The sequence below is a fragment of the Mytilus californianus genome, unplaced genomic scaffold (genome assembly GCF_021869535.1).
Source record: "Mytilus californianus isolate M0D057914Y unplaced genomic scaffold, xbMytCali1.0.p SCAF_2, whole genome shotgun sequence".
NCBI lineage: Eukaryota > Metazoa > Mollusca > Bivalvia > Mytilida > Mytilidae > Mytilus > Mytilus californianus.
In genome coordinates this window covers 5902424-5974512 of record NW_026262668.1, presented here as the reverse complement: position 1 = coordinate 5974512, position 72089 = coordinate 5902424, and the positions used below count along the sequence as shown (strand labels likewise).

The following is a 72089-nucleotide window of genomic DNA, read 5'->3' as shown; positions in this document are numbered from 1 at the left end:
ATACATCAGATAGGTCTTACTATGTAGATGTTGTAGTATTTTATCCATGTCCTGTGTCATGTCTCTGAGAGGAGAGAAATCTACATCGTTTCCATCTACAGATGCTGTGTCCTCCTGTTGTACTTGATCTATCAAGGCTACACCAAAGAAATATGTTGTGAGAGTGTTAAGGAAATTCTTTTTCCAAGTGTTTTTTCTGTTTGGTAAAGTAGTAATTGTTTCAGGCTTGTATTCTATACTTTTAATAGACAAATGGTTCTAAAGAGTAAAAGAGCATAATAAAATGAAAAAAAAAGTTATTAATATTCAATGTAAGGACACAGTTAACAGGTATAATGCATATCTAAATATTGACAGAGAAATAAGGGTAAACCAACTATAGATATATATTGTAGGTGAATCACTACAATTTAACTGTTAAATAAAATCAGAACTGCAAACTATATAAATTTAAAAAGCATTTCCCCACAAGAGAACTGTTGACCTGACTCTTGCATTTGCAAAAATTCTATTTACCTCAATCCACGAAAATTTTTACAGAAGAAAATAAATGAATCTATAGTATAGCACTGAACCTGATTCATTTAGGCCTAAAAAAAAAATATGTCTGTTTACGGTTACCTTAGGGACCCTACTTTTGAGCGCCGACCCTAAGTCATCTTATTTCTGTCTTAAAGTGAACAATAAACTGAACTCGTGTCAAAAGCGAAGTTAGTGTTGCCAATAAAATAAATAAATTGCCTGATAAACTTGGCCCATGAACAACTCGAACCACAACAAGACGTACTGCATGACTCAAAATCATGTCGCAAAAAGTGAAATGAAAAAATAAAATAAAATGGAAATACCGACCTACCTTCCCTATTTTATTTAACCTTACATAGTCATATATATAGTTTTTTGGCCTTACAAGTATTCCATTGCTTATAGTATATTATGCTTATTTTCTTTCATACAAATAAAAAAATTATGTATATATAAATATAAGTGTACGCACACTTACATTTTGTATGTATTTCATTCAACACTTTCACATTAAGAAGCAAGAAAAATAATGCATTCAATGAATAATTAAAAAGGATATTTTTTGTATTTTCCTTTGCGCTGTGCCAAACTATCAGGAAACAATTCTCGTAAAGCCTTGTTACATGCTGGTCCCCACAAAGCTATCTCTGGTTCACTTGCCATCATACTGGCTTTCTGTAGTAAAAGGTCACGTGAAACATTTCCTCTAGGATGAGCTATTATTATGTCTGTAAAAACAAAGACTCATTTAATATAATACATTTACTTGCATACTGTTATAAATATATATAAATATATATATATAGAAAATTCATCTAAATAACAGCCCAACAATGTAAGATGTGTAAATTTGCGGAAGTAAATTTTTGTTTTTCCCTGGCTGGAATTCGAAATTTATGCTACTGAGATATCGTGGAACCAAATCCCCTTGCACTATGCCCAGCACGCAAGACCACTCAACCACCTAGCCTCGACAAAAATCAAGCTTTCGGTGGCCGGGTGTTACCTTTCCTCGTCAGTTTTTATCTAGCATCATAACACAGTACATGATATATAAGGCATGATAATGGAATATTACAGATCAGCTGAATTATCTATCATAGACGATCTTACAAATTAATGTAGGATGCAGTCACAGAAATAATTATATTATAAGTACGTCTGAACCAGTGACAACTCTACGACAGATTTTATCCATGGGATCACCAGTGATGGTGATACAAGGCTGAAAACACATTCTATATATAATTCGACTAAATAACAGCCCAACAATGTTAGATCTGTAAATTTTGCAGTAGCAAATTTTGGTTCTTCCCTGGCCGGATTCGAACTCATGCTATTGATATATATATATAGCTTATAACTTCTTGGTCATGTTGTGGACTTGACCTTTGAGGTTGAAATCAAAGTATGCTCTCTCCCCATAGAACACTGGGCTATATTCAGAGATTTGATGAAACACACACACTCCATTGTGACGACAAACTTTAATTTTCTCACTCTGTTTCTGACCTTGAATTATGACCTCTGACCTTGAAATTAAATGTGATTCAAGCTATGCATTTAATTAAATTTGATAAACATGATAAAAGTTGAATGCATGACAACGGATATGTTCCAATTGTCGTAACTACAATCCCGTCCTGACCTACCGAATTAGACTTATCACTGGTTTGTACTAACATGAGCAACACGACGGGTGCCACATGTGGAGCAGGATCTGCTTTCCCTTCCGGAGCACCTGAGATCAACCCTAGTTTTTTGTGGGGTTCATGTTGGTCATCTTTGGTTTTCTATGTTGTGTTTTGTGTACTGTTGTTTGTCTTTTTTTTTTTAACCATGGCATTGTCAGTTTATTTTCGACTTATGAGTTTGAATCTCTCTTTGGTATCCTTAGCATCTTTTTAAAATTGTGAACTTGACCTTGGACATCAAAATTAACAAGATTCATGTACTCCACATATGTATACCATAAACAAAAGTCCAATAAAGATCTGAAGCAAACTTGACATCTTAAATGTTAAAAGTAATTATTGATGGACAGAATGGCCAAAAAAAGGAGGCAAAAATATATAGTTGCAATATATATTACATACAAACTTTTTGTTTGATTGCTACATGTGCATCTCTTAATTATGAAGAAAATATATCAAATATTTCCCCAAATGCAATGGCTGCTCATGGTTTGCTGCTTCAGCTTGCAACTAACCATAGACTAGTAAATTTCAAAAATTTCTTATTTTTCAGTGTATGCCTACCCTAATACCTGAATACCTTAATAGCAGATTAATATGACTTTGTCTCAAATAACTATGCCTAGAGGCTAGTCAGATGGAATATATTTATCTCACTAGAAATATAGACAAGTGGGGCAAAACAAAATGTTAAATTCTGTAGGCTAAATCTTGATTGGAATAAAATGTCTAGAATGTAAATGTTTTTTTTTTATTATTCGTCAAACATTGTCAAACTTCAAGACTTTTCAAACTGATAAGAACAAAAAACAGCAAAGATATGCATTAAAACACTATGTTAGATAATTTTCATTGTCGAACAAGTTTCCATGGCATATTGGATGGACTGACATGTTTTGTTCGGGCATAAATATCTGCAAATACTAATTTAAGTGCAGAGCCAGCATGTACATTTATACTTATCATTTGTTTCATTATATTTTTTACACCAGCTATCAACAATTTCAGGTCTGACATTTTGGTCAGAAGTTACTCACCAGGAAGTAGTTCTTTAATCCTCAGTACTTTCCACTGCTCTGTTTTACAGTCAGTGTATCCAGACTCCGTCACAACATCTGTTTGTTGTTCTGGCTCATGTTCTGTCTCAAAATGGACCCTGAACAAAATAAAATATGGATTCATTTTAATTAATGATTACCAAGCAAACTGTATGAATAACAACACAATACACTGAATGAGACATGCATGCATGATACATGTATATACATAAATGTATATATAATTTTCTGAAATTTTGTGGGTATAACATACATTCATATCAAAAATGTTCTGGTCATGTGTTGAAAAAAATGTAGGTGATTAACATGAGATATAGATGTAAGTATATAAATGAACAGTTTATATTTCATTTCATTGTGCAATTGTGTAATATAAAATCATAGTGTAATCGGTAATGTTAGTTAAATGTCATGTTGCCCATAAAGTGCCTTAACTGGAACAATAAATATTCTTCTTCTTATGTTCTTAAAGCTAGGATATACGTTGCCTTCATATTACATTTACATATTGTTAGTTTGAAATATGCAATTTATTACAGTAAATTTGGAAAAAAGCCAACAATTGCAGAGGACACGGAAGATATGCCTCTGTAAATTTCGAAATGTAACACGGCAGTACATGTATAGGTTATAAGCTATATAAGTACAACTTTACCTATATTCTGTGATATCATTACATACAAATGGACACAATGAACATCGGTACATATACATGCTGCTACGATATAGTTCACTATCTACAGCTTTAGATATAACATCTTTCACCAACATATCACGTTTAACATTCCCCACGGACTGCTCTCTTCCTAATGTTTCCTTCTCTTCACTGACACTACTTTGTTCGTCCGTTTTACTACTTTGAGATTCATCCTCCATGGTCTTGAGATTCAAAGGAGAGAACTGAGCAGTGGATTTTTGTATTTTGAATTGAGAATCACTACAGCTGTCTATATACTGTCGAGATATTTTGTTTGACGTTGGTTGTGGTATACTGTCTGAATCATCATCTGACCAGTTGCCATTCTCTATTTCACTGTTTTTCACTAATCTACTGATTACTTTTCTCTTTCTTCTATTGGTGTGAAGATTATTTTTTGTTTCGATATGATCCTTAACGGTTGAAACATTGACTGGAACATCCTCAGGTTCTTGTTTAATTTCCACACTAATTACATGGTCATCATTTGTAATGGGAACAGATTCTTTTCTTGTTTCTATTTGGCTATCTTTTTCCTCTATTTCAGGATTAATTGACTCACTAGATAGTCTTTTGTTGATGTAGTAGTTAATTTTTTCATCCAAAAATGACATAAAATGTCCTCTTTTTTCATATTTGTTTTGTGAAGAGTTTTCACTGGTATTTTTCTCATGGCTATCATTTTGTTCTGCTACAGTCACTTTAACTAAATGTGAAGTACTTTTACAATGTTCTGTAAACATAACTTTCATTTGGGATTTCCAATTACAAACTTGACAAAAATAAACTATATTTCCACCTTCACGTATCAATTTTGTATATTTGCCAAATTCTGGAGTAGAACTATAAACATTTCCATTGTTCCCCATACTTCTTGTAGGACTAGCGTCTGAAGTGATCTGATTGGTCAGTTTCTTAAGATTTGCTGAATCATTCTGTGGTGCTGGAGATATGCTATGTTCAATACCATGAGTTATAACTACATGAGGGTCTTGTTCCAAATCCTCTTCTGCCACATTTTTCAATTTCTTTTGTTTTCTGCTGTGTTTTTCCTTTTTTCCTTTCTTTCGCTTCAGCTGATCAACACTGTTTAAATCTGCATGGTCTGTAGTTATTTGCCAGGCAATTTCAAATTTATCATTCTCATCATCAGAACTATCATCTTCACTCCCAAAATCAGAGTGCATTAACTTCTGATGAGCCCATAAATCTTCCTTTGTGCGGAATTTCAGTCTACAATTTCGACACTTCTTGAGGGCATCACTCTCTTGGTAGTGGGTATTGTTAACATGGGTCAGAAAACTTTCTTCAGATGTTAGAATTGATGGTAAAGATGTACAAAGCTTACATTTGTATAAAATTTCAGCAAACTTCTTTACATTTTGAAATGAATGTTCCAACAAATTAGTTTGAGGTTCTATCTTGACTATCTTGATATCTTCCATACTTAGTTATTTCTTCATCTTCCTTAAAATTTATTTTCTGGCTTTGGCAGTAAGTCTGTAATTTTCCTAAAAAAAAAGTAGCCTTTATGTATTAAATCTATTTTTACAATAATTTACTTCATTTGAGATGTTTCCCATACACTTTTTTGTGCAATCATGTTTTGCTTATTTCCAAACTTGTTTCTTTAGTTATGAATATTTGTACTGCTATAAACAGGGCACATAATTGGATTAATAAAACATCTCTGTGTCAATGTTAATGTAAAAATAAATTATATCTTACTGGACAGTCAATAAAACTAGATATTTTAAAGTGAGTAGACTATTCTGGTATACATTTATGTTTATAAGATAGCAAACCAACAACACAAAAACCAACTAGATGTGTAGAAACACGAATGCCCTCCCCCCCCCCCCCCCCCCCCTCCCCTAAAAAGATTGCATTGGAGCCATTTTTAGGAGTGGAAAATTAAGAATGAAAGTCTGTATAACTGTGTATTTTCACATAATTTTCAAAGTCCAAAGCCCGTAATTTCAACACAAAGTAGTGGAGTGCAACCAAACATAAACTACATCTGTAACTCATCGTAGTAGACTCACATACTATAAATCAGCTAAATAAGTGAAGGCATTTAGAAAAAAATTTGTATAAGTGTTTGTTGCAGAATGACGGAACGACAGATAAGGGTAAAATACATTTGTATATATATATAGATGTTAACATAGGTCAGTCAGGGTTGATACTTATACAAGTCATTTTTATTTACTTGAAGATGTAAGTAATTATATACTTGACGTTGTATAAGTAAATTTGTAAGATTTATATTTTCTTTTCAATGCTTGAATAATCTCCCCTTAATCTTCTCCAAAAATTTTTACTTATATAAGTAATCTAATTTTACAACCCCTAAAAATCTCAAGTTTTGGGAGGTTAAAACATGTCTGAAACAATTTTTCTCTGGTTTTCTAACAATTTTTAATTAGAGTTCAACCTTTCATCTCATTATTTCAACAGAGAAATCAATTGCGCAAAGATTTAAGTAACTGTTCAACATGTTCAAGGCCTTAAAAAGAAATTAAGCTCTCTATTAGACATAATACAAGAAATTCAAGAAAAGAAGAAAATATGACTTTTTAACTTGTGTAAGTAAAAATTATTTGAATATCTAAAGAATATAACTACAAAATGTATACCATTAAAATAATTGACTTGTACATGTCAAATAAAATACACTTGTACATGTTGTATAAGTATCACCCCTGAATGTAGGTTATTCATCAATAGACAAAGTGTCTAAACAATATGTCTAAGCTCTAACAAGTCTTATTTAACAGACTCTTTGGAGATTAAGAATATAACAAACAAGACGATAATTTGACCTCATTTGGGTCTGTATGGATGCAACCTTTAATTTGACCCTTAGTTGGAAACGAATGGCACATGTGCTAAGCATATTCAACCATTAAATAGAATAAATATCAAAATTGAATAGTGAAACAAGGGAGCCACTAGGAAGATTAGAACCATATTTTACCATTTGGAATATTCAAGTCCATGTTTTGTTTAAACATGTTAAATATAGTTGCTTTGCAGAAGTTTTTACCTTTCACTATTTTCTGAAGTAAGTTTATTAATAACTCTTAGTAAGAAGAACTGCATGTAACAAGTACATGCTATTGACTCAGAAATTATTAAATCAATCTTGGCATATTCTTCTGGATTATTCTATTGAAAGTGGTTGAGATACTCAACTAGGCTGCTAGAGATATATTTTAGTCATCGTTCAACTTGTATAAAGGGTTTTAGTTTCATGGGGTAATTATTGTTCATTTGTTGAATTTACTGGCAAATACAATTGAAATCTAAAATGGTTGTCCAAATGTGTTTTTGACTTTATGGCTTTACATTTATAAATGAACAATGATTAACTTTGATTTGTCAACACAACCAAAACATAACTTTCAACATGTAAAAACTTATGTTCACACAAAAACAAAGTTTTAATATGAAAACTTCCGGAGTAAATCAACAGATTGACTGGTGTTTAATGCCACTTTCAGCACTACTGTGCTATTTCGTGGTGATCAGTTTTTATTGGTTGTGAAAGCCGGAGTGCCCTGAGAGAACCCTGACTTTTGGTAGGATAACTGACAATCCTAGTCATTTAAGATTAGGGTTGAATGCACATGCCATGTGCCTGAATAGAACTCACAACCTCAGAGTTGCCAGCTAGTGTTACAGTGAGTAGATAGGCTACTTAGACCACTTGTATTCAACTGATATCAAGCCTAATAAAGGATGTGCAGTTAGCATGTATGAATAAACAGCTGCGCCATGAGTGCATGATAGGCCAGTCGCGTTTTCAAACAATAAAGTTCAATCACTTCGCAATGTCACATCAGAAATTTATGAAAATCGAATGGGAGCTTTTGTCAATAGATTTAAACTATTCACGAAAGTTTCATGAGAACTGCTGAAAGCATTTTTGAGGTATTGTCCGAAAACTGGAAAATCCCCCCTTCTTTAATGAATAAAACACCACAACTCGGAAACGTAAAATCTAAAATTTATACAATTCGAAAGGGAGCTTACATCAATAGATATAAACAAAACACCAAAGTTTCATGAGAACTGCTAAACGCATTTTGGAGTTATTGTCCGAAAACTGGAAAATCCCCCTTTTTTTAATGAATAAAACCTCACAACTCAGAAACGTAAAATCTGAAATTTATAAAAACCGAAAGGGAGCTCACTTCAATAGGTATAAACATTCACCAAAGTTTTATGCAAATTGGTTAGGGCGTTTTTGAGTTAATGTCTGACATGTTGACGACGGACAACGGTATACCATAATACGTCCCATAAACGGGCATATAAAAAAGAACTGAAAGCCTAATTGTAGACCTTCAGTACAGTAAAAGTTAATGGGAATGGTATTATTACTATAACATGTAACTTGGTGTTTTTCACAGATTTCCATTTGCACAGTTGTTTTAGATACCAGTGGATCTATCATTCACCCGAAATGTGAGTCTGTCTTCTCGGCTTGCAAAGTATATAAATCTAAATTCAATCTCTATTTATTGAAAAAATTGCTCAAATCTAAGATTTTAAGTATAAGAGGGGGAGTGTCTTTTTATTACAGAATACCACAAAATATCAAAATTTAAATTCTAGAGAAATTATTATTGTTGTTACTGTTTGAACATAGTTGACAATTCTTATGCCAAAAAAAAAATGACCTTTTCCAGATTCAGGGGTGGCACATGTACATGTATCATGTGTATGCTATGTACACTTCGTTTTTTGTTAAGTAATATTCATATTGTCATGATTGTAAAAGATATTTATAATTGGTTTCAGGTCATTCTGGCCCCAAGTGATTCCAGTCCCAGGTCGATCCAGACCCATAATGAAATAATGAACAACTACTATAAAAGTCCGAGACTTCTGTGAAGTATTTGGTTCATAAATGTCAATTAGCACATGAAAAAGGTTGTATAAATTTCATTGATCAGAGGAATATTTTTAAGGAAACAGTGTTGAGAAACAGGAAAGTAACTTCTTATGAAAGGGATTCTGCAAATTGAACAATATTTTTCAATTTGAGTAGTTTGTGTGCATTAGCTTGGGGATAAGCTTGTGCATGTTGTGTAACCAATCATTGCCAATTGCTAATATATACATGTACACCAAGTAGAAAACATTATATGATTATGAAGATCAAAGTCTTATGAAAAATTTGTGATTAACGTTGACTAATTATTGTACTAACTTCTGTAATTTATGTTTTAGTATAATAATAATGCAAATATCAATATTCTTGATAACTTCTTATAAAATTGTAATCAACATAAATGCTATATTTCACATTTACCTGTTTACTGCATTATCATTAAAGGTGATAAACTGATAATATAAATATTCAACATTGAAAAAATATATTCTTCAATATGAACATGATGAAATCTTATTATATAAATATTTAGAATATTGAAAAAATTATTTGAATAAATGTATTCTATTAATGGAAATAATATATTTGAATATACATTTTTTATCATCCACCTTTGCTATTATTCATAAAATTCATAAACATTTATAAAATACAAGTGAAATATATACATGATATATAATTTTAAATATTCATTAAAATGGGGCAGCTGGACTTACTTGGGATGGATTAATTTGGGTCAGGTCATATGGGGCCGCATCATTGATCAACATGAAGTACTATATTCAGTGATATGAATTTTTTATTGTTCACTCAGTTAATGTATTTATCTTTGCCTTTTTTATTTCATGTGCTTAAATTTGAGATGTATAATTAACATAAGTTAGTGTGTCATCAGGAGGGGGTTAAAATTGAAAAGATAGAAAACTTGAATTGCAACCCAAAATATTGACACACTTTTAGACCAAAACATGACAAATTTAAAGCATTGTCTTTGAGAACTAAGTTAAATAAAAATATATGTATCATGTATATAAATGTCGAGTTATATAATAATTAGACATGTCAGACAACACTCGAATATAGACACATGTGCGGTGAATTTTGAAATTACCTTTCAACCCTTTTTATATGACCTCGCCATGTTTCTCTTCTTTTTATTGCTCAAATTCCTTAAAGACAATTTGTCGTTGTACAGAGGTGGGCTGTCAGAACATGACCTTCGCAGGCGTCAGGGTCGACAATGGCAGCCGTCAGGAAACCATGTCAGTCTGTCGCGGCGTGACACCTGCCATATTAAACAATTTGTGGGTTTATTTGCCTCATGCATGTTTGCATCAAATATTTTTTTTAAGGTTTTCTCAAAGCAATTATCTTCAGCTCTGTTTATTGTTGTTGTTATTGGAAAACATGGTAAAAGTCAAAGCACTTGTTTTTATTTTTTCACTTCCGGAAAGGGGAGATAATTTTCGAAATATGCACTCGGACGGCGGCGTGACTTTTTACCCCAATATACCCCAACATACCCCAATATACCTCAAAAAGCAGTTTAAACATAATTTGATTGAATAACAAAGTTACACTAGGCATTTAAATGTTATTTTAACGACATTAATACTTTATTTTATGAATATATTTAATTTTAAATCACTTTTTCACGCGTAACTTGTTCTGTTCATGTCAGCCGCTTACGATCACAAAATGACTTTTTACCCCAATATACCCAAATATACTCGAATAAACAGTTTCAACACTATTTCCACGATAAGGAATGATATAACAAGCAGATATATTAAAATTGAACACAACTGTTTACATTTTTTGTGCATTTAGAGGATTTTAAAACACGGGTTCTTTATTCATGTATTGACGAAGGTTACACTAAAAACCCGAACGAACGAACCTAAAAATATACCGATAAATTTTTGCAATTTCTTTTTTCTCCCTTAAAATTTTGAGATTGTAAATGCATTTTGTGTTTTGTTTTCTATATGATGTTTTTTTTCTAAAATAAAACTCGAAATTTTTTCTCAAATTTGGAAATATTTTCCCAAATATTTGTTTTCTTTGAAAATAATATATAATCCTTATATGTTAAACATTTAAAGTTTTCTTTTTATGTTTATAAAATGTTTGTATCTTTCACTCAGTTAGGACATTGGTCAGCGGAAATTCTATGTTGGTCAGGTCGGTGTGTTCACGCTTCTCGGACCAACATCTGGAATTGTTTGTCATGCCAAGAAATCCTTGCTCAAAACTCCGATGGACCTCCTACGGCATCCATTACTAGTTAAAGATTAAATAGAAAAATATAAACCTTTCAAATGTAGCGTTTATAAAATAAAAATATTCCCTGTGGAACACCCCCAACCCCCTTTTTTGCGCTCTCTATTTTCAACCCTCGAATTAAGCTTTCCAATCTAATTAATTTAGAAAATTAAAACCTAGCTTTCTAACTGATCTATTCATGTACCGGACCGGCAACTCTCGTCATTTTATAAGAAAATCTATAATGCCGTTATACACATGCGTGTTGTCTGCTTTGGAGTCTCCGCACAGGCACTTGACTCAGAATAAATACCGAATATGGAAAGTGGAACTACAATTCAAAACATAAAGTCCGAAGGCACATAGAAGAAATTTTTTTTTTTTTGCAAAGGATGCCGGGGTAACCCTCCATGTGTTCAAAATATACATGAAATATCATAACCCCGAGTTTTCGATCTGTTACATGCCAAGAAATCCTTGCTCAAAACTCCAGTGGTCCTCCTACGGCACCCATTTGTAGATTTGATTTTATTCAACAAAATAATGTATGTCCTGCATGTACGTATCGCTTTGAAAACGGACATATGCCTATACCAAATGGTCAATACTAATCATCCATGTAATTTGCTCTATGGTAATTTTTTAGCTTTTAAAGGTAAAAAATCCATGTCGTAGAAAGGTGGTTTTTTTTTGTCAAAGAGATTAATGAAATTTACCGGTAAATGGAGTTACAGTGAATCCAATTCAATTTAACAATGGTGGGTTGAACCTGGTTTTATGGCAAGCCAAATCTCTCTCTTATAGGCAATGTTAGAAATACCGCTAAATTGACAATAAAATTTGTATTTATGGCGAAATAATACACTATAAAATCTTGAAATTACTGAGGCAAAGGTTTTTTTTTTTTAATTGCGAACATATCAAAAGTATTATGCAGAAAAAAAATCGGCACTTTACAATCTTTAATTAAGCAAAAAAAAATTATCAATAAAAAAAAGAGTGCACTCAAATATCTTGGCTGCTTTATTTATCATGATTGAAGAATGTTGAAAATCTGTAATATATCTTGATTGCTGTTTCATTCAATATCTCACATCTACTTTATTAATATTCAGAATGCTTTAAAATTGTTTTTAAAATTAGGAAAAGAAACTTGAATTGTGTCTTGTGTCTTACTAATCGTTGACTGAAGAAGAAAAAAATGAAGACACATATTTGCTAATTCAATCTTTATGTTTCTGTGCTCTATGACGGGTACGTCATAAGTAGGAGATATCGATATGGCGAGGAGTGAATTAATCGGGTTATAAAAAATTGGTGGTTTTTTTTTTCGAATGATTTTGATTTTTTTTCTAAAATAAAATTTTCTATACAAATTCGCATTTTTGCTATTACAAAGGTATATATAGCTATTCTATAAGAACTAAACAACTTGAATGATACAATTGTCCGAGGAAAATGCTTTTGATGTTCTGTTAAAAGAGGAGAAAGTTTAAGATATCCAGGGGACTCCACAAGATTTGAGAAAGAAAATCGTTTTTCCAATTTTTAATCATATAAATTTACATACTCTTAAATAACTAGTTTCTAATTGAAACAGTGTACTTGTCGGATTTCCTATCAGAGAACAGAATTAATCATCATTCTATAGAGAAACACTAAAGGAGGTTAACTTCACTATCTATTTGTATGTAAAAAATATTTGTACTTAGAAATAATTTCATTCCGATATATAAAACAGCAGAAAACCAAACGAAACAAAACTAAGTACATGCATAGATGTATAATCTATGGTACATGATATCAGCATGTGATTTACAGCTATATTTCAATGTTTTTAAAAGAAAAAAGCAATTTATTGTAGTCTCATTATAATAGTGTTTACCTGCTACTGATGCATTATGATAATTGTTATGTTATCTGTTTTATTTGTTGCTGTTGTTATTCGTATAGTATGTTTCTTTTTGTCAGAATTGCAATATGGTATTTTATGTTCTTGCATACTATAGAGACGTTAATCAAGTGTCTTGTTTTAAATTCTGATAGGTCGAGTTATCATCAGACTTCAAAATGTTGAATTAGTTGAATTGTACTGCTAATTGTAATTTTAAACTTAGTGATGTGCAATTTGATAAGTTATTCAATAGATTACACTCGTGTCACAGGATATCGATGTATACCCTAGGTGGTCATTCAGGTTCAATAAACAATGACAGGATGTTGTTGATTAATTCATCTGTTGAAACAACAGACCAATCCGCATTATTTTCCAGGACTCACACGCAGTACTAGTTATCTCTCATACCTCAAAATACAGAACGCATCAGCTCAATCAACATTGTGAGGGTCTTGATGGGGTTTATAGAATCAATGAATAGTATATTTCAATGTGAAAATAAATTTTGAAAAATGAATTTGACTCTGTTTTCCTCTTTGTTTCTATCATTTATCATATATTTTGTTCTCCATAATCACTAAAACGCACTACCCTTAAAGTATTAATAACATGGAACAATTCAGAAACAACTCAAAAACATCGTTGTACATGTATAATTAATTCTATATTATTCAAAACACTGTTCTCATAACATTATAGTCACAAGCAATAAGGATAATCCAATCAATTTTGTTGATTGTATAATTCACGGCTGAGTAGTTGTGTAATCGTTGACACGTGCCCGCATTGTTTTATGAAAATAACGAATATCTCTCTAAGAGCGCATTTCTTTCTTACACAAACGATACAAACGGTTCAGCGAGCACACGTTTAGATCATTTGTTTCTAACATACGTTTGCAAAGTTTGCATAAACTTTGACAAACTATACACTCGCTGCAAATGCGTCTATAGTTTGTCGTTCGTCGTTTGTTAGTACAAACGATGAATTTCTTTCTAACTTAAACATTTAATCAATACCTAAACATATTTTTCGCACTAAAAAAGATGTATGTTCTTGCTTGTCATAACTCAAAACAATGTCTAAAATTACTAAAATTTAGGTATTACCATCCTTTCTTTCATTTCTGTTATCTTCAATAAAAAGGCTTATCATCACTATCTTCATACATTAAATATCTGATGAAGATGAAGAACTGCCAAAAAAATTAAATATGCATAGAGGAGCGATGTCCTCTGTGTCTATAACATCTTATACGGAGGCTATTTTCCCCGCGTAATAAGTTCAAATACCAACAACATGTGCATGCGTTTTCACAGTTCAAACAGGGTCAGTAAACACTGATTAAACGATGCATTTGTTTCTACTTTTGTAACGTTTAACAAACTATAACAAACGGCACACAACGTTTACCAAACTTTGGTTAGAAAGAAATGCACACTAAGTTCGTTTTTAAAATCTAAAAAATTACCTCAGGGACTCGGTTTGCAGATTAAAATTTTGTTTATTTTTGTTTTTTAAATCTTTTTTTCGTATTTCCTGTCTATTTGAATTACATTACTCACGTTTTTAACGTTGGCATCAATATTTTTGTTTTCTAGCAATGTGCAGTTTACTATCCATTTCCGTATACTAAAAAATCCTAGGAAATATTGTAAGATCTTTCTCTTATATATTCGAACAATTGTCATCACATTATTTGTGACTTTTTGTCCTATCAAATTTGTGACTTTATGTCCTGTGACTTTCTGTCCGTTTACCAATGAGCATATGTAATTTTTGATGGAAACATATTGGCTATCAAAATAATTGTGTTTTTACTAAGTATTAAATCAATTTAAAAATACTGCTTGTCCACTAAATACTGTAGCCCATATTAAGGAGTATTCTATGAAATTTAAAAAATACTATTGCTTATCTGGTATTAAGCAGTATTCTTGTCTGTTTAGAGTAGGAATAATGTCCCCTGCTGAAGAAAATGAATGACAAGTCTTGCAAAGGAATAAGATATAAAGCACATAGAAAACCTGATTCTTCCAGTCTGTCTTAAACAATTCACAAACGTTTTCTTGCACTAAATACTAATATAAAGGAGCATGTTTCAGCCGAACTATGTATTTTTCGGTTCCATGTTATACAATAATAGCCTTTGTATGAGGTCGATACAATGATATATTGACCTAAAAAAGTATATGGACTGAGGACGATATACTTCTTTGGGTCGATGTCTCCTCTATTGACCTCATGCATAGGCTATAATTGTTATATTATTAATTTACTACCATATTTGTATCAAAATCGTAAGTGCAAGTATATTCTCTTTTTTCGATCATTTAGTTGTGTTTTAGGCAACCGTACGACCTTCAATATGGAAAAATGGAAACCGTAAAGTTGGTTATAAAAGGGCCCGCCTCGACATGAAAAATATGAAACAATTCCTTGAGAAAAGTAACGGCCTAATTTATAACAAAGCATTTACAAAAAAAAAAAATATCAGACTTGAAGTAACAACAACCACTGAAGTACATGCTCCTGACTTTGAACAGACACACAAAGAAGGTGGCGATGTGTAGGTCCTTTTTTGGTCATAAACCTCTTCACTCCTATCTTTTTTATGCATTCTTTGGCTTTCAAATATTTTGCTTTGAGCGTTCCTGGAGAAAATTGCTGCACGGGATTTTTTTATCTTCATAGATGCATACGAAACTTCAATGAATTATTGAATTTATCAAAATAACGACTATAACTGATAAAAATTTATCGGATAAAACTACCATTTATTAATATGAGACAAAATATATCATATTGGAGTCAAATTTCTCCTATGGGTTCATAAAGGACAAAAATATCCTCAGTAACGGAACAAAAATACACCCATGGTAAAAAAAATCAGTCATTTTTTAATAATCCTAGAGGGTTAACAAAGTTATCATGAACACGATGAAAAGTTAATCCGAGAAAGTGTTAAATGTTTATTTTAAATAAATTAAAGAATTATTATGATAATACCACAAATTTAACTATTTAATCAGAAAATCAATAATTGTAAAATAACTTAAAACCCGTAAACACAATTTCAAGTAAAAAAAATCATATATAAAAACTTTCTAAAACGGAATACTTGATATATTTGCCTGACCCTTTACTTTATTTACAAAATGCCTTCAAATACATCTGATGTTTATTTTTTATTTTATATGCCATAAAATGTATTAACCTAGTTTAAACGAAAATAAAGATCAGAGAATTAAAATAATGTTGAAGAGAAAATACATATCCGTGTTAAATTCGCCTCTGTTTGTTTATTCAAGTTTGATATCCAACTTCTTAATCCGCAATCTACATTTACCCGACAACCTTGTATATTGTACATTCTTGATGGAATACCCTCATGTTCATGTGACCATCAGGTACTGAGACAAATATGTTATGGTATAAACTCTGTCAAAACCAAAATGATTGAATATCTAATTTATTAATTAATTCATGCAGTAAAACAAATCTTGAATGAGTGAAATTATGAAATAATTATTTTTTAAGCTTTTATCTTTATTGCGTTTAGCCTACATGTGAAAAAAACCGGGAAACGGACTTGTGATAGACAAATAGACAACTAAAAAAACATATTTATTGTTATTTTCTTTAGTTTAGAAATTTAGAAAATACCCGATTTAGATAACCTCATTACACATAATCTGTGTTGAAAAGCGTTGAATGCATGGGAGTTTGTATTTTTTTCTCCTATATCTGTCTGTCTTAAACAATTCACAAACGTTTTCTTGCACTAAATACTAATATATAGGAGCATGTTTCAGTCGAACTATGTATTTTTTCGGTTCCATTCTATCTACATAGGCAAAGTAGTCTTGATGTTTTACCAAATGATACGAACATTTTAACATTTGTAATAATTATTACTCCATAAATCAATTTCTGAAATGACATTTCGTTCATAATATGCATGAAATGTTTGCCACTGGACGTTAAGCAATCAACAATCAATCAATCAAATTTTGCACTAAAATATGAATTCAACAATTTAAAACACAATCGTATCCATCACTTGGTGCATGTCTGTTGTCTGTTAAACAGTTAACTTTCTGAATTCGTTTTTGTGCAGAAATAAATTCCTTAGAATAGTTTAAGTATGTAAATATATTCAAAGGCTATCTTGTGGTCTTGCGGTAGTTGACATTATCAAATGTTGGATCCATTATTTGCTGTTCGTCGTCTGTTTATATTTTAACCCCCACTTACATTTTTCTTTACTTAAATAAACACTAAACAATTTCCGATGTTTTATCATTTATTAAACAAACTTTATTTGTATGTGTTTCTACTGAGATTTAAAAAAAAAAATGCGAATCACGATTGTTGTGTTTTCGCGTCTATATTATTTTATACAATTATATCCTTTGTATGAGGTCGATACAATGATATATTGACCTAAAAAAAGTATATGGACCGAGAACGATATACTTCTTTGGGTCGATGTCTCCTCTATTGACCTCATGCATAGGCTATAATTGTTATATTATTAATTTACTACCATATTTGTATCAAAATCGTAAGTGCAAGTATATTCTCTTTTTTCGATCATTTAGTTGTGTTTTAGGCAACCGTACGACCTTCAATATGGAAAAATATGGAAACCGTAAAGTTGGTTATAAAAGGGCCCGCCTCGACATGAAAAATATGAAACAATTCCTTGAGAAAAGTAACGGCCTAATTTATAACAAAGCATTTACAAAAAAAAAAAATATCAGACTTGAAGTAACAACAACCACTGAAGTACATGCTCCTGACTTTGAACAGACACACAAAGAAGGTGGCGATGTGTAGGTCCTTTTTTGGTCATAAACCTCTTCACTCCTATCTTTTTTATGCATTCTTTGGCTTTCAAATATTTTGCTTTGAGCGTTCCTGGAGAAAATTGCTGCACGGGATTTTTTTATCTTCATAGATGCATACGAAACTTCAATGAATTATTGAATTTATCAAAATAACGACTATAACTGATAAGAATTTATCGGATAAAACTACCATTTATTAATATGAGACAAAATATATCATATTGGAGTCAAATTTCTCCTATGAATTCATAAAGGACAAAAATATCCTCAGTAACGGAACAAAAATACACCCATGGTAAAAAAAAATCAGACATTTTTTAATAATCCTAGAGGGTTAACAAAGTTATCATGAACACGATGAAAAGTTAATCCGAGAAAGTGTTAAATGTTTATTTTAAATAAATTAAAGAATTATTATGATAATACCACAAATTTAACTATTTAATCAGAAAATCAATAATTGTAAAATAACTTAAAACCCGTAAACACAATTTCAAGTAAAAAAAATCATATATAAAAACTTTCTAAAACGGAATACTTGATATATTTGCCTGACCCTTTTTTTTTATTTACAAAATGCCTTCAAATACATCTGATGTTTATTTTTTATTTTATATGCCATAAAATGTATTAACCTAGTTTAAATGAAAATAAAGATCAGAGAATTAAAATAATGTTGAAGAGAAAATACATATCCGTGTTAAATTCGCCTCTGTTTGTTTATTCAAGTTTGATATCCAACTTCTTAATCCGCAATCTACATTTACCCGACAACCTTGTATATTGTACATTCTTGATGGAATACCCTCATGTTCATGTGACCATCAGGTACTGAGACAAATATGTTATGGTATAAACTCTGTCAAAACCAAAATGATTGAATATCTAATTTATTAATTAATTCATGCAGTAAAACAAATCTTGAATGAGTGAAATTATGAAATAATTATTTTTTAAGCTTTTATCTTTATTGCGTTTAGCCTACATGTGAAAAAACCGGGAAACGGACTTGTGATAGACAAATAGACAACTAAAAAAACATATTTATTGTTATTTTCTTTAGTTTAGAAATTTAGAAAATACCCGATTTAGATAACCTCATTACACATAATCTGTGTTGAAAAGCGTTGAATGCATGGGAGTTTGTATTTTTTCTCCTATATTCGTAAATATTTTCTATGCCTAAAGTGTGATCAATGTTTACATTGTTCTTATTAGTCCTGAATATGCATCAAATATTTGCCACTGAACGTTGTGAAATCAACGATCATGTAATCAATTACTGTAATAGAAAATACACACAACTGGTTTCATACCAAACCAAAGGAGTTATAAAAATAAGGTACACTAAAGTACGTTGACAATTACTGATCATGAACGCGGTCAGACTTATGGAGGGATATGTAGCTGTATTCATAGTACGAATCACACCTCTAACACAATTGTAAGAAGAAGGGAAAAACCATGAATGACACAGGACAAAACTCCTATATTTTCATTTTATCATGGCAATTATAACGCTTAATTATCTATATATTGTTTGCTTCAAAAATGAAATCGACAATCAGATTATACCACCAGCTATTTATAATTGCAAAACAATCACAAAAATGGTAAGCGGAAAGGTGTATAGAATGTATAATGTATTCCTTTTTTCTCTTTATTTTCTAAAACTTCGTGTTACCGTAACGACAGAAAGTTTCAACACTTGTAAAAATCTTTTTTCTTTTCTTTTCTAAAAAAATAATAAGTTCTTTTATTCTGGCATAAAATATGATTACACTACTTTGAATCTCGATAAAAAAGAAATTTCTTTAACTCGCCATAGAAAAATTCGACCAGGTTCGACCTCTAAACCACTATTATAGAAAGCCTCAGCTGTCATATATTAGAGATTTACAAAACATTATGCTGAAGCTTAAAATGTAAACTTAAGACAGCGTGATGTTGAATTGAGTCATCAAAATGCTAACTCTAAATTACAATATGCTAAGCTGAATGAGCATATTGTATGGTAAGCCTATCGTGACATTCAAATGATATAACAACATGCTATCTTAGCTTAACATCACCTAGTTTCAACTGTAAGTCATGTAGTTCTAATTGAGCATATCGTGTGGTAAGCCTATCGTGACATTCTAATGATATAACAACGTGCTATCTTAGCTTAACGTCACGTACTTTCAGCTGTACGTGGTGTAGTTTTAAATGAGCAAATTGTAAATAGCTATTGGATAGTACTACAACGGGAGGGTAAAGAATTTCTGGGGTAAGTATTCCAAAAGGCCGAAAATGTCGTCCGAAACATGGAAATAAAGCCAAATTCGATCAAATACGCATTGGGGACACCCATTTTTACGACCCATTGTCTCGGTAGTTCTTTATGGCTAGGGATTATAAACGGAACCCTAACGTATAGCTATTGGATAGTACTACAACATGAGGGTAAAGAATTTCTGGGGTAAGCATTCTTAAAGGCCGGAAATTTCGTCCGTAACACGGAAAAAAGTCAAATTTGATAAAATACGCATTGGGGTCACCAACTTTCCAACCCATTGCCTTGGCAGTCCTTGGCAGTTCTGTATGGCTAGGGATTATAGACTCTACTTTAATAAATAGCTATTGGATAGTACTACAACGGGAGGGTAAAGAATTTCTGGGGTAAGCATTCCAAAAGGCCGAAAATGTCGTCCGAAACATGGAAATAAAGCCAAATTCGATCAAATACGCATTGGGGACACCCATTTTTACGACCCATTGTCTCGGTAGTTCTTTATGGCTAGGGATTATAAACGGAACCCTAACGTATAGCTATTGGATAGTACTACAACGTGAGGGTAAAGAATTTCTGGGGTTAGCATTCTTAAAGGCCGGAAATTTCGTCCGTAACACGGAAAAAAAGTCAAATTTGATAAAATACGCATTGGGGTCACCAACTTTCCAACCCATTGCCTCGGCAGTTCTGTATTGCTAGGGATTATAGATTCTACTTAAGTAAATAGCTATTGGATAGTACTACAACGTGAGGGTAAAGAATTTCTGGGGGTAAGCATTCTTAAAGGCCGGAAATTTCGTCCGTAACACGGAAAAAAAGTCAAATTTGATAAAATACGCATTGGGGTCGCCAACTTTCCAACCCATTGCCTTGGCAGTCATTGGCAGTTCTGTATGGCTAGGGATTATAGACTCTACTTTAATAAATAGCTATTGGATAGTACTACAACGGGAGGGTAAAGAATTTCTGGGGTAAGCATTCCAAAAGGCCAAAATGTCGTCCGAAACATGGAAATAAAGCCAAATTCGATCAAATACGCATTGGGGACACCCATTTTTACGACCCATTGTCTCGGTAGTTCTTTATGGCTAGGGATTATAAACGGAACCCTAACGTATAACTATTGGATAGTACTACAACGTGAGGGTAAAGAATTTCTGGGGTAAGCATTCTTAAAGGCCGGAAATTTCGTCCGTAACACGGAAAAAAAGTTAAATTTGATCAAATACGCATTGGGGCCACCCACTTTCAAACCCATTGTCTCGGTAGTTCTTTATGGCTAGGGATCATAGATCCTGCCCTAATGAATAGCTATTGGATAGTACTACAACGTGAGGGTAAAGAATTTCTGGGGTAAGCATTCCAAAAGGCCGGAAATTTCGTCCGTAACACGGAAAAAAAGTCAAATTTGATAAAATACGCATTAGGGTCACCCACTTTTACGACCCATTGTCTCGGTAGTTCATTATGGCTAGGGATTATAAACGGAACCCTAACGTATAGCTATTGGATAGTACTACAACGTGAGGGTAAAGAATTTCTGGGGTAAGCATTCTTAAAGGCCGGAAATTTCGTCCGTAACACGGAAAAAGAGTCAAATTTGATAAAATACGCATTAGGGTCACCCACTTTTACGACCCATTGTCTCGGTAGTTCTTTATGGCTAGGGATTATAAACGGAACCCTAACGTATAGCTATTGGATAGTACTATAACATGAGGGTAAAGAATTTCTGGGGTAAGCATTCTTAAAGGCCGGAAATTTCGTCCGTAACACGGAAAAAAAGTCAAATTTGATAAAATACGCATTGGGGTCACCAACTCTCCAACCCATTGCCTCGGTAGTTCTGTATGGCTAGGGATTATAGACTCTACTTTAGTAAATAGCTACTGGATAGTACTACAACGTGAGGGTAAAGAATTTCTGGGGTAAGCATTCTTAAAGGCCGGAAATTTCGTCCGTAACACGGAAATAAAGCCAAATTTGATAAAATACGCATTGGGGTCACCAACTTTCCAACTCATTGCCTTGGCAGTCCTTGGCAGTTCTGTATGGCTAGGGATTATAGACTCTACTTTAATAAATAGCTATTGGATAGTACTACAACGGGAGGGTTAAGAATTTCTGGGTTAAGCATTCCAAAAGGCCGAAAATGTCGTCCGAAACATGGAAATAAAGCCAAATTCGATCAAATACGCATTGGGGACACCCATTTTTACGACCCATTGTCTCGGTAGTTCTTTATGGCTAGGGATTATAAACGGAACCCTAACGTATAACTATTGGATAGTACTACAACGTGAGGGTAAAGAATTTCTGGGGTAAGCATTCTTAAAGGCCGGAAATTTCGTCCGTAACACGGAAAAAAAGTCAAATTTGATAAAATACGCATTGGGGTCACCAACTTTCCAACCCATTGCCTCGGCAGTTCTGTATTGCTAGGGATTATAGACTCTACTTAAGTAAATAGCTATTGGATAGTACTACAACGTGAGGGTAAAGAATTTCTGGGGGTAAGCATTCTTAAAGGCCGGAAATTTCGTCCGTAACACGGAAAAAAAGTCAAATTTGATAAAATACGCATTGGGGTCGCCAACTTTCCAACCCATTGCCTTGGCAGTCCTTGGCAGTTCTGTATGGCTAGGGATTATAGACTCTACTTTAATAAATAGCTATTGGATAGTACTACAACGGGAGGGTAAAGAATTTCTGGGGTAAGCATTCCAAAAGGCCAAAATGTCGTCCGAAACATGGAAATAAAGCCAAATTCGATCAAATACGCATTGGGGACACCCATTTTTACGACCCATTGTCTCGGTAGTTCTTTATGGCTAGGGATTATAAACGGAACCCTAACGTATAACTATTGGATAGTACTACAACGTGAGGGTAAAGAATTTCTGGGGTAAGCATTCTTAAAGGCCGGAAATTTCGTCCGTAACACGGAAAAAAAGTTAAATTTGATCAAATACGCATTGGGGCCACCCACTTTCAAACCCATTGTCTCGGTAGTTCTTTATGGCTAGGGATCATAGATCCTGCCCTAATGAATAGCTATTGGATAGTACTACAACGTGAGGGTAAAGAATTTCTGGGGTAAGCATTCCAAAAGGCCGGAAATTTCGTCCGTAACACGGAAAAAAAGTCAAATTTGATAAAATACGCATTAGGGTCACCCACTTTTACGACCCATTGTCTCGGTAGTTCTTTATGGCTAGGGATTATAAACGGAACCCTAACGTATAGCTATTGGATAGTACTACAACGTGAGGGTAAAGAATTTCTGGGGTAAGCATTCTTAAAGGCCGGAAATTTCGTCCGTAACACGGAAAAAGAGTCAAATTTGATAAAATACGCATTAGGGTCACCCACTTTTACGACCCATTGTCTCGGTAGTTCTTTATGGCTAGGGATTATAAACGGAACCCTAACGTATAGCTATTGGATAGTACTATAACATGAGGGTAAAGAATTTCTGGGGTAAGCATTCTTAAAGGCCGGAAATTTCGTCCGTAACACGGAAAAAAAGTCAAATTTGATAAAATACGCATTGGGGTCACCAACTCTCCAACCCATTGCCTCGGTAGTTCTGTATGGCTAGGGATTATAGACTCTACTTTAGTAAATAGCTACTGGATAGTACTACAACGTGAGGGTAAAGAATTTCTGGGGTAAGCATTCTTAAAGGCCGGAAATTTCGTCCGTAACACGGAAATAAAGCCAAATTTGATAAAATACGCATTGGGGTCACCAACTTTCCAACTCATTGCCTTGGCAGTCCTTGGCAGTTCTGTATGGCTAGGGATTATAGACTCTACTTTAATAAATAGCTATTGGATAGTACTACAACGGGAGGGTAAAGAATTTCTGGGTTAAGCATTCCAAAAGGCCGAAAATGTCGTCCGAAACATGGAAATAAAGCCAAATTCGATCAAATACGCATTGGGGACACCCATTTTTACGACCCATTGTCTCGGTAGTTCTTTATGGCTAGGGATTATAAACGGAACCCTAACGTATAACTATTGGATAGTACTACAACGTGAGGGTAAAGAATTTCTGGGGTAAGCATTCTTAAAGGCCGGAAATTTCGTCCGTAACACGGAAAAAAAGTTAAATTTGATCAAATACGCATTGGGCCACCCACTTTCAAACCCATTGTCTCGGTAGTTCTTTATGGCTAGGGATCATAGACCCTGCCCTAATGAATAGCTATTGGATAGTACTACAACGTGAGGGTAAAGAATTTCTGGGGACAGTATTCTTAACGGCCGAAAATATCGTCCGTAACACGGAAAAATGGTCAAAATTGATAAAATACACATTGGGGTCACCCACTTGTTAAATCAATTGCCTCGGCAGTTCTGTATGGCTAGGGATTATAGACTCTGCTACTTACCCCAGAAATTCTTTACCCTTACGTTGTAGTACTATTCAATAGCTATTCATTAGGGCAGAGTCTATAATCCCTAGCCATAAAGAACTACCGAGACAATGGGTTTGACAGTGGGTTGCCCCAATGCGTATTTGATCGAATTTGGCTTTATTTCCATGTTTCGCACGAAATTTTCGACCTTTAGGAATGCTTACCCTAGAAATTCTTTGCCGTCTCGTTGTAGTACTATCCAATAGCTATTTATTAGAGCAGAGTCTATAATCCCTAGCCATACAGAACTGCCGAGACATTTCGTACAGGAACCTTTTCATTTGCTGTATTTCTAGTTTTCATATTTTAGAACACATTTTTATATAAAACTGGTCTTGTACAAAATTTTAATACAATAAAGAGAAAAATGCTTTATTTGTAGGTGTTTCTACTGAGATTTTAAAAGAAAAAAAAATGTGATTCACGTTTGGTGTGTTTTCGCCAGCACCTGACCATCAAAAATGCATCCTTTTGTGCACCAACTCATTGGCGTCATTATATTTCAGAATACATATAGTATCATTGGCGCCAAAGAAAAAGTATATACGATTTAAAATAAACAGCTGCGCCATGAGCGCATGATACGCCCGTCGTCTTGTGTGTGAATTTTTATGCAATAAGCATAAATAGTTTCTGACATACGGCATGACATGCGAAAACCCCCTTTTTTTTACAAAAAACTCAATATCTCTAAAATAAAATTTTGAATCAAAATCAAAAAGTATACAGATCTTTATATTAATATAACTAAGAAGTGTGTAAAATTTTAAGCAATAATCATAAATCTTTTTTGAGATACGGCGCGACATGTGAAAAACCCCTCCCCATTTTTTACAAAATACTCAATAACTCAAAAATAAAATTTTGAATCATCATCAAAAAGTATACAGATCTTAAGGTTAATATAACTAAGAAGTGTGTAAAGTTTTAAGCAATAATCATAAACTGTTTTTGAGATATGGTGCGATATGTGAAAAACCCCTCCCCCTTTTTTAACAAAATACTCAATATCTCTAAAATAAAATTTTGAATCATCACCAAAAAGTATACAGATCTTAAGATTAATATAACTAAGAAGTGTGTAAAGTTTTAAGCAATAATCATACATTGTTTTTGAGATACGGCGCGACATGTGAAAAAAAACAAGCACCTGTTTTAGTTACTAAGTCCCGTAACTCAAAAAGTTTTAATCTTATTTTCACCAAAAAGTATACAGATCGTTTGACCATCATAAGAAACAACTATGTTAAGTTTCATGAAATTTGGATAAGTCATTCTCAAGTTACGGTGCGACATGTTTACGCCGGACAGACAGACGGACAGACGGACAGACAGACGGACGGACGGACGGACAGACAGACGGACGGACACCGGACATTTGTATACCACAATACGTCCCGTCAAAAATTGACGGGCGTATAAAAAAGGAAATGACTTCCCAGCTACATTCCAGGGCCTTTTATAGCTTGTTACATACGGAATGATTTTTGCTTGCTGTACGGTGACCATTATAATTGCAAACTTCTACCTGGAACTATTACACTTACATTATTGTAATAGTCCAAGCTTCTATTCTGGTGAAAAGTTTCTCATTGACAATCATACCACATCTTCTTATTTGTATGTATATGTCTCTTTCATTAATATAATCCAATTTTGCAGAAGATCCATTGAAAATATATGAGTTTTACCAGTTTCCATAAATCTACCTGTATATTTTTAGAAACAGTTAGGCCTTTTCCTTTTCCCAGTTCACTTCCGAGAACAGTAATAGCCTGGAATACATTACCGAAATCGACAGTGAAAGCTCCAACTATATGGAAGCTTTCAAGACTGATTACATAGATGAAGGAATGTTTTTATCCTGCTCCAACTGTACAGCATGCACCATATTTTTTTTTTATCTTTGGTCTTTTATTGTAAATAGACATTACCAGCACCTACGAAACGCACAAGTATTGAGTACTCATTACTGAGTTTTTTTAACTACTATATCAAAGAAGAAGAAGAAGAGTGTTGGCTTAAAAGACTTTTTCTTCTTCGAATAAATATTAAATATGCTATCTGCAGAATGGTAGATACAATTCGGGAACATTCAGACTTTTTTAGATATACCTCCTTCTATCATCTAAAAATATTTTTTTCTCGTTTTCAGTCCTAACTATAAAGGTTGGAATTAGTGATTACTTATGAAGATAAATAAATCAAAAAAAATATACAGAATTTCTTGTCTTGATGTCTTTCAATGTTAACGTTTAGGTCCAAGTTTTTTTTATTTATTACAAACATATAATTCTTTAAAACTTGGTTGATTTTAATTAAATGACTAGCCTCGACTTTAAAATAAGAAGGAAATCCGATGAATAAATAATTCTTAAGTTTAAATGAATCCAACCGTAAGATAGATGTCCATTTAAGTCTTTAAATCTCCCCATTCAGTCCTGAGTTGTGGCATCAGAAAAATTATTTTCCCGTCTAGATGAATGGAATTTTTAATTTGAAGTTTATCTATTGAAAAGTGAAAAATATAAATAAAACTACCATCTTTGTAGTTTCTGGTCCGTCCAAGTTTACGTAAATTTTAAGCATGTGATGATTAAACATAATTTGTTCAATGAAAATTCGAAAATCTTATATCATGTAGGAGAAAATTTTTCAAATTTTATTTGAGACAATTATTTTAAAAATATGAGAAAAAAGAAATAAAATTGAAAAAAATATTTCAAAACATGAGTAAAATATTTCTAATTTTATCTACATGTATGAAAAAACATTTCAAATTCAATTCAGAAAACACAAATGTTATTGAATAAAACTTAAATTTGAAGGAGTGAAAAAGAAATTGCAATTTAAAAATTGCCCTGTATATTTTCAGGTCCATTCTGGTCTTTAGTGCTACCATTATCAGTATTCGAGTTAACTATAGTTTAAAAAGCTTCTAAATGCACACACATGTGCATAGGATTTAAAAAAATAAAAAAATATGGTTAAAATATCATTCCAGAACATGAATGTTGCACTGAAACCTTTTATTGGAGTATATTTGGGTATATTGGGGTAAAAAGTCATTTTGTGATCGTAAGCGGCTGACAAGAACGGAACAAGTTTCAATGAAAAAAGTGATTTAAAATTAAATATATTTATACAAGTAATAGCTTTTCTAAAAAGCTTGCCGTATTTTAGCTGCTCATACATGTATTGAGATCGGTGGTTTGTGGGTATAGGGTTTTTTATTGGAATCTTGCACTCCAAGCATTAGAATATATAGTGTCTTTTTTTCTCCTGGTTTTTTATTTTAGTTGTAGTATTGGTGAATCAGGGTTATCATTGAATGAGGCTTGATAGTCACATATGAACATATATATATATGGTTTGTAATAGCTAGAGTAACGATACAAAAACTTTTTTGTTTGTTTTGTGGAATATGATTGTTTACTCTTTATGACAATGCAAGTAGTGTTAACATGCATACTGTGTCTTGACAGTTATGTAATAGTTAGCAAGGTTATAATCAAGTTGATAAGAAAAACGTATTATTTACTTTTGAGGATTACTGCTAGACAAAATGGACTACCAGTGGCAGATCTAGAAATTTTCATAAGAGGGGGTCAGCTCCAGTCATGCTTCAGTGATTCACTACATGTATATGATCAACCAAAGTTTTCCCACGAAAGGGGGGGGGGGGGGGGGGGCCTGAAAAACTCTCTAAATCCGCCTCTGACTACTATAGTTGGCCGTTCGAATATGAGAATATTACATCTTATATGTATAGATGACAGTGATCTCTTTAGCACAAATTAGAAGGGCGCCACACCCTGGGTGCCCTTAGCCACGCCCTGGGTGCCTTCAATTGCGCCCCTCCCTGATGCCTTTTTCCAAGAGCGGGAGAATAGTAAGTTTATTTCGCTTCTTTTGGTTAATAGTGATCTGATGTATGAATGTGTATTGCCATGTTTTATGAACATGTAGTATGAATGACTTTTCTAATGCAAATTTTACAGAGTAAATAATCAAAACAACAACTTATGCATCTTTATTAACAACATATACTGTTATATGATATACAGTAAAAAAAAATGAATTTGTGATACACACAGAAACGTAGACAAAAGAAATGAGAAGTGCCTTTTCCTATCATAAAAAAGTGCCTTGCCCTTCACTGGCACCCTGCCCCTTTCCATTTCTAGCTGGAGCACTTCAAGTGATGAATATCTCATCTGGCTTTTGTCTAAAAAGAAGCAATTAGTTTTTAAGGTACTAATTTCCAGATGTAGTATAACTGTAAGAAGAAGTTTTGTGGTAATGGATTTGGAATGAAATATTAATTGCAAATAATTTTCTAGAACATGTTGTCAGCTGGCTTCTTATATTTTTTATTATTTTGTTGCGGTTTGTAATCTTGACATTTTTTTTGTAAGTTCTATAGGTGAGAGCTTCATATTGGTATTATCATTTAGTGCTTTATATTTGGTTGCATGTGTAAGCATATGCTTTTGTTAGTTGAAATATTTAAATTTTCATTTCTGATGGCAACAAGTTCATGTAATACATATAGTCAGGATTATTAGTAAGCGATAGTTGTTTTGTTTGTTTATGTTTATTGTCATGATTGATATGGACTATATAACTTGCTGTTTGGTGTGAACCAAGGCTTCATGTTGAAGACCGTACTTCAACCTATAATGGTTTACTTTTACAAATTGTGACTTGGATGGAGAGTTGTCTTTGGTACTGATATGACATTCTGTTATATCTATTGACAAGATTGAGAACACATTTTTTTGTAATTAAACATATTTAATTCTATGATATCATATTTAACAATTTATCGGTAATTTGTGCATTTTTCCTTTGATGTGTACTCTCTGATAATGTCAGTATCAGTTGACTGGTCGTGATATATAAATTATTGGGTCAGTTCGAAATTGACATGCTCAGGTGCGCTGTGTCAGGATCTTCTTTCCCCTTTCATTCACAAAATCATTCATGATTTTTTTTTGCAGAATCGCAAGAGTGTTTTGGTGAATGAAACACTTCTCATATTGTTTGAAAGTTTCAGAAAAGTTAGTTTTGCCTTTTTGACAGATTGTGTGAAAATTCGAACAGAATATGAATAAAAATCCCAATAAACTTTAAAAAAATGCACTATTATTAATAGCTTTCCTTGCTTATTCACAATGATGTACAAAATGTATAAATATATCATCCAGGCTATTCCGATCTGAGTTTTAATTCAACAAGAGTGCACACGCTGAAATGTCTCGCCTTCTTTACTAATCATTGATATTATGTTGATAGTCCTAAATATAAAGCTTTTTTACAACTGTCACATAAACTTAACATTAACCAAGTAAAATAAACATTGACCAATGAACCATGAAAATGAGGTCAAGGTCAGATGAACCATGCTAGGCAGGCATGTACAGCTAACAATTCTTCCATACAACAAATATAGTTGACCTATTGCTTATAGTTTAAGAAAAACAGACCAAAACACAAAAACTTAACACTGAGCAATGAACCTTGAAAATGAGGTCAAAGTAAAAAAAAAACCTGTGTGACTGACAAATAGATCATAAAATATTTCCATACAACAAATATAGTTGAACTATTGCATATAGTATTAGAAAAAAAGACCAAAACTCAAAAACTTAACTTTGACCACTGAACCATGAAAATGAGGTCAAGGTCAGATGACACCTGCCAGATAGACATGTACACCTTACAATCATTCCATACACCAAATATAGTAGACCTATTGCATACAGTATAAGAAAAACAGACCAAAACACAAAACCTTAACTATAACCACTGAACCATGAAAATGAGGTCAAGGTCAGATGACACCTGCCAGTTGGACATGTACACCTTACAGTCCTTCCATACACCGAATATACTAGACCTATTGCTTATAGTATCTGAGATATGGACTTGACCATCAAAACTTAACCTTGTTCACTGATCCATGAAATGAGGTCGAGGTCAAGTGAAAACTGTCTGACGGGCATGAGGACCTTGCAAGGTACGCACATACCAAATATAGTTATCCTATTACTTATAATAAGAGAGAATTTAACATTACAAAAAATCTTAACTTTTTTTTCAAGTAGTCACTGAACCATGAAAATGAGGTCAAGGACATTGGACATGTGACTGACGGAAACTTCGTAACATGAGGCATCCATATACAAAGTATGAAGCATCCAGACCTTCCACCTTCTAAAATATAAAGCTTTTAAGAAGTGAGCTAACGCCGCCGCCGCCGGATCACTATCCCTATGTCGAGCTTTCTGCGACAAAAGTCGCAGGCTCGACAAAAATAGTCTGGTGCTGTTCCAAGTAGTCTTCTTTTTCTGTTTCTTGAGAAGTATTTGTTTTACCTGTTCAGTCACTTTAAAGTGTTACAATTAATATTTAGACGCAACACAGAATAGTGACCAAAAAGGTACTGCTATCTTATGAGAAGAGCTAGAAAAAAAAATGAAATGTACACATAATCAACATTTTTGTGGGACCATCAAGATGTGGTTTCATTTTCAATAACTTGACAAGGTTTGGTTTGGAACAAGTAATATGTCTGCATTAACATTAAATATAGGTTTTAAAAGGGGGACCCAGATCGCCTTTCCCTAAATCCTTTCCTGAAATTAAAGGTAACCGCATATTTCTGGGCGCAGTTGAAAAATAAATGAACATGACTTTGAAAAAGCAAGAATATTAAGCTAAAAGAAGTAGACCAAATTTGGATGACATCTATTAAAATGTTTGAAATAATTATGAAGTTGACAAGAAATGAACTTGTTCAGATAATAAACAGTCAGCCTACAGACTTATTGCTTCCTGAAATGTCTGCTTACACAGTGCTTTCCTAAAATGATTTGTAATGTGATCGTTTTCATGATGAATGCTGAGCAAATATAGATTACGGGTATGCTGTTGGTTTTCTCGTTTGAATTGTTTTACATTGTTATTTCCGGGCCTTTTATAGCTGACTATGCAGTATGGGCTTTGCTCATTGTTGAAGGCCATAAGGTGACCTATAGTTGTTTATTTCTGTGTCATTTTGGTCGTTTTTGGAGAGTTGTCTCATTGGCAATCATACCCACATCTTCTTTTTTTATATTATAATGACAAGATAAATGTTATGTTCCACCCAACTAAGTAAAATATATAACTTCTCGTTGAACTTCTAAAACAACGATAAATCTGCTGATTCATATCGTATCATTCAATGCTGTCAGATGCTATGTGAAAAATAAAGAAATTTACCTGAATGTATGCTTCCGTTATATTCGGCATTGTTATTCAGTTATGTCCAAAGCAGAACTTATGAAAGGCATGCAATAATTTATTTTCAATAGATGCATTTGAAAAATTTATTTTCGGCACTAGTAAAGCGACGTCTATGTTCATGATGTCTTGTGATCATCTATATATATAAGAATATTTCATTAGAGTTGATTTATTAAAGATTGCTTTGAATCCTACTTATTGCTATTTGTCTGCAATTACTGGCCATCACAAAGGTTCACGTAAAATTTTGACGTCATAATACAAAATATCTGACACCACAATGGAAAAGTGATTGTAGTATGATGTCAAAGGTTGAAGCGGGACAGATTCTCAGGTCAGCTGGGACAGAATTCCATAAAGCGATTAGGTGTATGGTTATTGTCGAGCCTGTGACTTTTGTCGCAGAAAGCTCGACATAGGGATAGTGATCCGGCGGCGGCGGCGTTAGCTAACTTCTTAAAAGCTTTATATTTTAGAAGCTAGAAGACCTGTATGCTTCATACTTTGTATATAGATGCCTTATGTTACGAAGTTTCCGTCTGTCATATGTCCATTGTCCTTGACCTCATTTTCATGGTTCAGTGACTACTTGAAAAAAAAGTCAACATTTTTTGTAATGTTAATTTCTTTCTCATTATGAGTAATAGGATAACTATATTTAGTATGTGCGTACCTTGCAAGGTCCTCATGCCCGTCAGACAATTTTCATTTGACCTCGACCTCATTTCATGGATCAGTGAACAAGGTTAAGTTTTCGTGGTCAAGTCCATACATGTATATCAGATACTATAAGCAGTAGGTCTACTATATTTGGTATATGGAATGATTGTAAGGTGTAAATGTCCAACTGGTAGGTGTCATCTGACCTTGACCTCATTTTCATGGTTCAGTGGTCAAAGTTAAGTTTTTAAGTTTTGGTCTTTTTTCTAATACTATATGCAATAGGTCAACTATAAATGGTATATGGAAATATTTTCTGATGTACATGCCAGTCTCACAGGTTTTATTTGACCTTGACCTCATTTTCACAGTTCATTTCTCAGTGTTAAGTTTTTGTGTTTTGGTCTGTTTTTCTTCAACTTTAAGCAATAGATCAACTATATTTGATGTATGGAAGGATTGTAAGGTGTATATGTCTGTCTGGCAGGTATCATCTGACCTTGACCTCATTTTCATAGTTCATTGGTCAATGTTAAGTTTTCATGGTTAAGTTTGTTTCTTAGATACTATAAGCAATAGGTCAACTATATTTAATGCCTAAATTGATTGTAAGGTGTACATGTCTGTCTGGCATGGTTCATCTGACCTTGACCTCATTTTCATGGTTCATTGGTCAATGTTAAGTTTTCTTGTTTAAGACTGTTTCTTAGAAACAATAAGCAGTAGGTCAACTATGTTTGGTTTATTGAATGATTGTAAGGTGTACATGTATTTCACTATTGGTTTATCTGACCTTGACCTCATTTTCTTGGATCATGTTAAGTTAATGTGTTACTTGTAGTGAAGCTTTGTATTTAGGACTATCAACATAAAATCAATGGTTAGTGAAGAAGGTGAGACATTTCAGCGTGTGCACTCTTGTTATATATGGGTACTATGTTCAGGAGGATGAATTCTAATATATATACGTAAAATACCTGAAGGTTTTGGATCAACATCCTGGATCTGGATTTCCTTATCAACCACCATCATTGTTAACGCATCCAAGTCATAAACTAGAGCCTTTACATGGTCAGTTCGATCTGCCAATATCACATATTACGAATACTTATACAAATACAGCCGATAGATTAAACTCAGCACCATTGTATATTGATGATTATACATATAGTATCAGCTCATTCAGATTTGAAAAGGTTAGCAAAATAACAGCACCATCTGAAAATGGGAAACCTAGATTATCTCAAGCATGTGAATCAAAGCAAATAGTAATTATCATCACGACGAAATATACTTATTGTAAGACCTGATACATTGTAATGTGAACAAATTAGAATTGGATTTATCTATATCAAACATTTGTCAAATGCAGTTCTCAGTGCTGTTGATATACCAAATAATAATGACTGCTAAGCGCCACTGTGTACAGTGGCAGATCCAGAACTTTTCATAAAGGGGGGGCCTATATAATCAACCAAGGGGAGGGGCGGCCCCCAGCCCCCTTTTTGGATCCGCCTGGGGTGTACAACGACTCCAAAGAATAAATCATCATGTACGAAGCCATTAATCTGTCTACCCCACATGCGAACATCATTTGGGACCTCGCTGTGTTGCAAGTATCTTGGGTTTTCAGGCATGTTAATTTAAATTGCTCATTAATTGCTGCCTTTTTTAATTTCATCTATCTATAGTAGTAGTCATTAAACAAACTATAGTGCACTGAAACCCTTGCCCATAACTAAACCGTGATGCTGGGTGTTTACTTCCTTGCACACACGCAACCATATTACTCACTTTGTTTGTTTTACATTCTTCTAATCAGCTGTTTATCGGAAATATTGTCTGTTTTGTTTACATCAGAAATCAATGAAGCGGTGAATGCGCGGGGAAACGAAAGGACATCTTCGTATCAATACGGTAAATTCCGTGATTTGAATATTTTCTAATCAATATGTTCAAGCAATGAAAAATATGAGGATAACATTTTTAATCATAGAGCACACGTTTTATGTATTTACTATTTAAAATTATAGTTTATGAAGAAATATAGCAAAATATGTTTCAATACGCACTATAAAGTGAAGATTAGATGTATTATTGTTTTGTTTTTTAAAGAACATTAATAATCCATAAATACACACCTTTGTACCGAAATTGCAACAAAATTTCAAGATAACATAAATTTCATTATCACAGAATGATATTTTTGCTAAAATTGACGTCTTCGTGAACTAAATTAGGCTTAAATAATGATAGCAATTGAACACTTCATTATAGTTTTTACCGATGATCTACTATCATGATTTTTTTCCGACCCCACTTACGGACGCGTTGACATATAATGCATACAACTCAATAATAGCCAATCAGACGTTAAGATATCCTTCACTTCCCCCAGAAGCAGCCCGGAAGCAGCTGAGAGGCAGCCATTTAATGTTATTTATATGCAGGTTGCAGTCTTGTAATTGACTGCTCCATAGGCTTACATGCAAAACAGCTCATCTTTGAAAATAAAAAAATAAAAAATGCTACATAGAAAAAAAATTTCATGTTCATATCATGTATGTATTAATGTGAAATTGTGATTTAATCGAAAAAAAAGTGGGTCATGCCACGAAGAATAAAAAGTTATGTAACCCTGTTGTCAAAACAATTTTTTTCTACTTTCTGTTTGCTGTTTTTACTAGGCCGCACCACTTCCAGTAAACATGATATCCTTCCACTTTCTTGGATTGATATCCCCAAAAAGATGCAAGATTTTTTTTAAATCTATATATATGTTTGAATTCAGCATAAACTTTTAATCAAACAGAAAAAATTGAGTCCAGAAAAAAATTCTGAAAAAAATGGACTATTTTATTTACCTCCATGTTTTGACATGCACCGGAAACTGGAGTTGTAATACAAGACTGGTACCTATAACCAATGAGATACCGTTAACGGTAATAACCACATTCCAGACGTCCAGCCTCTGACTAATCAGACCGTATCACTACGGTAAAAATAAAGTATTGTTGGTGTTAAAATAACATGGAAATGCCTAAAATGCTATTATTATTCAATAATATTTTGTTGAAACTGTATTTTGATGTATATTGGGGTATATTGGGGTATATTGGGGTAAAAAGTCACGCCGCCACCCACTATATGATTTTTTTTTCTGTACATCATTCATTTTGTTATCAGTATTCTAGCTAATTCTTTTATTTTCCAAATTTTTGTTCTTTATAATTTTGCTGGCATCCCATTATTTTCTATTTTTTTTGGCTTATTTTTCTCTATTCATTATTTTTTTTGGGCCATTATTCTCTTGCGGTGAACTATTATAGTTGCTCAAACCCACAACAGTTAGATAGTTGTCACCTTGGCAATCATACCAAAGAGCCTTATCATATATTGTTTTTAACCTACAATGTTGTGAAAAGTTGACACACTTTGTTTTGATTATCACAGAGGAAAACTCGCATCAAGTTATTAAGCATATCATGTAAAAAAAAAGATAGCTCTTTTGAAATTCCTACAGAAAATAAAAAGAAGAAATGGGAATCTCAGATTTAGTTTCACTATAATATAACAAAAAAAAAAAAAAAAAAGAAAAAAAATACTATACATTCCTTTATTAAATCAAATTATATCAATTTACATAAAAGTTTGTTTTTAAATTTTGAACAATTTAGTCGTTACCATAAGATATAAACAAGCACATAAGATCTCTCATGTAAATGAAAAGTCACTCAAATTAACAGCATTAGTTTTTGCACCAATTTCTTACTTTAATAAAAACAAGGACCGATCATTTGGTGTTACTTAGCACTCCAAGATGGCGAAATACTTTTATTCTATATTTAATACGGATTTTATGTTATTAAAATTTGCTGTTATAAAATTTTGGAAATTATTTCAAATTAAGGAATATATCTCCCTCATGCAAAGCTCTGATTCCTTGCCCGGCTATACCCTTTTTTGTGCTTTTTAGTTTATAGCTCTTCATCTTTTTAATAAGCTTTGGATTTTCAAATATTTTGGCCGCGAGCATCACTGTAGAGACATTGATTGTCGAAATGCGCATCTGGTGCAGAAAAATTGGTACCGTTTATATTACTGATTATCAGAAGACAAGTTCCCCCGTCCTTAAAATAAGACAAATTATCAGAAGACAAGTTCCCCCTCCTCAAAATAAGACAAATGTCTAACAAATCTGTGACAGACAGTACGTAGTCGCCCTTTTGAAAATGACTTCACTTAACAAACTGAAGGACTGACACATTTAAGAATTGAATGCTTCTTTTTTTTAATTTGGAGTGTAAAAGCATTGACCGAAGCATGTTTTGTATGAAGCGCTTCCACTAAGAAAATTATCACGATCAACGCTTTTACAGCCTTATAAAATTATAAAAAGAAGCATTTAATTCTTATAAATACATTTTTATCCCACAACCATGAAATTCAGAGTTATATCAAGCTTTTTGTTATTGTTTTTCTATACATTGTTTTCACAGTTTCACGGATAGCACGTGCAGTCATAGCTGTTGTATTTTATACGGAAATAAAATATGATATTGGAGTGCCTCACGATTGTTGTCAGCCAATCAAAATTACGGATTCATGCAAATAAAACATCCATGTAATGTAATTATACGGAAATAAAATATGATATTGGAGTGCCTCGCAAACGTGGTCAGCCAATCATAATTACGGATTCAAATGAAACATGCATGTAATGTAATTATACGGAAATAAAATATGATATTGGAGTGCCTCGCAATTGTGGTTAGCTAATCAAACTTACGGATTTAAATGAAACATGCATGTAATGTAATTATTGATACGTACTTCATTTCAAAGCTAGGTCAGCCTAGCACAAGTTCAAAATTGACTATAAACTTTGAAGTATAGTCGAAATACATGATTTATTTTTGAGTATTTCACGAATAGTAACCTCAAATCGTGCAACAAACAAACATCGCCGTATAGAATTTCGTACAAAAAGAAAGAAAGACCTCATCCCATCTTTGCTTCCTACAGAATGTAATATTTTTTTACCGAAATGTACGGACAAACAGACCCTCCTCTAAAGTAAAAATTACAATTCCCTTATGTGTACCCTTTTTTTTTTTTAAATATTTTAAACGCTTTTATAATTCTATATATATATTTTTTTTAAGAATTCTGTTAATTTTCAGTAACAAATAACATAAGATAAAATAATATGGCTCTGAGTATGTAAATCATCACCCCCTTGTTACTGTACATATTTTTAAAAGTAAAAGGATATAGATACCATTACGTCAAGTTGGTTTTACATAACACAAACAGGAAAATAAACACGACCCCATTCAGACAATATTTTTAAATGGATTTTCCCGCTGTCAAATTATTTAATCTATGGATGACGTGACGATTTCACGGTTCCAAAAACAAGCTGTTGTGTAATACACATTGTTATCTATCATTTTTGGTAAACGTTCACTTCAGATAGTAGGATCGTTAAATGATGAGGTTGTTTTTTATTGTACTATTCCTATTCCTACAAACATTGTCATTTTTATGGGGTCAACCTAACTTCTTTAATTTGCCAAGGACAACCATAGTGAATCTTTCATATTGTCAAAATATTATTAACAGTGTAGTTACCAGTGATGATTGTGGGGCCTCAATTGATTGTAGAGGGACTGCACGCTTTGTTTCTTGTCTACAAAGTGATAGTGGTTCAAAACTGAATGGTTCGAAGTGTTCAGAAACCGCCAGCTCTGACGAATGTTCAAGAAAATTACAAGGTAAGTGTAAAAAAAGCATTAATTATTAGAAAGTTTTTTTTTTGAAAAGGAAAAGAAAGTATAGGAAGAGATTTTTAATATGCGATAGATAATCACAAGTTATGATAAATGCGGGGATAAATGCCAGGAAAGATGTATCATTGTTATCAATGTGGTCCTCATCCGGGATATGATGATATTTGGAGGCCATCAACAATAGTTTACAAAATGTTCCCTTGGTATCAACTTTTAACAGTGATGCATATACACATGATATTTTGAGCGTAAAATAGTGTCTTGCAGTGAATGAGATTCTGTCATAAATCAAACCTCTCTGATAAAAAAGGATATAATACCGTGTAAAGTTATTAGCAGGATTTTTGTTCATTAACGGAGATTCAATGTTTGAGAAATAAGAGCTCCATTCCGAGAATGTCTGCATGCAACTATTGCGTACCCTTATATTGAAATAATTACACCAATGATACCGAAATACAATACATCAAATATGGAATATAATGTGTTTCTTGATTTTAAATTAAAGTATTTTTCACCTTCCAGAGAGACAACAAACATGTTCTAGGAGAAATTCGGGTTTACTTCCGGATTCTAAATTTTGCCATTTGTATTACGATTGTTCTGACCCTGCTAAATCGAGGATTTGTCAGTATCCTAAATTATTCTCAACAAATACGAACACATGTCGAGACTTCAGGAGTGTCAAGTGTGGGTCCAGGATAGAGTTCAAATCTTACTGTAAGCATAATTAACACTAAAACTTTATATCATTTTATTTTTTATGGTTTTATTTCAAGTGCTTTGACAAACGTACTGTTATATACAAGTAAGGAGATGTGGTATGATTGCCAATAAGACAACTATCAACCAAAGTTTAAATGAAGTGGATGTAAGTAATTATAGGCAATCGTATGACTTTCAACAATGAGAAAAACCCTTACCGTATAATCGGCTATAAAAGGCCCCGACATGAAAAATATGGAATAATACAAGTGAGAAAACTAACAAAACAATTAACAAAAAAAATAAACATGGCAGACAGGAACCAACGACAACCAGTATAAGTATGTTTAAGCTTAACCATATTTCTTTTACTATTATTTCGTTTAATATCAAAAGCTTAAATCGTACTCTAAGTATGTTTAAACTTTACTCTCTCGTCTCTGCCTTTCTATGATTTCACAGCATTGAAGCCATAACAATATCACCATTGTATTATATTAGTTTCTAAATACCTAGTATTCCATATCTTTCAAAGAAATAATTTAAAGCATCCATGGAATACCAAAACATTGATCATTATAAACAGGAAAAAAAGAATATTATGTATTGACTCGAACAGAAAACCACCACTTTCATTTAACTAAAACTAAATTAAGAAATATCACAACATGGTATACCTTTAAGATGAGAAAGGAAGCAAGTTTTACCCCATTCCCTCCCTTCGAAGGCCCCCACTAAAATAATTACTTATAAGTGTATAGTATTGTTCACTACAAAAGTCTAAAAGTCTGAAAAGACCAGTTTTTGTCTTAATTTGCATGAACTTTTACTCGGCATTCTCCAAAAGTATGACTTGTGTCTTAATTTTTCTTGACAAATTCTCATTTATATTAAATTTGTATGAAATTTACTCGACATATTCTCGACATTCTGAATATGGTCTTAAAATTTCTTGACAAATTCTTGACATTTGAATACTGTCTTGAAATTTCTCGACATATTCTCGACATTCTAATTTTTTCTCAGTATGGCTTGACATATTCTGAACATTTTGAATCGTGTCTTAAATTTACATGACAGTTCTGAGTTTTACAAATCATGACCAATATTCATGATATAACTTTAATCTTTATTTCTCTTTATATGATATACTGTTGTTTCAAGTTACACTTCTTTACAACAAAAATAAAAGTTGGGCATGTAAAATAATTGAAAATTTGGGTATATAAATATTTTTACAAACGAAAATATGGCTATGAAATCTAAAGTATAAAATAATTCAAATGTGGGTGTGTTGATATAAAACAATTTCAATGTGGGTTTTTAAATAATTACAAATTTTGATTCCTAAATCTTATAAATTAAATGATTCAAACCAATCATACTGTAGACATATTTCATTCTACATTCATAATATTCAATGTTGATATGATAAATAATTATTATACCAAAATGTGGTTTATATAAATAGCAAATTATGATGATATACAAATCATTCATTTAACAGAAGAAAAATTTGTGTAATGTCATCTGTTGGAATATATTAAGTATTACACATGGACAGGATGTTCCCCATAAAATTAAGGTATTCCACACCCCAGAGTACACGCAACTGTCAAATAGAAGTAATTGCTTTACCTGTAATCAGCCATACAACTTATCAGTTGACCGACCATGCCACTACAATTTAAAAAGTTTGTTGATAGATGAAAATGAAAATCATCATTTTGATGAAAAAAAATTGAATTGAAATGGATTTTCTTCATCAAAATTATGAAGTTAATTATTTTAACATACAAACAAATTGAAAAATTCCCAAAGATTAAAAGAAAATTATTATCTACTCCAGGAATAATAAAAAAAATGTATTTATAATGGGTCCCATCAATGATTTCTATAGAAATCATCGGTCTTATGAAATGGTTCTCAAACAGACATGCATAATATAGATCTAAACATTTTTTTCTTTTCAGGAAGGAGTTATCACAAATATTTATTTTTGATAAAAAATTATAAAATTCAACACTCAAATTTGAATAAAAAAATGTTTTTGGGTTGTTCTAAAAAATGAATAAGGTTTTTGAATCAAGATGGGAACAAATTCTTTGACCTAAACGAAAGCCCCCTCTTTTTTTAGCCACACAAACCCAAAAGATGAATTGTGGGGTCCAAAAGTGATACAAGACACATATTTTAGTAAAGCAAATTTGACTGGCAGTTTTGCGAACGGCAAAAATCTAAATGCTGTTTGTCAATACCTTCGACTTATATTCCAAGTGAAAACAATTACTTAAATGTTTAATAAAAATAAATCAAAATTAAACTACATGGGGGATTATTCAGGGTATTCCAACTTAGTTGCACCAAAAGGGTATCTTACTATACGAAATTAATCCTTGATTCTTCAAAGTTTAGTTTAGCCATAATAAAAAGGTGTATATAACAGCAATAGAATGTCATAAACAGTGCAGAATAAGTCTGTTCACATTTCAGGCGAAATTTATACTGTTGAGATAGTGTCAAGACATATTTAAGACTGTCAAGAATGTTTCGAGACATATTTAAGACTGTCAAGAATGTGTCGAGACATATTCAGACATTATTTAGAATGTCAAGAATATGTCGAGACATATTCAGACATTATTAAGAATGTCAAGAATATGTCAAGACAGATCGAGACAAATTTAAGACAGTCAAGAATTGGTCGAGACTAATCCAGACTCTTATCAGATGATACAGGAAGTGTCGAGAAATTTTAAGACAATGTTTATACTGTCAAGACACTTGTCAAGACAAATCAAGAACCTTATTAGACAAATTCATACTATGTCAAGAATTTTTAAAAATTATTCAGACAAATTAAGAATGTCGAGTAAAAATTCATGCAAATTAAGACAAAAACTGGTCTTTTCAGACTTTTTGACTTTTGTAGTGGTTACAACCAACAAATTTTGCATACATGCATGGTTTATTTAAACAAACATATCTTTTATCAAAAAAATATTGAAAGTGTATGAGAAAGTATAGACGGGCTGAAGCCTATGCTTTACAAAAAGTAACAATTCATGAAAAAGGAAGAAGCCTGTATATTTTATGACGACAAGCAACAGTACATGTAAAAGCTGAAGCATATTAACGTTATGACAAACAACAATACATGCATGTAAAGGGTGAAGCATATAAATGTTATGACAAACAGCAATACATGCATGTAAAGGCTGAAGCCTATAAACGTTATGACAAACAACAATACATGAATGTAAAGGCTGAAGCCTATAAACGTTATGACAAACAACAATACATGAATGTAAAGTCTGAAGCCTATAAACGTTATGACAAACAATAATACATGCATGTAAAGGCTGAAGCCTATAAACGTTATGACAAACAACAATACATGCATGTAAAGGCTGAAGCCCATACACGTTATGACAAACAACAATACATGCACGTAAAGGCTGAAGCCTATAAACGTTATGATAAACAACAATACATGAATGTAACATCTGAAGCCCGTACACGTTATGACAAACAACAATGCATGCACGTAAAGGCTGAAGTCTATAAACGTTATGACAAACAACAATACATGCATGTAAAGGCTGAAGCCCATACACGTTATGACAAACAACAATACATGCACGTAAAGGCTGAAGCCTATAAACGTTATGACAAACAACAATACATGCATGTAAAGTCTGAAGCCTTTAAACGTTATGACAAACAACAATACATGCATGTAAAGGCTGAAGCCCATACACGTTATGACAAACAACAATACATGCATGTAAAGGCTGAAGCCCATACACGTTATGACAAACAACAATACATGCATGTAAAGGCTGAAGCCTATAAACGTTATGACAAACAACAATACATGCATGTAAAGGCTGAAGCCCGTACACGTTATGACAAACAACAATACATGAATGTAAAGTCTGAAGCCTATAAACGTTATGACAAACAACAATACATGAATGTAAAGTCTGAAGCCTTTAAACGTTATGACAAACAACAATACATGAATGTAAAGTCTGAAGCCTATAAACGTTATGACAAACAACAATACATGCATGTAAAGTCTGAAGCCTATAAACGTTATGACAAACAACAATACATGAATGTAAAGTCCGAAGCTTATAAACGTTATGACAAACAACAATACATGAATGTAAAGTCTGAAGCCCATACACGTTATGACAAACAACAATACATGCATGTAAAGTCTGAAGCCTATAAACGTTATGACAAACAACAATACATGCATGTAAAGTCTGAAGCCTTTAAACGTTATGACAAACAACAATACATGAATGTAAAGTCTGAAGCCTATAAACGTTATGACAAACAACAATACATGAATGTAAAGTCCGAAGCCTATAAACGTTATGACAAACAACAATACATGAATGTAAAGGCTGAAGCCTATAAACGCAATAACGAACAACAATACATGAATGTAAAGGCTGAAGCCTATAAACGTTATGACAAACACCACTATTAGTATTATAATGATGATAAGCAGCTACCAGTGCATCTGGTGCAGGTGGTGAATGAGCTCTTTATGGACGGTTAACCTCTTCTAGACTGGCGAACTTGGTTATAGATAGAGGCTTCGTGACAAAGATATCCATTAAATTTATCAGTAGATAGAGCAGCCAATTCATTTGTAAATACGTTGTATCATGCACATTTTTTTCCACATCTTAGTTTCTTCCATAAAAGGAAAACCTGAAATAACATTTATTTAAAAACATTTTTTTGATTTTCGTCACCACCTGGTTGCTGACAAGGATATGCAGATTGCAATTAAATAGTATTCAAGTGTTGAAGTTCACCAAGTTCTTGTAGAGATAAAAAAAAAATGGCTGGTATCTTGACTGTATTGGTATTTGACTGAAGTCAGTCAGTACGAGATAGGGTTGGTTGGTGACAAGGGTATGCATGAAATTGATCAGTAGATAGAGCAGTCATTTTATTTGTTAATACATTGTCTCATGCACATGTATTCCACATCCCAGAATTTTCCATTAAAACCCTCCACTTAACTTCTCTTTATCATATAAGGATGACTATATTCCAAGCTGCTAATCGTTCTCTATATGGGATTTTATAATCTGCTGCTTTGTTGGATCGTTGTCTCATAGAAAATTATTCCATATGTTTTCTCTTTAGTATAGATTATTATATATCAAACTGCTAGGCGTTCTCTGTATGAGATTTTGTATGTTGTTGTTTTGTTGAAAATCGTTGTCTCATTGACAATTATTCCACCTCTCAGTATTTTCCATATAATGAAAACTAGAAATAACATATATAAACTTATTTATACATCTTCAGCACCATCTTGTTGGTAAAGTAACAGAGTATCAACTAGTAATATAGTATATATAAAACAGATATCAGAATGCTACAAAAAAGTCCACCTAAACCATGAAACACCAAATATTTTTGCAAACTTATTATCTTGAGTTTAACACAGTATTACATTTTTGAGAACAAAGCAACAAATTTTACAAAATTAAGTTTAGTAGTAATAGAATATGTTACTTTGTTCCAAAACACAATAAAATGTCACTAGACTTTTACAACCAATATCAATACATGTATATTTCTCCTGAGTACCATAACAGTATAAAAGTTGGCAAATGTAAATGGATTTCCTTAAATACTGGTATGTTAAAGAACTATTTGATTGAACTATTGACTAGAAAAAAACAATCACATCCATACATATACCTTTGTGTATCACGTACGTCCAATAATAAAAAAAAAAATAAAAATTTAAAAACATCTCTCAACTATTATACATAAAAGTGCACTACAATAAAAGACATTTCTTCTGTATAAAGTATCAAAATACTGACACAGTAAAAAACACCCGAGTATTAAGATAATTTCTCAAAAAGTATCACAGTCTAGTAAACCTTAAACCTAGACAAACGTATGACAGTTGTTTTCCATTCGTTTGATGTGTTTGAGCTTTTGATTTTGCCAATTGTTAAGGGACTTTCTGTTTTGAATTTTCCCTGGAGTTCTGTATTTTTGTTGTTTTACACACTATATGCGTAATCTACACAAGCTTTATAATTTGATGTCTTCATTGAATGCCTACGTATCTAAGAGACGTTTTACATTATTTATAAGATTAATGTTTATATCAAATACATGTAAATTGAAAAATGCTATTTCTTATACCTGTTATATCTTAAGCAAGTTTCAACACGAGTTAAATAAACTTCAAAACCACAGAGTACTGCTTTCATGCAATTCAATAATTTCAGCTTTATTTCTTACCACCAATAAAATTTAGGTAACAATTTATACTTGTGCTTATTAATCTCATTTCGACATGCAAATGATATATTCTAATCATTACTTTCATCAAGTCTCATATCGCATCTCACAAGACTTAAAATACCATTTCTAATACTTAGTATATGTCATAAACATCACTGTTTAGTAATGTAATATTGTTTTAATCAAAACTAATTAATCTCATCAAACTCCATTATTTCATAAGGTTTTGAATTATAATTTTCTCAACGTTTACCATTGTTCTATATTTATTAAGGTAATGACTACAATATACTGATATTCACTGAGGTCAACGGTCGAAGTGAATATCAGTTTTCAGAAGTCAATTAAACCACATATATACCGAAACAAAAGACAGTGATTGTTTTATTCCACATAACAATTAGTGGTGTGACATCTTACAAAGTCTATCAAATTATTTTTGCAAAGAATTCCGCTGAAGCCGGTGTTTGGGGCCTTCTTAAAATTGCAGTGAGGTGAGAGTATTTTTGCTCCGTGTTGAAGGCCTCACTGTGACTTTGAGATGAGTAACTGTATTAAAAAGCACTATTCCTTTGCTTTTTGTGTGTTTTTTTTCTGTGCATGTACTGATTTTGTGTCATGGATGGATATCCCATATCCTTTGTTTTTTCTATAGTTATACATTTTATAATTTTATGATATACATATATCAGCACGCCCTTCATAAACTTTTAAAGTCGCATTTGAATAAGGAGCGCGAGGTTATATGTGAGGAAATATTGTATATGCTGACATAATGTATGTAATAGTCTGTTAGGGCTGAGGAGAAAAACAAGGTACAGGAAGAAAACCGAACTGCTACGGAAATCAAAGGACAGCATTAGCAACTCTACAAATTGGTTAAAGTGTTGAATTGTCAAATGTTGTCATTGTGTGTTTTTCTTCACCACAGGTTTGTCTTTGTTCCTTAATTCTCCTATGACTTCGTTTTCCTACCCTGTCCCTATACTTCTTACGTTTAGTTCTTATGTTTAGTGCAATCATTTTTGTTGATGTGTTGCTTAATTGTTTGGTCAATGTCACTCAATATAGTATGGAACATTCATTTGAATTACTGCGAAAAAAACACCAAAAACGCTGCATTAATTCACTTTAGCTAGATATTTCGTTTTTATATTTTCATAGACTGTCATTCCCTGCGTTTTTTACACAATCTAAGTATCGACATGATTCCAACATAAACAGTCACAATATTTATATTGAGCCAAAATTGAAGTTGCATTATATTACAAACATCACTCACTAATTCCACTCCTCATTCTCCTCATTCTAGGAGGAGTGATGTTTGCTTCCTCCTCATTCCAGGAGGCGGGATGTTTACTTTCTCCTCATTCCATTCCTCATTCCAGGAGGAGGAATGTATGCTCCCTCCTCATTCCGAGAGGAGTGATGTTTACTTCCTCCTCATTCCACTCATTAAACCAGTCAAACCACAGTGATGTATAAGCAATGTAACATTCTCTCACTTGTAATGATCAGTTGTGAAGTTTGCAAGAAGAAAGCTCAAGAAGTGATTCCGGTAATTTGAATCGTCATATACGTTCCATGCACAAAATGTCACATACAAGACCAATAAACAACAAGGAAGACTAACATGGCTCCGATGAAACAAATAGTAAAATTGTAGATACTGAGACTTCGGAAACTGACAGCGTTTATTCCGATATTCTAGTAGCTCTTCAGGTAAAACGGACGATAAAGATGCATCAGAAGATGAATCAAGTGAATCATGGAGTAATATCGTTTCAAAGTCTTTGAGAAAATTTGAAATAATGTATAGTGAGAAAGTACATAATCTTACAAACGATGGTGACGATGAAGCCTTAGCTCGTCAATCAATATTTAAAAGCATGATTCCAACTTTTCGAAAAGAAATTATATCGAGATACCTGGATCTGATATTATAAAAGATGAAGCTTGGAAGTATGCGGTTAAAAAGAGGAGATACCTTTTTGACAACTTGGTAGAATCGTATGAACCGCCTGAAGTAATTGATGCATATAAATGAATGAACATTGATGTAACATTTTAATGAAGAGTGCTTTTTGTAATATAATTCAACTTAAATTTTGGTTAATATGAATATTGTAATTTGTTAAGTTGGAATTATGAAGTCTATACTTAAATTGAGTGAAAAACGCAGGGGGATGACAGCCTATGAAAATATAAAAACGAAATATCTAGCTAAAGTGAATTAATGCAGCGTTTTTTGGTTTTTTTTTTGCAGTAATTCAAATAAATTGTTCCATACTATGATGAGTGAATTGACCAAACAATTAAGTAACACATCAACAAAAATGATTGCACTAAATAGTAGTTTTACATCAATTACGAGAAACTGGAGAAATAGTAGTCTACAACATAACAGGCGCGGCATTTTCAACTTATTGGATGCTTGAAAAGGGTCCTGCGATTCGACACAGACGTTAGAAAAAAATGAAATCTGGATATTAGATATATCATAACTGATAACTTTGCAAGCAGTTGTTGGCGAATAGCTCAACGATTATTTTTCATTACGACAATTGTAATTGTAACCTGTGTGAATACTGGTGCTGTTGTAATATCTGAGAGCAACTAAAATATTTACTACAAACGTTTACAGAAATATTTTTTGTGTCCTAATGTTTGATATGATTTTTTTTTAACTATGATGTAATAATATAAATACGCACTATACAAATAAAGTTTTTTTTTTCAATCCTGTCCTCTTGTCACTTGATTTATGTTACTCTTGTACTGTTACATCTCGTAACTCGTTGAAATTGTTCCTCATTGAAAGAGGAATGCGATTTTAGGTATAAGAAGGATTCGATAATTCCTTTTCAACGAAGCATGTGATGAGGTATTTGAGCAGGAAATGCTTCAGTTTTGGATGAGAAGTGAGAAGATGAAGTATAGATCCCTTAGTTTGGAAGAAAGAGTAAAATATAGGATAATAAGAAAGAAGTATAGGGCCAAGATAGAAAAACGAAGTCATAGGAAAATTAAGGAACAAAGACAAACCTGTGATGAATAAAAACACACAATGACAACATTTGACAAATCAACATTTTAACCAATTTGAAATGTGCGAGTTGCTAATGCTGTCCTTTGATTTCCGTAGCAGTTCGAATTTCTTCTTGTACCTTGTTTTACTCCTCAGTCCTTTTAGATTATTACACACATTATGTCAGCATATACAATATCTCCTCACATATTACCTCGTTCTCCTCATTGAAATGAGACTTTATAAGTCTATGAAGGGCGTGCTGATATATTTTGATATTATAAAATGTATAACTATAGAAAAAACAAAGGATATGGGATATCCATCCATGACACAAAATTAGTACACGCACAGCAAAAAACACACAAAATTCAAAGGAATACGCTTTTATTGCTGTTACTCATCTCAAAGTCACAGTGAAGCCTTCAACACGGAGCAAAAAAGCTCTCACATCACTGCAGTTTTAAGAAGACCCCTAGCCCCGACTTGAGCGAAATTCTTTGCAAAAATAATTTGGATAGACTTTGTAAGATGTATCACCACAAATGGTTATGTGAAATAAAACAATTACTATCTTTTGTTTCGGTAAATATGTGGTTTAATTGACTTTTGAAAAAGTGATAGTCACTTCAACCGTTGGCCTCAGTGAATCAGTATTTTGTAGTCATTACCTAAAGAAATTTAGAACAATGGTAAACGATGAGAAAATTATAATTCAAAACCTTATGAAATAATGGAGTTTGATGAGATTTATTAGTTTTGATTAATACAACATTACATTACTATACAGTGATGTTTATGACATATACTAAGTACTGGAAATGGTATTTAAAGTCTTGTGAGATGTGATATGAGACATTATGAAAGTAATGATTAGAATATATCATTTGCATGTCGAAATGAGATTAATTAGGGCCCCGCCGAATGGCGGCCGCCCTATAGTGATCAGTCTGTCCGTCCGTCTGTCCGTCTGTCCGTCCGTCCGTCCATCCGTCCGTAACAAATCGTGTCCGCTCTATATCTAGAGAACCGTTATGATTTCAAAGTTTATACTTGACATGTATATTAACCAACACCAGAGGGTGTGTCATAATGTATGTTCAACTTCCTATGTCAAAGGTCAAGGTCAAAAACTTTGGTTTTAGTTGACAACCTCATATCCTATGGTAAAGATCGTGTCCGCTCTATATCTTGAGAACCGTTATGATTTCAAAGTTTATACTTGATATGTATATTGACCAACACCAGAGGGTGTGCCATAATGTATGTACAACTTCCTAGGTCAAAGGTCAAGGTCAAAAACTTTGGTTTTAGTTGACAACCCCATGTCTTATGGTAAAGATCGTGTCCGCTCTATATCTTGAGAACCATTATGATTTCAAAGTTTATACTTGATATGTATATAAACCAACACCAGAGAGTGTGTCATAATTTATGAACAACTTCCTAGGTCAAAGGTCAAGGTCAAAAACTTTGGTTTCATTTGACAACCCCATGTCCAATGATAAAGATACACATTTTTTACCACACATTATTCACAGCGGGGCCCACAGAGATGGCTCCAATCTCAATGATATCTAGTTAGCACAAGTATAAATTTTTACCTAAATTTTTATTGGTGGTAAAAAAACAAAGCTGAAATTTTTTGAATTGCATGAAAGGAGTACTCTGTGGTTTTGATTTTTATTTAACTTGTGTTGAAACTTGATTAAGATAACGGGTATAAGGAATTACATTTTCCAGTTGACATGTATTTGATATAAACATTAATCTTATGAATAATGTAAAACGTATCTTTGATATCTAGGCATTCAACGAGGACATCAAATTATAAAGCTTGTGTAGATTATGCATATAGTGTGTATTTGTCTCTTTGGTTTTACTATCATACTGATTTTAGATCAAATTTTGATTAAGTTAAGAACCTTGATTGCAATTCCAATGAATCAGACTTTTTTTTATTGATGAATACAAACATAAGCCTTGTGGGCTTGACCATATGTTGAATGCTAGTGTTAGAAAAGTGCTATTAGGCAGAGATCTTGTCCATTTAGGATGAGTTTAAATGAATGTATATAATAGAAAAACAAAGAATTTGGGGTATCCATCCATGACACAAAATAAGTACATGCACAGCAAAAAAACACACAATAAGCAAAAGAATAGTTCTTTTATTGCATTAGCTCATCTCAAAGTCACAGTGAGGCCTTCAACACGTAGCAAAACAACTCTCACCTCACTGTATATCTGTTATGATTCATGTTAGTTATTTGATTGGTTTTTACAGTCAGAAATAATTGAATGAAGTTTTAAGTATTATAAAATATTAATCATGTATGTTATTCATACATGTACATGTAGTTGTTCTTCTAAAGATAAATAGACAAAAATATAGTGCTTTTATATGTTTAAAATAAATATTCTAGAGGATTTCTCTCTTGTTATCAACTGAAATTAAAACAAACCTTTATATTCACGCTCTTAAAGATTTACTGGTAAAAGATTTTAATGATTTTTTAAATAGCTCTTATTTTAAAAATATGTTTTATTGTAACTGTAAATATTAAGAACTTATTCTTCTTGTTTTATTTGCTTGTATTAACAATATTCCATCTCAAGTGCTCTAGAATTTAAAATTTTAATAACTTTACATCCATTATATTATTTTTACAGTTTATCTGCTTTCATGTTGAGAAATTCACAGCATCTCATCATTTTAATGGTGCCGTAAACTTAGGTTTACTGGGTTGTGATACTTATTGAGAAATTATCTTCTTTTTACGGTGTCAGTATTTTGATACTTTATACAGAAGAAATGTCTTTCATTGTAGTGCACTTTTATGTATAGTAATTAATAGACGTTTTTAAATTTTTATTTTTTTTAATTATTGGACGTGATACTCAAAGGCATATGTATGGATGTGATTGTTTTTTTCTAGTCAATAATTTAATCAAATCATACCAGTTTTAAAGGAAATTCATTTACATTTGCCAACTTTTATACTGTTATGGTACTCAGGAGAAATATGCATGTATTGATATTGGTTGTAAAAGTCTAGTGACACTTTATTGTGTTTTGGAACAAAGTAACACATTTTATTAATACTAAACTTAATTTTGTAAAATTTGTTGCTTTGTTCTCAAAAATGTAATACTGTGTTAAACTCGAGATATAAGTTTTCAAAAATATTTGGTGTTTCATGGTTTATGTGGACTTTTTGTAGTATTCTGATATCTGTTTTATATATACTATAGTACTGGTTGATACTCTGTTACTTTACCGACAAGGTGGTGCTGAAGATGTGTAAATAAGTTTTTATATGTTATTTCTAGTTTTCATTATATGGAAAATACTGAGAGGTGGAATAATTGTCAATGAGACAACGATTTTTAACAAAACAACAAAATACAAAATCCAATACAGAGAATGTCTAGCAGCTTGATATATAATAATCCTTTCATAATAAAGAGAAAATATGTGGAATAATTTTCCATGAAACAACGATCCAACAAAGCAGCAAAATATAAAATCCCATATAGAGAACGATTAGCAGCTTGGAATATAGTCACACTTTAATGATAAAGAGAAGTTATGTGGAGGGTTTTAATGGATAAATACTTGGATGTGGAATAAATGTGCATGAGACAATGTATTAACAAATAGAATGACTGCTCTATCTACTGATCAATTTCATGCATACCCTTGTCACCAACCCACCCTATCTCGTACTGACTGACTTCAGTCAAATACCAATGTAGTCAAGACATTGGCCATTTTCCCATCTCTACAAGAACTCGATGTATTTCAACACTTAAATACTATTTAATTGCAGTCTGCATGTCCTTGTCAGCAGCCAGGTGGTGATGAAAATGAAAAAAAATAAATTTTACATAAATGTTATTTCTGGTTTTCTTTTTATGGAAGATACTGAGATGTGGAATAAATGTGCATGATACAACGTATTTACAAATAAAATGGCTGCTCTATCTACGGATAAATTTTATGCATATCTTTGTCACAAAGCCTCTACCTATAACCAAGATCGCCAGTCTATAAGAGGTTAACCATTCAAAACGTACTCGTTCACCACCTGCACTATTGGCTGCTTATCATCATTATAACACTGCTAACAATACTTGTATACACATAAACCCATATACTTTATAAGAAGTTACAATCCGTGATTAATATGTTGGAGCCTATTTACTTTATTTGAAGCAACAACAACGCTGAAGCCTAAATAACAATGCGTGACTTGTATAGGCTGAAGCCAAAATACTTTATAAGAAACAACCATTCCTTAATAAGCTGAACCCTTAATACTTAATAAGCTGTAATAATATGTGACTACTATAGGCTGAAGCAAATATACTTTATAAGAAGCAACTTTTCCTATATAGAATGAAGCTAAAATACTTTATAAGAAGTAACAATGCGTGACTTGTATAGGCTGAAGCCAAAATACTTTATAAAAAGCAACAATTCCTATATAGGCTGAAGCATAAATACTTTATAAGAAGTAACAATGCATGACTTGTATGCACTGAAGTTTAAATTCTTTATAAGAAGTAACCGTTACTATATAGGCTGAAGCCTAAATACTTTATAAGGAGCAACCATTCCCATAATGGCTGTGGCCTAAATAGTATATAAGAAGCAACAATACATATATCGGCATCAGTACAATACAATAAGCAACAATACATATATCGGCATCAGTACTTTACCATAAGCCACAATGCATCTAAAGGCTTCTGTACTTTAAAATAAGCTACAATACATGTATAGGCTTTAGTACTTTATGATATTGGTATGGAAGATATAAGTTTGATGTCATTTTGAGGCAGTCGCTAAAAAGGAAGTAATATATTTCTATTATAATCATGAGTGTATGAACGAGATTAGACTTATCCTGGTAATAAAATGATATAAGATCTTATGGTTAAAATGATTTCAAAATAAAAACACGTTGAGATATTTAAGGTGTACGTTTACTAATTGATAAATGCATTTTGTGATAAGTCATCAGGCGTTTAACTATGTCAGACGCGTAACGTCTACATACAACCATACAATTCACCAGCGTAGCTTCCAATGAGGCAATCAAGCAAACTTTTGACAATAAAAATAGATAAGATATACAACGTTTTTGCCAAAGTTTAAATTAAGAGTAAAGGTGGTCCAAATATTAAACCTATTCACACTTTACTCACGCATTCTTCATTATTAACTTAAAAATATTTAGTCCATCTGTGATCCATAAAAATTGGCAACGTAGGTACAAACATCTTGTTTTATGAACCAACAAATTTAACCTCTCTAAAACTACTCTGCAAGATGTCCATAGTGACTGTAGCAAGACAAAATGTCAGCCCCTGTCTAACACGCTTTCCCTTTACAGTCGTAAGTAGTGCTCTTATCCTGGAAAAAACATTCTGGAGAAGCTATATGATTTGGCTAATTGTTATTTTTTTCTCCTGAACTTGCTGAATATGCATGACATGTTTGTCACTTGATGTTAAGCAAACAAAAATATCTCAATCATTAAAACCTGTATAAACTTCGTCTTTTTACAATTTACTGAAAATTAGTTTGCGACACTAGTTTGCCACTTATACATATCGCAGTCATTGAACCACACTGAAGCTTTGACTTCCCATAGAAATAAGGTTCAATCTAAGCCACTTGGCACTTGAATCCATGGCAATTAACTATTCCCTAAGATGTTGTTTATTTTCCTTCGCAATCAAATTCCTATAATTTTGTTAAGCCTTTTCTTTTTATGGTTGTTTTTCTTCATCACATGATACAAAAATAAAACGTATGTCAAGTATTTTATATAAAATATACAGAAATAATAAGTTTGGTTTGTCAACGTCAACAATAAACTAAACAAGTTCTACACATATATTAAAGTATCTCATTGAATGTCATATGCTGTAAGTAAAAAAAAAAGGACAAATGTCAGGACCCTCACAATTATGTCAAATAAAAATAAAAATTTCCTTATAAATCTTATCAAATAAATAAATAAAAAACGAAGTAATTTTATCATGAAATACTTGGAAATATGCTTGTTTAATATGTCTTGTTATTGCAACTCACTGTAAGCGCAAAGAACATTAAACTGTGAACATATATTTGGTCCGCATAATACTTATTCCCCCCTGGAACAAAACTTTAGATAATGGAAGTTCTTGGGAACAAACATTACATAATATTATTTCCACCTTCATAAAATATTTTCCTGGTACTAAAACATCATATGGTTTCATAATATTTGATCCTTTAAAGAAAGAGTGTCATGTGATGTTTTACACCTAATTGCGTCTTAATTACTGTAATTTTAATGAATTGTAGCTAGAAATAATTTTGGATATTGTAGTATATATTCCTAGAACTTTGATCATACAATAAATATTCCTAGAACTTTAATTATCTAATAACCATGATAACTATTCCTGGAACATTTATAATATAACCAATATTTCTGGAACATTTATAATATAACAAATATTGTTCCTTTAAAGAAAGAGTGCCGTGTGATTTTTTTACACCTGATTGCATCTTAAGTACTGCTCACCTCACCTTGTGGATGACATTGACCTGTATTTCAGATGAAAATGCCTATACTTTATTAAAGGAAATTTATTTCCATACATTTGTAGCTAGCAATCATTTTGGATATTGTGGTATATATTCTCTGAACTTTGACCATATAATAAATTTTTATAATATAACACATATACCTGTATATAAACAATGTTTTGTATATACAATGTATATGTTTAAAAATGCTTTTGCCTCATTTGTTGTTACTTATTTGCTACCATGATAGAAATCAGTATATTTGTTGTAGGGAACTTTTGTTCCAATTCGAAGTTTCATATTGGTGAAAAATGTCAAAACATTGTCCATGATGTAAAATAACAAAAATACCGAACTCCAAGGAAAATTCAAAACGGAAAGTCCCAAATGGCAAAATCAAAAGCTCAAACACATCAAACGAATGGAAAACAACTGTCATATTCCTGACTTGGTACAGGCATTTCCTTATGTAAAAAAGGGTGGATTAAACTTAGTTTTATAGCTAGCTAAACCTCTCACTTGTATGACAGTCGCATATAAATCCATTACATTGACAACAATGTGTGAACAAAGAATTTTAGCATATAACAAAAGTTCCGTTGGGAACTTTCATTGTGTAATATTCTATTCTGTGTGAAGGTAATTTTCTTATAGCATTGGATAAAATATTATATAAGGAAAGTTCCCAATGGAACTTTTGTTATATGACAAAAGTTCTTTGGAACAAATATTATGGGAGAACTTATATTCTGTAACAAACCAGTTATGTCTGTTTTAGCAATCATGTCACATTAATTTGATTTCACGCTTTATGTGGCCTTTTTTTAACAATAAGCTAAGTTTGGTACAAAGTAAGGTGAGGATCTAAACATATCAAAGGGGTGTTAAGAGATTCAGCCTAAATAATTTCAAATTTAAATGATTCAACCCCGGACCATTCTCCACCTGGAACTGTCAGTGGTACATTGAGCATGCTGAATGAATTTGTATACATTGTATAATGTGATTTATTGACCGTTTTATCTAATCTACATATATTGAGAAAAGTCTAATGTTAACTTATGATAATTTTATTGTTTGGTTATACTAGGCCAATACTATCCACGCCCTCACATTGGAGTTCGTGGCCCACCCTGTGAGTTCCATCATCCAAATTGTGAAGGGTATCCAGACGGAGCCAATCTTCATACAGAGATAGGGTCACCTTGGTACATGCTTTGCAAGGGCGAAAGATTTATAAAGGACGGAATCTGTCCAAACGCCGGAAATGGTTTCAACAAAAAGTCATGTCAGATTGTTGAATGTAACCAGAATATAAAAAAGTACTACCCTACTGAATCGTGCAGGGGTTATATATGGTGTTACTATGGGAGACAATTCCAATACGATTGTGCTATCGGTACAGTGTTTGATTACACACGTCAAAGTTGTCAGCATGTCTACGATGTTTGTAAACCTTGTGGAACTAGAACATGGTAAGCTTATAAGCATGATATTTAGACTAAATCGCAGAATACATTATAAAAAAGGAGCAACTTTTTCCGCAGTTCAAGAAGATCATAACTATAATGATATCTTCACCCAACAATGAGTAATTATGACTCACAAATATTTGGAATGTACAGGGAATATTACGTTGCATTACAATTACGAAAATGATATACAACATTCAAGTTAGTAAGTCGTGCACTCCATTGAAAAATAGTGAAAACAACACTTTAAAAATTTCATGCGTTCGAAGAACTTTTCTTGATTCATCTTCATCAGGAACGCTCAAAGCCGAATATTTGAAGGCCAAAGATGTATACGAACCGAAACAGTAGAAGCGGTATATGACCGAAATGGACCTAACAACAATATTCAAATCTATCTAAGGCCAAATTTGCCTGAATCAGTTGAAACCTTAGTTTCTTAATAATTTATAAATTGAGAAACGGACAATTTTTAATAAAGGTTTCTTTTAAATCATGTCAATACGAAGTACTGACTACTGAGTTGATGATACTCTCGGGGACTGATAGTCCGCCATCAGCGCAATTTGGCGAGTGCTGTAAAAAATGAAACAACACTTTCTAAATGTTAGCGCTCGAAGTGCTTTTTAGGATTCACCTTCATCAGGAACGTTCAAAGCCAAATATTTGACAGCCAATGTTGAATGAGAACCGAAATAGTTGAAGAGCTATATAATAAAAAAGGACCTAAAATAATAACCAAACCCATCTAAGGTCAACTCTGCCTGAGGAAGTTGAAACCTTTGTTTCTTAATAATTTCTAAATTCTTTAACTGCGATTTATGAAGGGTTTGTTATAAATCAAAACAGTACCGAAGTACTAACTATTGAGCTGATGGTACCCCCGGAGATTGATAGTCCACCAGCAGTGGTATCGACCCAATGCTGTAAAACACGAAAACAGCACTGTATGAATTTCATGCGTCCTAAGCGCTTTTCTGGCTTTACCATTATCAGAAAAATATCCTTTTTATTTATTTAATTTTGGGTGATTTCGTTTCTCAACAGAAGAAATATTAAATTCATCTGGTTTACATATCACACTTTGATATTCGAAGAATTTTGTATTAAGTCGCTTGACCTTTCTTTTAAATATAACAACACGAATTAATCCGTTAGAATAATTGTCGGAGGGAATAACGGAAGTAAGATACATCTAAAAAATATCAAATATACCAGGCTTATAATTTTGTGCGCCATAGGCCCATTTCTTCTATATCACACTCATCAGTTGCGCTGGAGTCAAAACAGTTGAAGGCAAAATTGAATGCGAAGTTAAAAAGTATTAAAACCCGAAAATTCCGGACTACTGGAATGATGAAGCAAAACGTCCAATAGCATATAATATATTTGATAAACGGGTTTTGGTTATTAAATACATGCTTATTGAAATGGCTATTGATTATTGTTTATCTGTTTCTTTTATAAAGTCATTGGGATACAATTTCGGGTATAACCTCATGCACAATAAATTCAAAGGGTCCGATACATAGAACAAAGACTGTGAGTGAATATAATACTTTTTTCACACGTTTGTCCTCTGATCTGCATTGAAAGTTATATCAATGACTATCAAACAATGTTTATATATAATGGGTGTCAATAATTCATGTAAAGTCAGTCTATATTATAGTCTCCTTTTTATTTCAGTTGATTACCAGAAAAATAGCAGGAGGTTATATCTTGATCTAACTCTGGCGAGAAAAAAAGTTTCTGTGTCTATATTTTCATCTTTACTACCAAATGAATGTCATCTTTAATATATCACATATCTTTATTCCAAATAGACAAGACACATATCTATACAATAGACATTGATTTACAATATTTACAATGGAAAATGCCTAATATACAATACAATATATGAAATACATATTTAGCAATACACACATACACCTTTGTTGAGAATTTATATGAATTTACAAATTTTGCTTTTTACTGTCAAAATCCTCTTATATTCATTGATAATATTAGCGAAAATGATAATGACATATAAAGTTTCCTGATTTTGCATTTAATTTTAATAAAACAATTAATTTAATTTTGATAAAAAATTTGATTTAATTTTAATAAAAAATTTAATTTAATTTTAATAAAAAATTCAATTTAATTTTAATATGAAATTCAATTTAATTTTAATAAAAAATTAAATTCATCGCCAATATTATTTTTGTTACATACAATACAAACTCAACTATAATTTCTATCTATTTTACCCTGTGCAATGGAAAGCCTCTGATTTGTTGTTCTAAATTTAATCAGTAGCAAGTATGTTCCCATTTTTCAAAGTAATTTTCTTTTACATTTTTTTAAAAATTTTTATAGATTAAATAGCTTTATAGTACCAGGCGTGTTCAAACTGATCTTAGTGTCTGAGCTTGATAAGTGAAACTGACCGTCTGCAATTCAAGAACTAAACTTCCTTTTCCCACACATTAGGTGTACCACATTCCGTTAGAATTGTCTTTATTCTGTATAACCAAGACAAATTTACATCGTCGTTTATAAGAATTTGTTATTTTTTAGGTTTCTTTTTAGTAATATATTTTCTTAGACTGTTCTTACAATCCTTGGCTTTTAGATATTCGGCTTTAAGCGTTCTTGATGAAGGTAAATCCAGAAAAGCGGTTCGGACGCATTACATTTATAACGTGTAGTTTTCTTTTTTTATAGACGTTTGATACAATATTTCATGTTGAGTATATAATTTCCGACAAAAAAATCCAATTTAGTTTTGTTGCCCAATTTGACAGGATATCTCACAAGCTCCCCGCAAATGTTGATGTTTTCAGAATTAATGATAACAAACAAAATGTTTTATGTACCCTTTCAAAAAATCCGATAATCTTTAATCAATTGCATCAACATATTTACAAGAAAAACAAAAAAATAGATGAAATCAAGAAAGAAACAATACCCCTAAATAATGACCAAATCCGAAATAAAAATATGATAAAAATCAAATAAACTATGATGAAATAGAAATAATTTTCCTTCTCTTTTAATACAATTTGTAGTCTAGTATTATTTATTAATATATATAACTTATAGGTAAGTCCTCTAGATCTATATCACATGGTTGGTATAGTTATCTGTAGTTTGAAATGTGATATATCGAAGAATGTTGTTATTGTTATTTGTAACTAACAAATGTAATATAACTTGAATAAATACATACTGTATCTTCACTTAAGTTGTTATCGATATGAATGGCCTACAAGTATCGACAAAAAGTCAAATATAAACGTATTATAATGGTGGAAGTGCGCACTGAGTAAGAGACACACTTATTAGTTTGCTTGTCCTTTTATCTGTTTGGCTGTACCTAGGGTGCCCTAGATACCCGTATGTTGAATGGGCATTATTTTGTTACAATATGCAATGTAGGCATGGAGTATTGTTAAATTGTTCTAAAAATGTGGAGAAATAAAACAAAACATCAGTTGTTCGAATTTTACGGGAGTGAAGTTAAGAATTGGTTTAATTTAGGTACTCCTCATTACAAAATCTTGGTTCTATTAGAGATAGGTTCAAACTCATGTTTCTATGATTCAGTACGGACTCAAAATTGAATTTGTGATATTAAATAGAAAATAAGGATGCATCAACAAAACAGACACTGAATGAGAACGTCTGTTAAAAAAAAAGAAGGTGAAAAAAACTGTCAAAATAGGTGCAATTTGAGTACCCTCACGTTAGTAAGATTAAAAAGGCCCCGGTATGACAAAACGTATAACGAAAATCCTGAACTCCAAAGCAAATTCAAAAAGAGGAAGTCCATAAAAACTGACAAATTAAACGCTATCAAACAACGGATCAATTGAAAAACAACTGCCATATTCCTGACTTGGTTCAGCCATTTTTCGAGGAAAATTGGAACAATCTATCAGAGAAAACCAACGGCCTAGTTTAAACCAAAACAATTAAAAAATATGACAGACAGCAACCAACACAAACCACTAAATTACATGCTTTTGACTTGAGACAGGCACATAAAGAATGAATGAAATTCATTTAATATACCAAACATTTCAAAGGTTAAGATATTAAAAGAAAAATGCGAGTAAAACAACAAAAGCTCTGGAATACAAGATTAACGTAAAGAAGTTAAAGTCATACACGTGGATTAGATTATATTTGACTACTCAAGTCGGTCAACAGAGCTAGAGTCGAACAATTCCATAGCCAGTTTAGCATGGCTCAGTTACAAAAATTAATTATTAGATTTTAGTAGTTTACGAAATGGAAATCAAAACGTATCGATTTGATCGCAAAATTATCAAATGTCAGCCAAACGTAGGATAATTTAAAATAGAAATTACCACATCAATGACAAAGTTACGATACAATTCGTCATCTGCTATAGTTGTCCTTAGTTTTTTTTTAAGTTTCACGAAATTAACCTGGTGAGAATGGAAAGACAAATAATAGGATATCCGTCCACATAACTCGTTTTCACCATACACCAGGTACTATCGTGACTAAAAGTTTGTGGAGCTAACTTGTACAACTTCTGAGAGAATAAACACCGAATGGGCCAACAGATAATTGCCACTAACGTGTTGATGTGTACAAGCTCCTATACATGTATAATTCCACTTGTCAAACAACTTTCTATCCTTTTCCATCTATTTTTTTTTATTAACAAAAACATCAAGAGTGCACACGCTGAAATGTCTCGCCTACTATACTGACCATTGATTTTATGTTGATAGTCCTACATATAAAGTTTTACTACAAGTATCACATAAACATTTATGATCCAAGAAAATGAGGTCAAGGTCAGATAAACCAAGCTGGAAATACATGTGCACCTTTAATACAATCATTCCATACACAGAATATAGACGACCTATTGCTTATAGTATAAAAGAAACAGACCAAACCTTGGAAATTCTATATTGACCAATGAATCATGAAATGAAGTCAAGGTCAGATGAACCCTGCCAGACAGACATGTACACATTAAAATCATTCCATGCATCAAATATAGTTGATATATTGCTTAAAGTATCTAAGAAACAAAGTTAACCAGGAAAACTGAACATTGACCAATCAACCATGAAAATGAGGTGAAGGTCAGATGATACCTGCCAGACAGACATATACACCTTACCATGATTCCATACACCAAATATAGTTGACCTATTGCTTAAAGTTTAAGAAAAAACAGTTCAAAACACAAAGACTTAACATAAGCAATGAACCATTTAAATGAAGTCACGGTCAAATAAAAACTGCCATCGTAAAATATTTCCATAAATCAAATATTGTTGACTTACTGCATACAGTATTAGAAAAACAGACCAAAACACAAAAACTTAACATTGAGCAATGAACTGTGAAAATGAGGTCAAGGTCAAATGAAACCTGCCAGACTGACATGTTCATCGTAAAATATTTCCATACACCAAATATATTTGATCTACTGCATACAGTATTAGAAAAACAGACCAAAACACAAAAAATTAACATTGAGCAATGAACTGTGAAAATAAGGTCAAGGTCAAAGAAAAGCTGCCAGACGGACATGTACATCGTAAAATATTTCCATACACCAAATATAGTTGACCTATTGCATACAGTATTAGAAAAACAGACCAAAACACAAAAACTAAACTATGACCACTGAACCATGAAAATGAGGTCAAGGTCAGATGACACCTGCCAGTTGGACATGTACACCTTACAATCATTCCATACACCAAATATAGTAGACCTATTGCTTATAGTATCTGAGATATGGACTTGACCACGAAAACTTAACCTTGTTCACTGATCCATGAAATGAGGTAGAGGTCAAGTGAAAACTGTCTGACAGGCATGATGACCTTTCAAGGAACGCACATACCAAATATAGTTATCCTATTACTCATAATAAGATAGAAATTAACATTACAAAAAATCTTAACTTTTTTTTCAAGTAGTCACTGAACCATGAAAATGAGGTCAAGGATAATGGACATATGACAGACGGAAACTTCATATCATAAGGCATCTATATACAAAGTATAAAGCATCCAGGTCTTCTACCTTCTGAAATATTAAGCTTTTAGGAAGTTAGTTAACGCCGCCGCCGCCGCCGGATCACTATCCCTATGTCGAGCTTTCTGCGACGAAAGTCGCAGGCTCGACAAAAACAAAAATAAACCCGAACAAACAATAAACAGATTCAATTTTCGCACCCCCCTCTTTCCAAGGTAAAAATGTCAAGTCCCAGATGTGCACGTTTAAATACAAATAAATTTTCATTTTTTTTAAAGATTTGTTTGAAAAGAGTTTTGTTCATCTTCCGTAAAAAATAAACATGAATGGTTGGATTGGGATAAAGAAATTAGAGAAGGATGGATCGGGAAGCGGTATTCAGGGGGAGGGAGGCAAATTGTATGGGCAGGATGATAGAAAGGAAATCGAGAGAAGATGGAATAAAAAATAGGGATATGACAGAAAAGTTTCTTTGTCCGATTTTCTTCTGAAAGTAATGGGGGTAATTGGTAGTAGGGGCTAGATGTTGGAATGAAGGACCATTGTTAATCCCCTCAGATATGGCTCTGTATACATATATATCGTTTTGAATGGATTTTTCTCTGCTGTCAAATTAGTTGAAAGTTTGCCATTCCATAATCTACGGATGACGTGACAATGTCAGTCCTATATAAACAAGCTGTTATGTAACATACATTGTAATGTATCATTTTTTGGTGAATGTACATTTCAGAAGGTTCGATCGTTAAATGATGAGGTTGCTTTGCGCTGTACTACTCCTACAAACATTGTCTTTGTTATGGGGTTTTCGTTTTAACTTTATGGGTAATCCAAGTGTAGCTAAATTAGATTCTTCATATTGTAAACATATAGCAAATAGTGGCGTGGTTACCAGCGATGATTGTGCAACATCAATTGATTGTAGAGGGACTGCACGTGTTTTTTCCTGTCGACATAGGAATGATTTACAGCTGTCTGGTTCATCGTGTGTAATGACCACCAGCTCTGAATGTACAAGGAAGTTACAAGGTAAGTTTTAAAGTGTACTTGAAACGTGCGAAACAAACGCCAGCTCAAATGTTCACGGAAATTTCACGGTAAGTTTTAAAGTTTAAAATACTAGTAAACCGGAAAACAAGTTATAGTGCATAGCACGCCATTTGCAAAATTAACATATTTAATGAAAATTAAACACAAAAGATAAAAGAAATAAGGGGACCCATGCCCAAGCCTCCGTTGAAGGATAGCTGCACATTTTTTTTTTCGATAGACATATATATTGTATTGCCTTTTTCAACGCCAATAGGACGTTTATTGTATGTAAAATGTAAAATGTAAAAACATTGAGAAAAAAAATCTTGAAGGTATTTTCTTCTTTCAAATAAAATAAACCACGGAAAACATCGATTACTAGTAATTGATAATTAATTGTTGATTGCGTAATGTCCCTTGACAAATGTTTTAAGCATACCCAGTTTACAGAGAAAGTCCTAGTGAATAAACATCCAGAAAATCCAGCGGCAAATATTTCTTGAATAGTTGTTTGTCATGTACACGGTGAATAAAATAGTCTCCGCCTCCCCCCTCCCCCCTAAAAAACTGGGCTAGAAACAGTTTCTCCTTTAAATACTCTAATCAGGGAGAAAAGGTGAAGGGGCAAATAAGTACATACTCTTCCCTTTACAATATTCTTAAGTAAATGCAACCTTTTTTATCTGTATTTAGATTACAATTTCTAGAAATATGAAAGTATATATATTCGATATTGAAAAACAGTAATGCCTCTTCGTATCTAATCCTTTGGCGCCCCTTAAATTATTTGGTTAACTTGTTGTGTCTGCATTGTTTTATTTTGTAGGAAAATTACATGGTCATTGATGTTAAAGTCTCAGATGCGGATTCTGACGGGGGCGTAACGGGCGTTTCCATTTCTATGCGCTCGGCGAAATATTGAGGTTCACGCCCCTAACCTTAAATCCTGTACCCGCCCTTAATTTTGTTTTATTATTTTATTTTCTACTATTTCGTGGAGGCGTCCTAGACTATGTCATAACAACTTCTGAGATAGAATTAAATACGCTGGTCTCCGCTCCTCCCACCTATTGCTTTCCTACGACAATGCACACCTTGCTTAATACCAGCAGTCAATTAACTCACTCGAAAATAAAAAAAAAATGACCACTCATTTTACAACCATAATTGATATAAAATAGTTTTAAGAAAAGGAAGATCTCGATATCTTGAATATGTGCCACACTAATATCAAACTGAAATGCATCAGATTTTTATGATATTTTTTATCTTAACTAGCTCTCCTTGTTATATCACAAAGTATAATGAATTCAACTGCCTCGATGGTCTCGTGAAAGTGTGCTCGATTCGACACAGAAAATTGGTATTTACTGTTACTCCGCTCAGCGCTCGGCATTAAGAACTAAGAGAAATACATCAAATAACCAACGTAAATAATATGAAGAATATGTTCAATAACATATATTGATAAACAAGCACGTATATAATCCAAATTGATTAGTTTATCTGTGATAATTGAGGTACATGAATGGATAGCCAGGCATAACAATGATACATTTTTAAATAAATCTTCCAGTCAGCTGAGTTATATTACGTTTTTTTATCGCACATGAAGATTATAAACAGAAAGGAATTATCTATGCTGGTACATTAAATAGTCATAAATGTTGATTACTAAGAATAAAAATTAAAAAAAAACAAAAAGGAGTTCAAATAATGTAACAAACAGTGGTGCATTTTATAGTTTTTATAATTTACTAGTTATAATTAAAATGAATACAGTAATGGAATTGGAATATCATGGCAGATGGGTTTTTTTTAATATATAGAAGTGATCTTAAAACTAATACTTTTTAACTTCCAGAAAGACAACAGGCATGTTCCATGAGGAAATCGGGCATACTTCCCGATTCTAAATTTTGTCATTTGTATTACGATTGTTCTGATGCTGCTAAATCGAAGATTTGTCAGTATCCTAAACTATTCTCAACAAAGACAAACACATGTCGAGACTTCAAGAATGTCAAGTGTGGATCCAGGATAGAGTTTAAATCTTACTGTAAGTATGTTTAACTGACTTTTCTTTGTTTTTATATAATTTCATTATAGTTTCAATCTAGTCATAAACATGTCAGTTTATTGTGTAATGTAAATCTCTAACATGACTATTGATTGCGCATAAAACGCATTTGTCTGGGTAGAAACATTACCCCGACCATTATATGTTGACACAACACAAGATGTGATGGGCAGAAAAAAAACCCACATTTTATTATATGCAATATCCTCAGAAATAAATATTGGTTCTCAACTCTCTATAAAATAAGATACAATGGAAAAAAAAGAATAGAGAGTATTAATGTATGACACAAAATCCTATTAGACATATTTGAAAAAAGCAGTGAAAAAGCGCCTTTATTGCTGTTCTTAATTAATTAACAGCAAGGCCTTCGACATGGAACGACCGCTCACACCTCACTGCAAGTTCAAGACGACTCTTTTGAGTATAGCACTATATCCCAGAAATAAATAAGTATAGCAAAATCCTATTCCCTAATGATAAAAACTCAAACATTCCATAACCCCGAAACCCCCATAAACTAGGTTCTACAAGAGGCGTCTTTCGTTTGCCAGTTGTGTTTATCATTATTGGCGTGTGTAAATTCGTACAGCCACATTTTGAAGCACGTTTATGAAAGTCCAAGATTGCTCTGACGTCTAACGGGCCTGTTTTTAGGACTAGCTGTAACTAGTCTATGAATGTCATATGCTGTGTGTAGAAATACAGAATATGCTTGGATCCTCACAAGTGTGTCGAAAAGTTAGAATTTCTTTATAAACCTCAACTAATTAGTAAAAATACTGAAGTAATTATTAAGAAAGAAATATTTGACGATGCTAGCTTAATATGCCTTATTATTGGTGTTCCCACTGTCTGTATCACTCTGCTCAGCTATTTCTAAAATTGCTTATCACGGCTTTGTGACGTAAAATGCGTTAACCCGGCCTTAATAACTTTGACCCAGACATATTACCGACGTCATAATGAATGAACTGACGGTGATAATTTTGACCCGAACTTGCCTAGTCATCTTCCGTTTTGCTGGTGAAACAAAGAATTGTTTCTCTCGTACTAAATACAATAAATACAATCCGATAAATCGTATTCATATACTTATTTTGGAAAATGTCAGCTGCTCGACACAATATGAGCCTTTTTGAACTCGTTCGCTGCGTTCATTCGACAAAAAGCTTCATATTGTGACTCGTAGCTGATATTTTTCAATATCGATATGCAGACAACCTGATAGTTGGTACTAACTACAACTCGGACACTCATTGTAAACTTTGACCACCTGGTTTTTCATATATATATATATATATATATATATATATATATATATTTAGAGTAATTATGTATATATATACAAGTCTTAATTGAAAACAACGTTCAAACCTATGATTGCAATTTTCATACGTGTGCATGCAAAACGAATTTCTTGGTAGAGGGGTCTAAATACAGCACAAACAACATTTTCCAAAAGACCAAAAAAGTGAAAAAGTATATTTTAACAAAACGCATTTGAGTAGCAGGCGCGAACAACGGATGTTCTTAAACCCTGCTGACTGCCATTGCGATTGCAAAATAAACGGATCACAAGATGTAACAAAATGGATCTTATTTATTAATTTAATACCATACAGAAAACAATAAACTTGCGGAAAAGATGGTATACCGCAAACAAAAGGTGCAAAATTAGTACACCATATCCGGATTTCGACAATTAATGTCTCTTCAGAGATGTTAGGAGTCGAAACGGTATTTGGAAGGCCATATAATTTACCTCAATTTAGGATAGACTCTTGAATTTGGAAGAGTCGAAATAGGAACAACGTTCAAACCTATGATTGCGTTGGATAAAAACCGCAATTTTTATACGTGTGCACGCAAAACAAATTTCTTGGTGGAGGGGTCTAAATACAGCACAAACAACATTTTCCAAAAGACCAAAAAAGTGAAAAAGTATATTTTAACAAAACGCATTTGACTAGCAGGTCGAACAACGGATGTTCTTAAACCCTGCTGACTGCCATTGGCGATTGCCAAATAAACGGATCACAAGATGTAACAAAATGGAACTTAATTATTAATTTAATACCAAACAGAAAACAATAAACTTGCGGGAAAGAGTCAATCCTAAATTGAGGTAAATTATATAGCCTTCCAAATACCGTTTTGATTCCTAACAACACTAAAGAGACATTATTTTTCGAAATCCGGATATGGTGTACTAATTTTGCACCTTTTGTTTGCGGTATACCATCTTTTCCGCAAGTTTATTGTTTTCTGTTTGGTATCAAATTAATAATTTAGATCCATTTTGTTACATCTTGTGATCTGCTAGTCAAATGCGTATTGTTTAAATATGCTTTTTCACTTTTTTGGTATTATATATATATATATATATATATAATTCGTCTAAATAACAGCCCTCTTCCCTGGCCGGGATTCGAATATCTATTCATAATTACTCTAAATATCAGCACAACAATGTTAAATCTGCAAATTTTTGTTCTTCCCTCGCCGTGATTCGAACTCATGCTATTGGGATATCGTGACAATACCGCCTGCACTGTGTCCAGCGCTCTAGACCACTCGACCACCTAGACTGAATAAAAATTCAGCTTTCGGTGGCCTAGTGTTATATATATATATATGCAGGATATCTTTAGAATAACTTATCCATCCAAGAAACTATTCAACAGCGTTAGAACAACACATTAACTCAAAAATGCGTGTAGTTTAAGAGTTATTAATTAGTATTGTTTGGGCATAAGTTGAATTCTCTGCAATATTTGAATTATTGGATTAGCCATTCTTATTATATTGAAATTTATTGTCACTACAGTAAAAATGCAAACAACCAACTCTTTTTCTACAAATTTTCCATTTGTGTTGATGATATATATTTCGTTGGTATCATCTTGACCAAACAGGTTGTTTACAGAATTTTATTTCACATATATATCGGTTTTAATTCGACTGGGAAACAAAAAACGGTATTTCATTGCAATCAATGTATAATGATTCATTTTGGTCAATTTGATTCAATTCGTTGCTTGTCTCCATTATATATAGGCTGTCATAGTTACTAAGTGAGATAGAAAATATACACAGGCTCGGGTCCAGAAAAGAAGACGTTCTAGTCTTATTTTTGTCGACGATTACGCTTATTTAATTAAAAACCGACGGAAAGTGAATTCGACCCACAGAAACTCCTCCCACCGGACCTACAAGTGGTACCTCAGGCTGATTGATTTGAAAAAAAGAGGCAGAGGAGACCAAAGGGACAATCAAAATTCATAATTCGAAGAGAAACCGACAACACCATAGCAAAAATTGAAAGATCAAAACATTACATAGATAACTATAGACTGAGCAACAGGAACTTTACCAAAAGTCTGAGGTGAACCCAGGTACTTAGGAAGGGTAAACAGATCCCACTGAGCATGCCACACCCATCAGAAAATATCTTGAATGACATTTTATTTGAATCTATATATAATATATATATATATTTTTATTGTGAGATTTGCCTAAAAATCACTTTTAACTATTTTTTTTATTATTTGATTATATTAGGTCAATATCATTCTCATCCTGGCGCTGGAAATTTTGGCCCACCTTGTGAGTTGCATCATCCAAATTGTGAAGGATATCCAGATGGTGCCAATCCTCACACAGAGAAAACTGGAGCAGGCTCTCCTTGGTACATGCTTTGCAAGGGCGAAAGATTTATAAAGGACGGAATCTGTCCAAACGCTAGATATGGTTTCAACAAAAAGACATGTCAGGTCGTTGAATGTAACCGGAAGATACATAAGTACTACCCTACTCAATGGTGCAGGAGTTATATCTGGTGTTATTATGGGAGACAATTTAGATACAACTGTCCTGTCGGCACAGTGTTTGAGTACAAATTGCAGAGTTGTCAACATGTGTACGATGTGTGTAAACCTTGTGGAACTAAATCATGGTAAGCTAGCATAACTTACTGTTAAAAGACTATGTTTGGAATTTCAATAATAAAAATTAATAATCATAAACTAGATTTAGTTTAGTAGTGCTTATCGTGCTTTGGTTTTTCTATTTTTGCTATGGTGTTGTCGGTTTCTCTGCGACTTATGAATTTTGATTGTCCGTTTGGTCTCCTCTGCCTCTTTTTTTTCAAACCAATCAGCCTGAGGTACCACTTGTATCTATAGGCACACTACTTCTTAGTATTTTTTATTAGTATTACCATTGACAATTGCCCTTTCAATTGTTTAGCTGATTTTGTTTCAGAACAAAAGAAGTGTATATCAATGTGATTTCCAAAGCACACTTTTATATTCGATGAATGTACTACTAAGTGACCTCATTCAAAGAGTGCTACAACGGGAATTGATCCGTAAAAAATAATTTTTTGAGAAGTAACATACCATGAAATTTTTTCATTATTGATGTCTTGGTAATAATGTACATATATTGTAACTTGAAGGGCACTATCAATCTGTTGCTTTAACCAATTGAACTTATAACTAGACAGTTTTCACAACTTCGAAATGACAAACATGTCATTGTAGAATACATTTACCATTTCATTTTGTAGAAAACTATGCTGAAATAAAATTTAAATGTCTTTAAGGCATTGGACTTGCACCCGATAAATGATTTCGCTTGATATATATGGTATTCAGTGTTTTGAACCGGCTCACTTAAGATTTTTTTTAAAAAACAATATCCAAATGTTACTGTATCAAGGGACCAATTTCCGATATATCAACATGCACATTAACTTCCAAAGGCTGATAAAAAGAATGAAGAATGTAAATAAGTTATATTTTATCACATCCTTGTCCTTTGACCTTCATGGATAGTTGTCTCATTTGCAATCATACCAGATCTCCATATTTTTTATATAAGAAGTAAGTACTCATAAAAAATGCTAAGTATACTTTCCTTTTTATTTTAGCTGATGTAGCCAAGAAGAAGCAGAACAAAATATTGATCAAACTTTGCTGAGAAAAAAGTTTCTGTATAACTTACGTTTCTACTACCAGATATTAACAAATTCGGCAAAACTGTCAACTTTAAATATATTCATCTTTATTTTAGATAAAACATAATTATTCATAGGTTCAGAAAAGATATTTATGTACAAAATTTACAATAAAAAAATGCCATATATATGTATGAAATACAATTTTATCCAGGATCACATACATCTTTCTTGACATTCTTTATGAATAGTTGATTAATGTAATATTGATTTGGTTTTTGGTGTCATAATCTTTCTGTGTTTAATAATATTTGCATGTCGAAATAAAAATTTGACACACAAAGTTTTCTACTTTCATCGAAGTATTTACATTCTAATGTACGATGGTATTCATGGGCAATATTTGTTTTGTTTCATATAATACAAAATCTATTATTCTATCTTCCCTGTTCAAGGGGAAGCCTGTTTTTGTGGTTCTAAATTTAAAAATCAACAGAAAGTTTGTTCCAAAGAATTCTATAGTAATCTCCTTTCAAAAATCATCCAAAAGTTTATAGTTCTATTGATTTTTCAATTAAAAAAGTACAAGACTTGTACAAACTGATCTTTAAGTCTGCGCGTGATAAATGAAACTATAACCATCTGCCATTCATAAAAAAATTGCGTTTCCCACGAATTAGATATACAGGCTTCATTTAGAAAGTCATATTTTGATAGCACAATATATAAAAAATTAGGGATAGATTTGTATCTTTATCAGAAACTAATTCCCCTACAATGAAATGAATCTAGTTTTTATGTTGATTTTTCAGTTATTCCCAATAATAACTTTCAGAATTTTAGATGCACAACTTCAGATATTCAATCAATTGGGTATATATATAAGTCTAAAGATTTGCACAACGGTACTAATATAAGAAGGTAATATACGAAGATTATGCAAATCTTTATAGACTTATATATTGTTTTCCTCATCTGCGCAGCTTCGTCTATTCTAGTCGATCCGGTACATATTAAATTTGCTGGTTGGTCCTTTTTACAGACTTCTCTCTCTTTCTATCTCTCTCTATATATATATATGCCAACAATACAAATTAAATCGTAAAAAAATAAAACGAAAAAAAATGGGGCTCCAGATAAAGTCCAAACAGAAATGAAAATAGAATATAAAAAAAGTTAATATGATGAAAAAGAAACAATTTTCCTTCTCTGCTAAAACATGTTTTTTATTAATAAATTTGGGTTTAACTTATAAGTAAGTCCTCTATCTCTCACATGTACGTTAGAGTTATCTGTGATATACCATACATAAATCCCATTTCTATGAAGGTTGCTATTGTGTCTGTGAGTTACAAAAGAGAGGCGAAAGATACCAAATGGACACTCAAACTCATAAGTCCAAAACAAACTGACAACGCCATTGCAAAAAAACGAAAAACGACCAAAAGAAACACGACAAAAGACAAACAACAGTACATAAACACACAACATAGAAAACCAAAGACTGAGCAACAAGAACCCCACCAATAATTGTAGGTGATACATGGAATATAACTTG

At 32.6% G+C, this 72089-nt stretch overlaps 3 protein-coding genes across 3 annotated transcripts in view; 2 read left to right on the top strand and 1 right to left on the bottom strand.

Moving 5' to 3' along the window:
• Positions 1-10314, bottom strand: part of LOC127729153 (uncharacterized) — a 16721-nt gene extending 6407 nt beyond the window's left edge. The window contains exons 1-5 of the mRNA XM_052236824.1: positions 9989-10314; positions 3933-5485; positions 3257-3375; positions 1085-1253; positions 21-157 (exon numbers count right to left, since the gene is read on the bottom strand). Of these exons, the coding sequence (XP_052092784.1) occupies positions 21-157; positions 1085-1253; positions 3257-3375; positions 3933-5419 (1912 nt within the window). The 5' untranslated portion in view covers positions 5420-5485; positions 9989-10314. The remainder of the gene's footprint in view (positions 1-20; positions 158-1084; positions 1254-3256; positions 3376-3932; positions 5486-9988) is intronic.
• Positions 10315-38012: 27698 nt separating this feature from the next.
• LOC127729159 (uncharacterized) lies at positions 38013-59659 on the top strand. The gene is made up of 4 exons (XM_052236832.1): positions 38013-38323; positions 38864-39058; positions 56051-56435; positions 58122-59659. Exons 1-4 carry the CDS (start codon positions 38038-38040, stop codon positions 58123-58125), a joined length of 870 nt encoding a protein of 289 aa, XP_052092792.1. The 5' UTR covers positions 38013-38037; the 3' UTR covers positions 58126-59659.
• A 3488-nt stretch (positions 59660-63147) lies between these two features.
• Positions 63148-70874, top strand: LOC127729158 (uncharacterized). The gene is made up of 4 exons (XM_052236831.1): positions 63148-63485; positions 65353-65547; positions 69133-69526; positions 70505-70874. The coding sequence occupies exons 1-4, from the start codon at positions 63206-63208 to the stop codon at positions 70506-70508; spliced, it is 873 nt and encodes a 290-aa protein (XP_052092791.1). The 5' UTR covers positions 63148-63205; the 3' UTR covers positions 70509-70874.
• The last annotated feature ends 1215 nt before the right edge of the window (positions 70875-72089 follow it).

Excerpts from the sequence above, each read along its gene's own strand:
- LOC127729159 (XM_052236832.1), top strand. The coding sequence starts at position 38,038 with ATGATGAGGTTGTTTTTTATTGTACTATTCCTATTCCTACAAACATTG. Across the intron at positions 38,324-38,863 it reads ATGTTCAAGAAAATTACAAG|AGAGACAACAAACATGTTCT; the intron begins GTAAGTGTAAAA and ends TTCACCTTCCAG. Across the intron at positions 39,059-56,050 it reads GATAGAGTTCAAATCTTACT|GCCAATACTATCCACGCCCT; the intron begins GTAAGCATAATT and ends TGGTTATACTAG.
- LOC127729158 (XM_052236831.1), top strand. The coding sequence starts at position 63,206 with ATGATGAGGTTGCTTTGCGCTGTACTACTCCTACAAACATTGTCTTTG. Across the intron at positions 63,486-65,352 it reads ATGTACAAGGAAGTTACAAG|AAAGACAACAGGCATGTTCC; the intron begins GTAAGTTTTAAA and ends TTTAACTTCCAG. Across the intron at positions 65,548-69,132 it reads GATAGAGTTTAAATCTTACT|GTCAATATCATTCTCATCCT; the intron begins GTAAGTATGTTT and ends TGATTATATTAG.